At 35.1% G+C, this 72,089-nt stretch overlaps 1 protein-coding gene and 2 pseudogenes across 1 annotated transcript; 2 read left to right on the top strand and 1 right to left on the bottom strand.

Annotated features, from left to right (window-relative positions):
- Positions 1–20,726: 20,726 nt before the first annotated feature.
- LOC125829089 (uncharacterized) lies at positions 20,727–46,619 on the bottom strand (annotated as a pseudogene).
- A 2,620-nt stretch (positions 46,620–49,239) lies between these two features.
- LOC125829088 (formate dehydrogenase, mitochondrial-like) lies at positions 49,240–50,321 on the top strand. The gene is made up of 3 exons (XM_049508363.1): positions 49,240–49,308; positions 49,722–49,893; positions 50,110–50,321. Exons 1-3 carry the CDS (start codon positions 49,240–49,242, stop codon positions 50,319–50,321), a joined length of 453 nt encoding a protein of 150 aa, XP_049364320.1.
- A 496-nt stretch (positions 50,322–50,817) lies between these two features.
- LOC125829087 (amino acid permease 3-like) lies at positions 50,818–51,808 on the top strand (annotated as a pseudogene).
- The last annotated feature ends 20,281 nt before the right edge of the window (positions 51,809–72,089 follow it).

Raw genomic sequence — 72,089 nt, 5'->3', positions numbered from 1 at the left:
AGTCGGGTTTTTTTCCAATACCAAATCAAGTCAAACCAAACCACTAATCGATTTTTTTTTTGATTTGACTCGTTTTACAATTTGATTTGATTTTTGGTTCGATTTTGTACACCCCTAGTTATCCTCTTTGAATTTTAGAGACTACGAGGATAAAAACATTGAAGTGTCATCTTTACGTAAAATGCTTGCTTGGCTGAGAAAAGAGGAATACTTTATTAGGTAGTGCAAGTTAATTTTATATTTCACTTAATCTGATAAAGCATTTCTAAATCAAAACAAACAATTCTATTTGTGCTCTATTTGGGGTTTTGTAATAACACTAGATATTAGGCCGTCCGTACCAGTGCGGGTCCAATATATGTTACTTTCATTATTTATGTGACACTTTTTGGATTTTGAGATTTAAACAAGTCTATTTTTTACTGTAAGTTTTTCATAGATCTTTTTAACATTTTTAATTATTAATTATTGTGACTTATAGTACTTTTGACGTAGTTTACAAATATATAAATTTCATTTAAAAAAATTGAAGATTTCATACTCAAAGTTTCGGTCAAAGTTAAGTTGTTTAACTCTCGAAAAACATAAAGTATCACATAAATTGGAACAGGGGGAGTATTTATTTTGTTTATATTTATGTGACACACGAATTAAAATTTGATAATATTATTAATGATTGTGATCTATATTTTTACGTAATTTTTAGATAATATTATTCCTTCTGTCCCAATTTATGTAGAATTAATGAAATTTCTACAATCAATCAAATTTTTATGTCTTTAAGTATTTGTCACGACCCAGACCGTCGTGATTGACACCCACACTAACTCTCCGGTGGGAGAACCACTACTACAAACCAAACCAAAACTAAGACATTTAAGTTACGGAAGCAAGTTAAATACTAAGGAAATAAATAGAGTTCCCATAAACTCTAACAAAAGTCTAATAATAATAAACTAACATTGCGGAAGTAATACCTAGAACCTGAAAGTCAATGTACCAAAACATCTAAAGTTCAACAAGTCGAAACAAGAAAGGATGCAACCCCAATCTAATGAACTAATCAACTAACTAGAACATAGTTTACGTCCGGAAATGGTGGACATAGACGAAAGAGAACCCATGGCAGCCTGGAAGAAATGGCTCACCCTTGAATTCGAACGATCACTGATCTCTTAAGCGAGGTCTGTCAGTAGCCGCTTGAAGATGCCCTATACTCAACAAAAATAAGAGCAAGTACAGTATCAGTACACAACCACAGTGTACTGGTAGGATCATACGGCTATCCCACTAAGTGCAACATATATAAGTCAAACAACAATATAATCACATGCATATATCGAACATATACAATATCATCAACATTTACGAATAACGAACACCTTCACATGTCTCAAAATACACAATTATGACAAGTCATTGGTCCTCTCATGGAACCCAAACCCAAACAGTTTGCATACCGGAACGCGGTATCGGATCCAATGATTATACCGGAACGTGGCAACCGATCCCATAATTATGCCGGAACGTGGCAATCGATCCAAGTTATTCATGCCGGAACGTGGCAACCGATCCATTCAACACACCACAATCACAATCACAAGTATATCCTCAAGATCATACATTTAAGTCATGATTTCATGGTAACCATCACTCATCTATCTCATTACAACAAGTGTGATCAATAATGCAACATTCGCATACATGCAAGTATCATAATGAAGCAAGAACAAACATACACCACACAATCATAGAATTACAACCATCACCTACCTCGAAACAAGCTTGAAACCCTAAGAAACTTGATCCTTCCCTTTCTGGATTCGTTCCGCTTGTTCTTTGTCTACAAACAACCATAATAACACGGGAATCAATAAACAATCACTAATTACCCGGATTACTAACAATTCTAACAACCCTAGATCATACCCATAATCCCAAGTATCCTAAATAGGGTTGTTTCCACCATAGAATCTAGATCAAAACCCTCCCCTATCGATAATTACTCATTCTAATACGTTCTACGGATCGAAAAATGGATTCGGGGAGTGAAAAACTTACCTTTAGCCTCAAGAATGGTGTAAAACTGTTAGGAGTCGCCTAGGGTTCGTTCTTTAGCTCTAAAAATCGAAAAGTGATAAATAAGGTCGTTTAGGGGTTTATTTACGACTTTAAGTCGGGTCGAACCCGCCATAACGGCCCTCACCCCGCTTCAGCGGCCCCGCCATAGTGGCTAAAACCCCCGCCAAGGCGGCTTGCACGAACCAGTGAGATATTTAAAGAATTCCAAAATCCCCATTTCACAACACACCTCTTACCAACGATGCTCAGAAAATATCCTTTTCGCTAAGGTCGATTTCGGGAGTTCTACTCCCCCGAATTCAATTCCGTAAAGTCGTACGGATTTCTTAACGAGTTATCTATCCACCCATGTAATCATAATCATAAATAAATCACCGATTGTTACTAGATTTCCCTATAACTTAATGACTCCAATTTCGTCCAAATTTGGACTAGGTTGGGAAAATCCAAATACTACGAAAAAGTTTTCCGGTCTCAAATTTTCCTCCGTTGGCATTTCTATAACGAAGGAAACAGGTTGTTACAATAAATACCAATTTACCCATCACTCGTCCCCGAGTGACAAAGCTTAGGAAAAATAAGCTAAGGAAAGAATGAAATAGTACCTAAATCGACGAACAATTGGGGATACTTGTCTCACATGTCCTTGTCGGTTTCCCAAGTAGCTTCCTCAACTGGATGATGCTTCCATTGAACCTTCACGAACTTAATCTCCTTGGTCCTCAACTTGCGCACATCACGATCAAGAATTGCAATCGGCTCCTCCTCATATTGGAGGTCCTTGTCTACCACAATTGAGTCCTACTTAATGATGTAATCCCCGTCACCATGATATTTCTTTAACAAGGACACATGAAATACCGGATGAACTCCCGATAGGTTAGGAGGTAAAGCCAATCTATACGCTACCGATCCTACACATTCAAGAACCTCAAAGAAACCAATATATCGCGGACTTAACTTGACCTTATTGCCAAATCTCATCACCCCTTTCATGGGTGATACCTTAAGAAGAACATTTTCACCAGTTTGAAATGCCATGTCTCTCACCTTATGATCTGCATACTTTTTCTGTCTACTCTGGGCTGATAGAAGCTTAGCTTGAATATTCTTCACCTTATCTTGAGCATCCTTCACTAAATCAACCCCCAAAGGTTTCACATCCCCAGCCTCGAACCATCATATAGGTGATCTACATCCCCTCCTATAGAGTGCCTCAAATGGTGCCATATCTATGCTGGAGTGATAACTATTATTATAGGAGAATTCACATAAAGGTAGGAACTTATCCCAATGCCCTCCAAAATCAATCACACATGCCCTCAACATGTCTTCTAACACTTGAATAGTCTTCTCTGACTGTCCGTCTGTCTGTGGATGGAAGGTTGTACTAAAGGTGAGTTGTGTGCCCAATTCATCATGCAATTTCCTCCAAAACTTGGACGTGAATTGGGTACCACAGTTTGAGATGATAGAGAGGGGCACCCCATGCAACCTCACTATCTCTTTCACATACACCTTAGCCAATTGTTCAACATTATAATTTATTCTTACTGGAATAAAATGGGCTGACTTAGTCAATCTATCAACCACTACCCAAATAGAATCAAACTTCCCTAAAGTCTTAGGAAGACCAACCACGAAATTCATGGTTATCCTCTCCTACTTCCATTTCGGAATTGACATTCTTTGAAGCAAACCTGCAGGCCTTTGGTATTCATATTTCACTTGTTGACAATTTTGATACTTCGCACAAACTCCGCTATGTCTTTCTTCAAGCTCGACCACAAATAAATTTGCTTCAAATCTCGGTACATCTTGGTCACACCCGGATGGATAGAATATTGCGAACCATGAGACTCTGCCAATAATTTCTCAATCAAGTCATCTACTCTAGGGACACATGTTCTCCCTTTAAAATTGAGCACGCCATCCACATCAAGAGTGGTCTGTTGTGCCTTACCAATCGCAGTCTTTTTTCTAAGCTCCTCCAAATTTTCATCTTCAAATTGTTTGGCCTTGATCTCATCAATGAATGTGGCCCTCACTTCAATGCTAGCTAACACCCACCTCTTTCTGAGATGCCCAACTGCATGAACTTAGACTCTAAGGTCTGAATTTCCTTGGCTAAAGGTCGCTTGGATGCACTCAAGCAAGCTAAACTACCGATACTCACTGCCTTTCGACTCAAAGCGTCTGCAACTACATTAGCCTTACCCGGATGGTATTGAATGGTGACATCATAATCTTTAAGTAACTCTATCCACCTTCGCTATCTCAAATTCAGATCCTTTTAAGTGAACACATGCTGCAAATTGCAATGATCAGTAAACACTTCACACTTAACACCATAGAGGTAATGCCGCCAGATCTTAAGAGCAAACACTACCGCTGCCAACTCCAAATCATGTGTTGGATAATTCCTCTCATGCACCTTTAACTGGCGCGAGGCATAAGCTATAACATTTTTATCCTGCATCAACACATCACCCAAACCAGAATGTGAAGCATCACAATAAACAATGAAATTTTTACCTTCAACCGGTAATGCTAGAATATGCGCGGTGGTCAAGAGAGTCTTGAGCTTTTGAAAGCTCTCCTCACATTTTTCAATCCATTCAAATGGTATCTCCTTTTTGGTCAAATTAGTCATGTGTGTGGCGATAGAAGCAAAGTTCTTCACAAATCGACGATAGTATCTAGCGAGCCCCACAAAACTCCTAACTTCCGTCACAGGGCTAGGCCGAACCCAATTCTTAACCTCCTCAATCTTTTAAGGATCTACCATTATCCGTTCTTTCGAAACTACATGCCCAAAAAATGCAACCGATTTCAACCAAAATTCACACATAGAAAATTTAGCATACAACATTTGTTTCTCAAGAGTGCCCAAAACAATACGAAGATGGTTGGCATGCTCTTCCTCACTTTTCGAATTGACCAAAATACCATTAATAAAGACTATGACGAAAGAATCAAGAAATGGATTGAATACCCCATTCATTAAACTCATGAAAGTTGCAGGCGCATTGGTCAAACCAAAAGACATAACCAAAAAATCATAGTGCCCATAGCGTGTTCTAAACGCCGTCTTGGGTACATCCTCAGGCCTAATTTTCAATTGATGGTAACCAGACCTTAGATAAATCTTAGAGAAAACTGATGCACCTTACAATTGGTCAAAAAGATCGTTTATTCGATGCAAGGGATACTTATTTTGAATAGTGACCTTATTCAATTATCGGTAATCTGTACACATTCTCATACTACCATCATTTTTCTTAACAAACAAAACTAGAGCACCCCATGGGGAAGCACTAGGACGAATAAATCCCTTGTCAAGAAGCTCTTGGATTTGAGCCTTAAGCTCTCTTAATTCTGCCGGAGCCATGCGATATGGAGGGATGGAAATGGGATGAGTACCAGGCTCTAAATCAATGCAAAAATCTATATCTCTATCCGGAGGCATACCAGGCAAGTCATTAGGAAACACTTCTCTAAATTCTGACACCACAAGAATAAACCCAATGGATGGAGCCTCAATCTCAACATCCCTAATATAGGCCAAATAAGCCAAACAATCCTTCCCTATCAATTTCTTAGCCCGAATGGAGGATATGATCTTAGTTTGCTTAGGCTTGTACACCCCTTCCCACTCTAATTTTTCCCTTTCCAAAATTTCTAGAGTTATAAACTTAGTATTACAATTAAGCATAGCTTAATAGGGGGACAACCAACTCATGACTAAGATTATATCAAAGTCAGTCATATAAAAAATTACCAAATCAGCCCAAGTCTAAAAACCCATAAATAAAATAGGACAAACACGATAGACATGAGTAACTATGACTGACTCTCCAACTGGTGTAGAAACATGGATAGGGGTATCAAATATATCACAAATCATATCAAACTTTTAGGCAAATCACACGGATACATAAGAAAAAGTAGAACCTGGATCAAACAACACATTAGCCATCCAGTCATAGACAATAGTACCTGTGATCAATACGTCAGACGCCTCTGCCTCATTCTTGCCCGAAAATGCATAACACTGAGCCCTATCATCTTGACGTGCCACTTCCCTACCTGGTTGCGCATTACCTCTACCTGCATTACCATTTCCTCTACCTCCACGACCTCGCTGATTACCTCCTCGCCCACCTTGTGGACGTCCTCTACTATTATTACCATTCCCCGTGGGTACCACTGCTCTAGACTGCTGCTGCGTGGAATCTAACACATATGGGTGGGGACAATCTCTCCTTATATGCCAAGGTTCACCACAGTTGTAATAGGTACGATCAAAGGATATCTTGCTGCCCGCCGAAGGTGTGACTCCTTGGCTATCCTGAATTGAATTATAAGGTGGAGTTCCCGAGTAATTACCTGTAGAGGCGGGCATATCAGACTGAATTGTCTTGGCTGCAAGCGTTGGCCTTCCGAACCCCTTGGAGTAAGGACCTTGAAAGTTACTCGAGTTCTTGGCCCTTTTTGCCCATGCCTTAGCTTGATCGTCTTGCCTCACCCCCTCCACTTTCTTAACATAGTGTGTTACCTATTTAAAGCTCCTCCCTGTAAAAGTCATATGAACAGATAATACTTGCAACTCAGAATTTAGTCCCCTAATAAATAATTGGATTCTCTCTTCCTCAGTAGTCACCAATTGAGTAGCATATCTAGACAAAGCATGAAACTTGGCCTCATAAGCAGCCACATACATGCCACGTTGCTCCAAAGCCATGAACTCATCCTTCTTGTAATCCCTCAAAGTCCTAGGCATATATTTCTCTAGAAACAGAGCATGAAATTGAGTCCAAGTAAGTGGAGGTAAAGTAGAAGATCGGCATTCCATATAAGCTCTCTACCATTGCTTAGCCTCACCTTGAAATTGAAAGGACATAAACTCAACCTCATGCTGATGGACAATTCCCAACTTATGAAGCCTCTCATAGCAATCTAGGATGAACTCATAAGCATCCTCATTCTCAAAACCAAGAAACACAAGAGGCTTTAGCTTCAAAAACTTAGTCAACATTTCATGCTCATTACCAGTCATAACAGAACCCAACAAAGGACGGAAGAAAGCGTCATTACCTCCAATCCCACCCACCTTGGGCGCAGAGCTAGCAACATGAGGGTTAGTAGGAGCTTGAGTTGCTTGAGCAGAAGGAAACACTCCAGGACCAACCAACCCTTTCAAGAATGATATGATTTGTTGAGCTAACACTGGGTCTATGGGGGAACATTGGTAGTCTCAGCCTGCACCTCTTCCTCTTGTCCCACATCCTCAACATTCTCAATATCAACATTCTCCTCTTCAATCTCTTCATGATGCGCATGAGGGTTCTCATTCACAGGAGCTCCATTTCCAGCAGGCGCTACTCTTTCACGGCCTCTACCCCTAGATCTTCCTCTACCCCTACCTCGACCGCGATCTCTCACTGCAGATTCCTCAGCTGGAGCATTGACGGGAGCTACAGGCCTAATGCTGTTGATTCTAGTGTTAACCATCTGCGGACAGAAGAGTGAAGGATGTTAGATACCAATTTCAATCGACAGATACCAATTGGAATCAAGTTATGGCACGAAAGGAGAACAGAGAAAATAGAGAGATTTCCTAAAGTCCTATAGCCTCTCGAAGAAAAGTAAAGATGTCCCCGTACCGTTCCGCGAGACTCTACTAGACTCATTTTGGTACATCGAGATCAACGAACCTAGGCTCTCATACCAACTTTGTCACTACCCAGACCATCGTGATTGACACCTACAGTAACTCTCCAGTGGGAGAACCACTACTACAACCCAAACCAATCAACTAAACCAAACACCAAAAATTTGAGTTCCTTTTGGATTTCCTTCTTGATCAATAACAACTGCAACATTGTCATGTAAGGCATTTAAGTTACGGAAACAAGTTAAATACTAAGGAAATAAATAGAGTTCCCATAAATTCTAACAAAAGTCTAACAATAATAAACTAACATTGCAGAAGTAATGCCTAGAACCTGAAAGTCAATGTACCAAAACATCTAAAGTTCAACAAGTCTAAACAAGAAGGGATGCAACCCCATTCTAATGAACTAATCAACTAACTAGAACATAGTCTAAGTCCGGAAATGGTAGACATAGACGAAAGAGAACCCATGGCAGCCCGGAAGAATTGGCTCACCCTTGAATTCGAATGATCACTGATCTCTTAAGCAAGGTCTGTCAGTAGCCGCTTAAAGATGCCCTATACTCAACAAAAATAAGAGCAAGTACAGTATCAGTACACAACCATAGTATATTGGTAGGATCACACGGCTATCCCACTAAGTGCAACATACATAAGTCAAACAACAATATAATCACATGCATATATCGAACATATACAATATCATCAACATTTACGAATAACGAACAACTTCACATGTCTCAAAATACACAATTATGACAAGTCATTGGTCCTTTCATGGAATCCAAACCCAAATAGTTAGCATACCGGCATGTGGTACCCGATCCAATGATTATGCTAGAACGTGGAAACCAATTCCATTATTATGCCGGAACGTGGCAACTGCTCCAAGTTAGTTATGCTGGAACGTGGCAACCGATCCATTCAACACACCACAATCACAATCACAATCACAATCACAAGTATATCCTCAAGATCATACATTTAAGTCATGATTTCATGGTAACCATCACTCATCTATCTCATTACAACAAGTGTGATCAATTATGCAACATTTGCATACATGCAAGTATCATAATGAAGTAAGAACAAACATACACCACACAATCATAGAATCACAATCACCTACCTCGAAACAAGTTTGAAACCCTAAGAAACTTGATCCTTCCCTTTTCGGATTCGTTCCGCTTGTTCTTGGTCTACAAACAATCATAATAACACGGGAATCAATAAACAATCACTAATTACCCGGATTACTAACAATTCTAACAACCCTAGATCATACCCATAATCCCAAGTATCCAAAATAGGGTTGTTTCCACCATAGAATCTAGATCAAAACCCTCCCCCATCGATAATTACCCATTCTAATATGTTCTACGGATCGAAAAATGGATTCGGGGAGTGAAAGGCTTACCTTTAGCCTCAAGATGGTGGAAAACTGTTAGGAGTCGCCTAGGGTTCGCTCTTTAGCTCTAAAAATTGAAAAGTGAAAAATAAGGTCGTTTAGGGGTTTATTTACGACTTTAAGTCGTGTCGTACCCGCCACAGCGGCCTCGGCAGAGCGACCCCGGCAGATCGGCCAAAACCCCCGCCAAGGCGGCTTGCATGAACCAGTGAGCTATTTAAAGAATTCGAAAGTCCCCATTTCACAACACACCTCTAACCAACGACGCTCATAAAATACCCTTTACGCTATGGTCGAATTCGGGAGTTCTACTCGCCCGAATTCAATTTCGTAAAGTCATATGGATTCCTTAACGAGTTATCTATCCACCCATGTAATCATAATCATAAATAAATCATCCAATTGTTACCAGATTTCCTTACACCTTAATGACTCTGATTTCGTCCAAATCTCGATTAGGTTGGGAAAATCCAAATACTACGGAATAGTTTTCCGGTCCCAAATTCCCCCTGTTGGCATTTCTATAACGACGAAAACAGGTCGTTACAGTATTTTACGATTGTCAATTATTGTGATTTGTAGTACCTTTTACGTCATTTTCAAATAAGATATGTTACTTCTTTTTGTTGCAATTTATGTGGCACTGCCAACATTTCGAGAATGAACTAAATTTTTTATATGTATTTTAAATTTTTATGTTATTATTTACTATGATTTGTAGTAATTTTTAGTACTTTTAAATAATATATGTTACTTTCTTTGTCGCAATTTATGTGGCGGAAGAGTCCATCAAATTTTTATATATCTTGTAAATATACTAAGTTGTTAATTATTGTAATTTGTACTATTTTTTTATTTTAATTTTTTTGTCTTACTTCACTTTTTCAGTTTGTTAGAAAATTTTAGAATTCCTTTAATTGAATTTTATAATTTCCAGAATCCGATGAAACACCAAAAAATATTTTCACTTTTAAAGTTCAAATAACTAACAGAAAACATAAAAACAACTATGACTCGTAATTATGGCCAAATACAACTTTAATTTTTAAATATCATTTTTACTTTAAAATAAAAATTACATTTTCAAATACTCACTATGTTCACTATTAGAGTTTTTGGCTAAAATCATCTCTGAAGTATGACCTAAACCTAAAGTACATCCTTGTATTATATAAGTGAACAAAAAACATCCTTGAACTATCCAAAAAGTTGCAAGATTCATCCTTGTGTCTATTTTTTTTAAGAAACTCACGCCACCAACAAAAAATACTACTCCAACTTCAAGAATTTCAAATAAAGTAATTATTTTTTTAATTTTAATAACTAAACACCTACGTAATTTCACTAAATTTCCAGCATTTCTGTACATTGTATAAAATGTGAACATTGTATATTTAGTATATACGCCCTAAATATTTGTTAAAGAAAATCTCTAAATAGTTGGACGTAATGTTTTTGAAATGATTTTTTTTTACCATAATCTTTCTAACCATCGGAACATACTGTATAAATATTTCAAAACTTATGTATTGGTGCAAGTCAATTTGCTTGATGATGCAAAAAAAACATACTCTATAAACTAACAACACACAAAATTTAAATTCTGAGAATGAAAGATTCATTTCCTATCCATATCCTTATTCTTTTTAGGTAACTTTGATCTTTTTGTCGTGGCCAAAACATGATCAAATTAAAATATTTTTTTATTGATTCAATCAGTTTCTTAACAAAAATAGGCTGAAGGATGATTCTTGTTATTTTTTGAATAGTATAAGGATATTTTTTGCTCACTTAGATAATAAAAAGATGTATATTGAATTTGACTCATAGTTGAGAAATGATTTTAGCCAAAAACTCTTCACTATTAATATAATTTATTAATGAAATATTAGGAATGCAATTAGTAAAATTTTCAATGAAATCAAGAAAGTGAAGAAAAAGTTTAGAGGTTGAAAAGGTTGGGAGAAATACGGAATAAAAAGAAAGATGTAAAGAAAGTTGACACGTAAAAAGAGGAAGAAGCTGAAGCAAATGTCAAAAAGGAATATACAAGCTGGTTTTTAAGTCAAATTTTGATAAAGTACCATTTTACAGTGAAGTACAATATGTCTAAGCATATAGTAAAAATTAATATACCAAAATTGCCCCTGGCTAGGGAAGCAGCCATGTCGTCCAACAGCTGCTTCCCTAGCCACTTATATATAGTAGTAAAGTAATATATGTTTCTTCATATTTTTCTTGTAAATTTGTTAAATATTTTTACATGCATTTATTAAATTTACAGCAAGAATTCACTTGCATACTATCAGAGGCTATTATAGCGTCCCACTTATTGTGTTTTTAATGAATAAATTCAAAATAACAAAATCTGCAACATCTTAATTTTTCTCCCTCCGTCCAATCATTGTTGTCCACTATACTATTTTTGGAATATCCAACAATACTTGTCCACTTTATGAAATCAATGTATAATTTTACACTTAGTTCCTAATTTACCTTTATCATTAATTATAGTTATTTTCTTATTATATTTTTGAAGACATTGTTTTGTTATATTCAATTGGTGATATAGTAAAATTACCCTTCTATTTATAGTTTTAAGAAGTGTGAATCGTGGACAAGTATTGTTGGACAGAGGGAGTAATATTTTCTTTTTAAAACTTTTTAAATATGCAGAATTTTTTTAATAATTGGAGGCTAACGTGCAATGCACGTTCCCAGAAACTAGTGTAGTTAGATAAGTATGATGTGTAATCTTATAAAAATATTTAGGTTGCGCATTCAACTATGCTAATTCGACAAATGATTTGATTATTACTAAGGAAAAAAAGAAAGGGATTGTTTCTAGGTGGGCCGATTTGGTTGTGTTGGAAAACTATATGCACAGCGGAAGCATACCATAATCATACAACTTACATGAATAATAGACAACACATTGTTTATATTAGAACAAGTACAATCATGTTAGCGCATATAAACTTTCTGAATTTAATTTCAGAATTACCTGTTGAAGCGTGAGCCAATACCTTCAAGTGAATCTACAAGCTAGTCGACACTAGAAACTTCAAGCAAATTCATAAGCTAGTCCACAAACTAGACCACAGTTCTACGGTCTTCTATAGTGATCCCAAGTTCACTTCCGAACCCTCTCAATACTTGGATGGATAAGTATTTTATGGAAAAAATTATATTTTTTTTCAAGAGTTAGAAGAATTTCTATTTATAGAGATTTCTTCTTAGTCCAAGGAAAAGGAATACCATGTCTTTCCTTAGAATAGAAAGACATGTACATCTCCCTTTCCTTAGAAAAGAAAAAGTCATGGCCTTCTTCCTTTCCTTAGAATAGAAAAAGTGATATACTTCTCCCTTGCCTTAGAACATAGAAGATACATACTTCTCCCTTTCCTTAGAATAGAGAAAGACACATACTTCTCCTTTTTCCCTTTACAATAAATTCTGAGTTCTAGATAAATATGGGCACGGTAGGGACCACATAATTAATTACCGAGGCTTCCTATTATGAAAATAATTCCAAATAATTAATTTGAATTATTTTTACCATAATAAATTACAAATCATTCCACTAGAAATTCGTAATTGCACTCCTCTATTTATATTTCGGAATTTCCCATTAGACACATATGTAATTCCCCATGTTAAGATTACAGATACTAATCAATAAATTAAATTACTGATGAACTTAATTCAATGATCAATTTCCTTTAGAGCATTGCTTAACTTATTTCATGTGTCAGATTCTTAAATCCACTTGCAAGGTTTGACACGATGAAAACTTTTAAGCTTCTCAAAAAGGCATATCATCAATCTCTATATCAAGACATGGATTCCATCAACTAACTTATTATTTCACCAATATATATTATCATCATCCAATCTACCAAGAATATTGACCCATCTTAGAATCTCACCTTTTAATAAATCAAAACGATGATTAACATATACAGATCATAATAGTTATATCAGAATTAAGAATATAAGTACATTTAATAGTTTAGATAATTGCTTTTGTCAGTCAGTCTAAAGCAATTATCTCTACTCGGTCCCGTTCAATACATACAAAATGCACTAGCACAAGAAGTTGGAACTATACCATTTCCATAATCAAGATAAACTACATATAATCTTGTGCTACAATCGTACCGATGGCATGTCCAATTTCCATCTTAGATTGTGAACAAAAAAAAAACTTTATACTTATAAGAACTGATGATTTAATCCTCTGTGTATAAAATTAAACTCTATACACTAAATCATCTACTATATAAGTAAACAAGCACCATAAATGAATATATGATCTATTAAAATAAATAAATAATTATTCTATAATAAATACTATATCTAAACACGTGGTTAATAGTATATATCTCAACAATCTCCCACTTAGACTTTTAACCATCACGATTGTTATAATGTACTATATCTAAATGCATGGTTAATAGTATATACCCTAACAATCTCCCACTAAGATATTTAATCTTGAAAATTATTAGAATACTATTTTTAAACACATGATTAATAGTATATGCACTAACAATCTCCCACTTAGACTGTTAACAATGCATTTACAACTTTCACAAATACTCCTTTTATATTTCTTATCAAAAGGATCTTACAAAGTTATTTTCTTATGCAACTTCGTATAGTAATGCTGAGTCGTAACTTATCGTTTTTGTATTAGATATTCAGAGGTTTATCATGAAAGTCCTCTTAAATATACAAAATCAATCAATTTTTGTTATGATTCTCCCACTACGACTAAGTATTACTACAATAGTCACAATAGTCACACTTTCATGTTCTTGAGTTTATCAAGACATTTAGACTTACAAAATATCAAAAAATATATCCATATCATGAGTAACCTTCTTGAAAACTCAGAATACTCAAATTCACCGCTTGCCCAAATGCTCATTTATTACACAAATCAGAATAGATTAATTATAACTTATCACTACCTCTTTTTCCTTTTCTAAGAGGAAAGGTCTCTTAGTCATTTTTCCTTCTAAACAAGACTCATATGTTGGTAGTGACTTCACTTTCAATGAACCGTTATGTTCATCCATTAACCAACCTCGAAATTCTATTCAGAATAAATGACTTAGACACTAATGTACATATAAGTTTCATTCAATTTAAAAGATACTTTTTCTTATGAGACGGATTAATATAATTCAATTCATGAAAAATAATACTAATAAAAGAATCGCACATCAATATACCACAAGAAATAAAATATTCATCAAACTCAATGATAGGAGAGTTACAACCAAAAATATTAAATACTCATCTCTTATCTAGTTAGAAACTGAAAATAATTCCTTCTAACATAAGGTACATGTACAATGCATTCTTTGAATTAATATTTTTATCTCTACCAAAAGAAAAGCTTAAGTAGTACTAAGTGGGTGTGTAAAGTCTATTGAGAATATGAGATATAATACTTTAAATAGATCATAATATTTCGAATAATCCTAAATAACAAAATTTAGGGCTCATTTATACATATATATCCATGCATCTTGAATAGCCAATCGATGGGATTGGGGAACTACTCATGCAATACACATGTACAATGATCGATTATTCATTCCATAAACTTTTACAGACCTAACTCTGATGGAGAGTCTACTGTTAGTTTAAGTCAAGTGAAAATCCTCTAGTTACATTGATCCAATCCAATATTACTCAGTTTAGGAGAGTTAATACAGATTATCAAAACTAGACGATTAAATACATAGTGACTTATGTCAATTTCATCCGATAGAGAGGAAGGTCTAAGCCAACTCATAAAATTAATACTTCACAACTATTTAATCAAATATGACCAAAAACTCATATAACGATCCAAAAAAAATTAGTTTCTTACTAGGTCGTTCTTATGAATCTACCAAATTCCAGATCAATCAGAGTTCTTTTTTTTTTCTAATTCCAAAACTATGATCAATTTGGTTGAAAACGTTGTTTGGCCAAAGTAGAACTTAAGATTTTCCCACTCAGTAATTCCTTATCATATATCATCATTTTGTGAAATAGATAAATGAATTAAGAATAAAGAACGAAATTCTAAATTCCAAAAGAAAAGCATGTTTATGTATACATTGAATATTAAAATTCAAAAACACACCTCATAGATATCAATGCATCTTGAACAATAAATTTTGATGAAAAAATGACTACTCGTGCAACATACATATGTGGTGTCAGATATTCACTTCAACAAATTTAGAACAAAAGCTAACTCAGATGGAGAGTATATGTTATTTTAAGTCAAGTGAATATCATTATCCGTAAATCCATTGATCCAATCAAATATTACTCAGTTTAGGAGAGTCAATACAGATAATCAAAATTAGAGATTAAATTTTAATGACTTGTATTAATTTCATCCGTTATGGAGGAAGGTCTAAGCCAACACATGAACTTAATACTTCACTAAAATTTAGTCATGAAGACCATAGAGAACAAACTCTATCACCTCTGTATCATAGTCGAGTAATTTTCATTTAAATTAATTTTCAAGATACAAAATATATATAAAAAAAATAACTTCATCTAAACGACCTCAAATTGCCAAATCACTTCATAACTATGAATATTTTTAATTTGATTGTTTCTGATGAACCTACTGAATTTCAGATCAATTAGAGTTTAAAAATAATATCAATCTCCAAAGTTATGATCAAATTCATATTGAAACGATTTAAGAAAAATAATCAGATCCATATCCTTATCGTATATCAATTCATGTTAACTCATCATGTGTAATCATGTAACACATTTAACATAAATAAAACTGATATAAAGGATTATATTATCACATTTTAATTCCAAAGAGTGACTTAAAAACCATTTTAAGGGCCTCAAAACTATAACCACATAGCAATGTGTATTTCTTACTAGTCCATCACCAATGAACTTACCAAATTTCAGGTCAATTGGAGTCTATAAAAAATATTTCCAAAGCTATGACCAAATTCAAATTCAAGTGGTTTAAGTATCTTTAGGAATTAAAACAATATGACTTTATCATATTCAGATCAAATTTTAATCTGACAAACTACCTAAAAGTCTAAAACCCATCTAAATAATTTTCGATGGAACCATCAAATTTCAAGTCAATCAGAGATCAGAAAATTCATGACCACCTAAAATATGACCAAATTTGTAAAACAATCATTTTAGACCATAGTTAAAAATTAAAATAACATGATTCAGATTTTCATTCTCTTTTTATAATTATCTCATGAGCATGAAACATATGTTGTATCATTCCTTTGGCTGAGGCACTCAATACCTTCTTATAATAAATTATTCTCTAAATTAATACACTTGAGAATCCAATATATTATTTTTCTCTCTTTTGATTGAAAACCTTGATATCTCTTCTCATGAATTATATAAGCATTACTAGTATTTTAAGGTAAATCAACATTTACGTAAATATATATTTACCACTAATATTCACTTAGAATAATTGATACTTGATGAATTGAGGATGTTCTAATGACTCAAATACATAGATCATTTTAGTGAATCCTATTTATTAATCATAATTCTCAATTCATCTATCACAAAATATATTATCACATGTATAAAGTCTAAAGAATTTTCAACGATTTCAAATAAATAAATCGCTTAAGTGATAACTATTTATTAACCAAAAAATTCTTAATTTATACAAATTGATATATATGTAATGAATAGCATGCTCAAATAATTATTGAACAAAAAAAAATAAAATTCAATTGATCTGAAGAGTGACTACCACCACCACTTAACAAGGTTTGGAGCCAACATTAGTCAAGAACAAAATTTATTAAGTTGAAAAACAAAATTCACAATCAGTTCAATGATAATTTGTTCATCAACAACCTCTATGATTCCCTTTCTTATCAAGCTTTGCAAATTTGATGGATTAATAAGAAACAACCCAAAAAAAATTGCAACTAGCCGCCAAAAAAAAATCAATTACATGTGCAGAAGTTCGTACTTTCATTTATTAAATAAAACAAATCCATTGAACTTTAACTTTTCTTTTAACTGATGAAAAGTTTTCAATTTGGGTTCCATTAATTTAAAAAATAAAGGACTTCAAATAATCATTAGGACAAATGTTTACTATTGCTGTCCATTCCCACGTGAAAGTGAAAATTGTCGCCAACACATTTTGCCCTCTTGATCATCTCAAAATTTAAGAGCGTATGTACTTTAGTCAACGAATCAAAAACATTAAAGTTTCATCTGATTCATCTTTTTTCGCGATAAAAATATATTTACCAACCATGAATCATACAGACAATTGCACATACATATATTTTATGTTATCTATAAAGATGTAAGTCTGGCTTTGATACCAATTGTTGAAAAACTATATGCACAACGGAAGCATACCATAATCATACAACTTACATGAATAATAGACAACACATTGTTTATACTAGAACAAGTACAATCATGTTAGGGCATATAAACTTTCTGAATTTAATTTCAGAATTACCTCTTGAAGCGTGAGCCGATACCTTCAAGTGAATCTACAAGCTAGTCGACACTAGAAACTTCAAGCAAATTCATAAGCTAGTCCACAAACTAGACCACAGTTCTACGGTCTTCTATAGTGATCCCAAGTTCACTTCCGAACCCTCTCAATACTTGGGTGGACAAGTATTTTATGGAAAAAATTATATTTTTTTCAAGGGTTAGAAGAATCCCTATTTATAGAGATTTCTTCTTAGTCCAAGGAAAAGGAATACCATGTCTTTCCTTAGAATAGAAAGACATGTACATCTCCCTTTCCTTAGAAAAGAAAAAGTCATGGCCTTCTTCCTTTCCTTAGAATAGAAAAAGTGATATACTTCTCCCTTGCCTTAGAACATAGAAAGATACATACTTCTCCCTTTCCTTAGAATAGAGAAAGACACATACTTCTCCTTTTTCCCTTTACAATAAATTCTGAGTTTTAGATAACTATGGGCACGGTAGGGACCACATAATTAATTACCGAGGCTTCCTATTATGAAAATAATTCCAAATAATTAATTTGAATTATTTTTACCATAATAAATTACAAATCATTCCACTAGAAATTCGTAATTGTACTCCTCTATTTATATTTCAGAATTTCCCATTAGACACATATGTAATTTCTCATGTTAAGATTACAGATACTAATCAATAAATTAAATTACTGACGAACTTAATTCAATGATCAATTTCCTTTAGAGCATTGCTTAACTTATTTCATGTGTCGGATTCTTAAATCCACTTGCAAGGTTTGACACAATGAAAACTTTTAAGCTTCTCAAAAAGGCATATCATCAATCTCTATATCAAGACATGGATTCCATCAACTAACTTATTATTTCACCAATATATATTATCATCATCCAATCTACCAAGAATATTGACCCATCTTAGAATCTCACCTTTTAATAAATCAAAACGATGATTAACATATATAGATCATAATAGTTATATCAGGATTAACAATATAAGTACATTTAATAGTTTAGATAATTGCATTTGTCAGTCAGTCTAAAACAACTATCTCTACTCGGTCTCATTCGATACATACAAAATGCACTAGCACAAGAAGTTGGAACTATACCATTTCCATAATCAAGATAAACTACATATAATCTTGTGTTACAATCGTACCGATGGCATGTCCAATTTTCATCTTAAATTGTGAACAAAAAAAAACTTTATACTTATAAGAACCGATGATTTAATCCTCTGTGTATAAAATTAAACTCTATACACTAAATCATCTACTATATAAGTAAACAAGCACCATAAACGAATATATGATCTATTAAAATAAATAAATAATTATTCTATAATAAATACTATATCTAAACACGTGGTTAATAGTATATATCTCAACAATCTCCCACTTAGACTTTTAACCATCACGATTGTTATAATGTACTATATCTAAATGCATGATTAATAGTATATACCCTAACAATCTCCCACTAAGATATTTAATCTTGAAAATTATTAGAATACTATTTTTAAACACATGATTAATAGTATATGCCCTAACAGGTTGATGAAGAAGAACAAGTTTCACCTCCTTCTCTGAATAACAAATTAACCCCAGAAACTTCAATATTTGTGCCTAAAAGTGTGATCACAAAGAAAAATGAGTCAGGAGCCTTAGCATCGGGAATTAGCCAATGTATTGATTTGGGAAAGAAATTCTTTGAGGATGAAGAAGATAATACGTTAGATATATGTTTTGATAAAGTGATTAGGGATGATGATCTTTCACCTAGGCAACAAAGAAGTGGAAGCAACAAAAGCAAAAAAATAAAAATAAAAAAGACACATGGAAGGTAACATACTTGGGATAGTAAGGTGACTAAGGAATTTATTCCAAGATACCTACCTAAGCGACTGACAAAGCATAATCATATGATAGTCTCAACAACTTCGACAAGATCCAATAAATCCAAGAAGAAGTGATGAACGATCAAGTGTTTTTAGACATATTTTTGAAGAAGAAGACGAAGAGGAAAATACTTCAGGTTACTCTAGGACAAACTATTTTTTTTAGTTCATACATATATGAAAAGAAGTTTGATATTGATAACTCAATCTTCTTCTTAACGTTTATATTTTTGCATTATTTAAGTATCCTCATTAGTCATATCATCATAGAGTGTATAATAAACTCTGTGATGATCATATAGAATACTTAGTTTTCTCTAGTTCTTTTTTTCTCCATGTTTGTTAATTAGTAGAGGTTTGTTACTTCATTAGGATTGGTAAGGTAAGACCTAACCCCCCTTGCTTATACTTATTCACGTTGAAGATTTTATTTTATTATTTATAAAAGGTCGCTAGACGCTTTGTCTAGTGATATTAATTTGTTTTTTTTATTAAAAAAACTATGGCATTTTTATTAAACTGGCTGTCATAACAAAACTCTCATTAGGAATGCACATAACTGAAAGTAATTATACTTTATCTTTTCTTGGTAAATCTTACGCGAAGAAAAACAAATGGAACAAAGTATCTGATCCTCCCATATGATAATATTAAATGTTATACATTAGTTCTCCTTACTTATTGAAGCATTTTTCTTTCAATTTTTATGACTGTTTTAGGAGTGATTCAACTATTTATTTTCTTCCAAAATCAATCTATCACGTTAAAAAAACATAATATCAATAGCTTTTCGATGGCTATTATTTTCCTCATTCTCACCCTCAAAATTTATATTGTATTTTAAGCAAACACATTCTAATGTAATTTTCATTTAAAGCAGTTTAATTTGCTCATACTATTTATCTTTCACTTGTTAATTATCATATATTCTATAAAAAAATATATTATTACTTTAATTTTATAAAATAAAATACTGATCATAAATTCATGATACCAAATTGTGAGAAATCAAATTGAGACCGCAAAGTATCAATAACTATTTTAGAAAGAAAATGAATAATTTATTAATAATTTCTTAAATAACCTAAGAAAGATAACTTTTATAAATATTCAGTTGAATAACTAATTAATACAATAACATTTTTTTTAAGAAAGATTTTCATTGTGTGCTTCGGGTATGAGCTCAAAATCTCAAAGATGAAAAAAAATTGTATTGGAATACTCAATGTAGCATCTCCTGAGTTGACACGTGTTGCATCATCTCCCAAGTTCACCTGTTGATGCCCATATAAATCTTCGTTTTCTCTTTTTCTCTTTTTTTTTGGCCATAAAAAAATTATAAAAATCAACTAAGACAAAGATAATGAACGTGAAAACAACAACAACAATATGTATATATAGGAACTAGCTTACCAATATTGCTGGAAGGAATGTCACGTTCAGATAAGTAGTTAGCTTCTCTCCAATTTTTAATGTATACCCCATTATAAGATTTAGTACATGTTCCAACTACATAATTTTTGATCAACTTTTTACCGCGCACATGTGATTTACGTCTCGGTGTCACCTGCAAATTAAATCATTTTAATGATAATGTATAAAAGAGTCAATCGCATTATGTATTCTAAGATATTTGTTTTTGAGCTAACCTGCGATGTTTCTTCATTTTCTCTTGATTTCTTTGTTGTTTCAGGAACTTCCCCATATACAACAAATTTTTACACTTCTATCAAAGATCAAAATTTTTTGTTTGTCTCCAAATGATGGTAGACCTGTTTATCAATAATAATTAAATGCTTGTTTTTTTCACAATGAAAATATACATAATCGATTTTGTTGGCAGGAAAACATGCAGATTATTCAAAAGGAAACTTATATAATCTTATTATTAAGCCACTTGGAGGAGAAGTATTATTGATGATCCAATTTTGCCTTCTCTATTCAAATGTATCTGTATGCATGTAATGCATATATTTTGGTATAATCTCATTCTGCCACCAAACCAATATTTACGAAATTTACATTTATCCAATATATATTCTCAAAAGGTAATTATCTAGACAAAGTGGGGAGCATTAACATTTTGTCATCAAGTGGCACACAAGATATTTGAGCATCATATTTTATATTCTAAAAGATCATGACCTGGCCAACACAATACGATGACGTATGTTTCTTCTACTTCTATCTAGAAGTCTAGGTCTAACTGTTTCCGACGTATTTGTACAGTTAATTTTGAATGAAACTCTAGAATTAGCTTATACACACACATACTTCCTTGGACTGTTTTTTTCTTGAGCTAAAGGGTTTATCAGAAACAACAACTCTACCTAAAAGGTAATGATTAGGTCTGTGTACACTTTATTCTCCGCATACCCCATTTTGTAGGATTACACTAGGTTTATTATTGTGTTTTTATATATATTCTTTTAATTATTAATATGACATATTTAAATGTTGTTGTGATACATATCATATCTTTTTACTTTAGAGAAGAACATTTATCTTGTTTTCAAAACACAATTAACATTAAATTTTTTTTTAGGAATTCATCAAAAGATTTTTGTAAATGTATTAAAAGGAACAAAAACAAACAACTTATAATTGGAGTAATTTTTCCAAAGCGAACTTGCAAAACATCAGCGTTTACTTTTTTCAGTGCAATTAAAGATATAGAAACGTCCATTAATGTTGCATCCTCATCACCATCAACTCGGTACTACTTATGCATATTCTAGTCGAAAGTATAAAAAAAATAATTAGATATTTTGTAAAATGAAAAATTGTGTGGAGTAATAGAAAAGGCTTTCAAGAAAAAGATCAAAATTGCTCGCTTGCTAGTAATTTACACATACATATATATATATATATATATATATATATATATATATATATATATATATTATAGTTTAAGAACTTAATCAAAGTGCTAGAATGCCCAAAAAAATATTTGATCATCAATCTTATGCATTTTGTAACAAGATCAATGATGGTTGTGGTTATGAAGATTCACTAAATAATTTGGTGTGAGATGAAAAGTTTCATCCTAAATCAAAATTTTATTCTATCTATATTTTTGGTGAAAACTAATTTTAAAAGCTTCTCTTTCTAAGGAAATTGTTAAATTGAGAGATGTACAATAGTAAGCAGTCTTATATTTTAGTATTCAAATCTTAATACATCATCTTAAAACAAAGATGTTTATTCAAAGATTCATGCACATCTTATCATTCAAATACACATTTAGATTTTGACGTCTTATATATAATCATAAAAATGAAATGAGACGTTAAACTTGTTAGACAACTTCTAATACTACTACTGCTATTACTATTATTTGCAGGGGCGGACCCACATGGGGATGTCCGGGTGCACGAGCACCCATTAAGCTCGTATCGAACTATATATACTTATATCAAAATCAAGGCAGTATCATATAAAATAAAAGGCGAGCACCCAATAAATAAATGGCTTAGTTGGTGCACTGATTGTTAGTAGGTACTGATGGTCATATATTGCTTAAATGCCCAGGTTCAATTCCCTCTAGTGTCATTCTTCTTATTTTAAAATCTGCTCTTTTCTTTCTACCTTTTCACAAATTGTCCTATTTCTAATTTTTCTTAAACAAAATTCCTTTTTTCAAGATAATTTTTATTCTTTTCTTATTGATTTTTTTCGCTATCTTATTTAAATATAATGATCTTTCTTAAGACAAGTGTTAAATTTATACATTTATATTTTATGATTGATAGCTTAAAAAGTAATCACAGTTTTAAAATTTTGAATCGGTCACTGCTCATGTCTATTATGTAACTTATTCTCCAAAAAATATAAACGGTCATGATCTTCCATGTCTATTAACTTTTTCTTTCTCATCAGTCAAATTAGGAAAAATGAAAAGGACGGAAAAAACAATTTGTTCTAGCGCCTTTATTTCAGTTCTCCAATTCAAAAGCGAAAAAGTCCTCCTTCCCGTTGGTTTGCCTTTTTGATAATTACAATGGTATGTGAAGGTACCTCCTTTTTTTAACCAATTCAAATATTCCTATTGTCTATTGCATTGAATTGAAAAAAAGTAACGTCTACGTTGATGAATTTTAGCTCGCAATTACGCTCTTGATATAAGTTTATGTTAAAAATAGTGAGCACCCATAGCCGTAAATTCCTGGATCTGCCACTGATTATCTATATGTATTAAAATTACTATTTTACTTTTATTATTATTTATGTCACTATAGCGTGATCAATTTAGTTTAAATAGAGACATGAGGATTCACATAGCCATTTTTTTTTTTTTGAATTGAGATATAGTTAAATGTTGTTGTTGTTGTTATGCGACTTAGATGTTTAGCTCTAGAATTTTTTTTATCTTTCTTCAATAAGATAACTAATATTTAAAAAGTTATTACCGAATAGATCAAAGAAAACAAAACTAAGTACCTTATAATAAGTATGTTAAACAATAGAGGAATTTTTCAAAGCATACCAATAAGACACCGACTTGTGGTGCAATAGAAGATATGGAAACTACCATTATTGCATCTATACGATCAACTTTGTGGTGGTTATCCATTTTTTTAGTAGAAAATATGAAATAAAAAAGTTATTACCGAATAGATCAAAAGATTTGTGTACATGTCTTAATAGAAAAAAAAACTAAACACTTTATAATAAGTATGTTAAACAATAGAGGATTTTTTCAAAGCTTACCAATGAGACACCAACTTGTGGTGCAATAGAAGATATGAGAACTGTCATTATTGCATCTCTATGATCAACTTGGTGGTGCTTATCCATTTTCTAGTATAAAATATGAAACATTTAGTTATATATTATGTAACATTAAAAATTGTGTGAAGTGATATTGAAGGAAATAATAAAAAATATATCATTTAAAGAAATAAAGATGAAATTGTTAGTTTGCTAGTAATTTGTACATGTTATTAATCTTTTAAAACTTAATAAAAGTTATAGAATATCACAAAAGATAAAGAAATAGATGTTTTTCCATAAGTCTTATGATTTCAATAACCAGGGACGGCTCAACATAATTCGAGTCCTAAAGCGAAATTTTAATTAAAGGCCTAAAATCTAAATAAACTTTATTTGTATTTATTTATTTTTCTATATTTTTAGATGTAAATTACTACTTAATATCTTTTATATAAATGATTTTTTCAAATACTTTTTTTAATTATTATTGTTAGGTAAGATTTTATCAATTCAACATTGAAAAACATCCTTTTATTGAGACAATTATTATATGAATTGTTAACATAATTCTATAAGTAATAATTTGATAAACTTTAAAGAAAAGAGTTAGAATCATAGAATCTTATTCAAAAAGTTGATAACTTGGTATACCTAATTTAATATGAAAATTTTATGAAGAAATAAAAAAAAAAAATTGTAATTCACTTTGTTCAACACTTTTTGACTATTGATTCATATTTTTGAGAGAGTATTACTCTAACTATCAAAGATTTAAAGAAATAGAGTGCAAAATGAGTTAAAAATGATAAATAATGTGAGTGTTAGCGAAGAGAATGTAAGAATCCAAAACAGTATTTTCTTGAATTCTTCTATTTTAATGGGGTTAAGATACATAATTTTTTATTTGTAGAAATTTGAGGCCCCCAATAAGGCCAATGCCTTAAATTTAATAGGCAAGAGCCGGCCCTGTCAATAACAAGTGCAATGATTTTCTTGAGAAACTCAAACTTCTTAGTAACTTGCCTAGCATCTTCACATAAAAATAAATTTTTACTTTCTATTCTTGTAAAGAAATTATAGTTTCAATGGTCACACAAATTAATTTATAATTTAATATATTTATCTATAACATAGTTTGAGAGGAGTAATGATAGTAAGTCAAGTGCTCTATGTTAATTCAAAGTTTGTTCAATTTTCATCAAAATTACCATGTTTAGTTAGTGGGCGTTTGGACATGTAGTTTTCTCTTGTAATTTTAAATCATTAGATGAAAATTAGCATTTGGATAAGTGATTTCATCTCGTGATTTTAAATTATGAGATGAAATCTCAAATTCTCCTAAAATCTTGACTTGAGAATTTCATATCATGATTTCACATTTTTCAAATACAAATATTGACACACCAGTTTATATTATATATAGAAAAAACAATGATATAATTACGTAATTTTTTGCAAGAATACCAAAAGGCTAACGAAATATTTACAAAATGTGAACATGATGATAAGTTACTAATTCTATTGACCATGTTCAATTTTATTTAAGAGTATTACACTACAACTCATGATTAATGTTACCTTTTCATTGAAAAAAAATTAAAGTGTTATCTATAAATATTATATTTTTTTTAGAATAACTTTTTTATGGTGTATTTTCTTTTGTCATGAACTTTTGCATATTTGGTATGACTATAAAAAGAAAGAATTGGGGTACTTTTGGTAGTTTTCATAACTTATGGGGGGTTTTATGTTTATGAGACAAAAATACAATTTAAAAATTCAAATTGCATGAACAAACAAAGCTTGAACTTAATTTCATATTATGATTTCATCTCACATGGTTGTTTATTAATCTAATATTTTTGATATGGGTATAAAGGGTTCAAAAGACTTCCGTATGTGGTGAGTTTAATCAAGGGTAGATGTTTGATTTCTTTCATAACCTTACAGTTAGTGTACCTAGGTGATACCATTGTAATTTTCTAAGTCATGTATGGTTTGGATTTCAAAAAACAAATATTTATATATTTTTAATACTTGAATTTTTTTTCTCAAAAATAAAAAATTTCTTCATGCGTCATAACCATTAATTCTATAATAATTGTTTATTATGTTTTGAATTTTTCCCTTGTATATTTTAGGAAACTCATAATCACTATTGGTTTAGAAGTCCTTTTGTCCTAATAGATTTGGAAAAGAAATACATTGTCCTTCTAGGATTGGGAGAACTTTTTCCTTATAGGTTTGGGACTACTGAAATTTATATATAGGGATATAGATGGGGATTATAAAGCATGGTACACGACACAATCTAGTCCTAAAGGTTTGAGAGGATTGTAAAGAAAACACTTTTTCTTTTCTTTAATAGTGGAAAACTCTCTCTGCTTTTTTGCTTAGAGGATTAGGCCTAGCCGAACCTCGTTAAATGCTTGTATTATTTTTTCTTCTCTATTTTCTTTGTTTGTAATTGTGTGCTAGTTAATTCACGATATTTTCACAACAATAAATAGTGTTATATGGACGAAAGTTATCTTGAAAGACCTATTATTTTTTACATGAATATAGGACTTAACTAAAAAAAAGCACAATTGGAGAATATAATTTAGACTTATTGGATAACCTATAAAAGTATTATTAAAAATATTATTAATCATATACTCCATGTGTTACAATTTATATGGCACACTTTTTTTTAATCAGTTTCAAAAAGATGACATATGTCCTTATTTTGCAAATGTTTAATGAGACTATTTACCTTTTTACCATGTTGGGTTTCACTTATTTGAAAAAATATTCATAAAGGTGTACTCTTATATTTAAAACTTCATATTTTTAAGGATGATTTTGGAGCATACATATCAAAGCCTTTCCATATTTGTGTCTAGTGAAACTACATCACATGAATTGGAATGGAAAGAGTATATATTAACTTATTGTTAGATGTATGACATATTCAAAGGTTATTGTTGTGTACAAGCCATATGTTTTAGCTAAAGAGAATAATATTGTTCTTTATTTCATCACACAATTAACATTAAAAAATTGTTCATGAATCCATCAAAATATTTTTGTACATGACTTGAAAGAAAATAAACTAAAAACTTTATAATTGGAGAAACTTTTAAAAAGCTTACCTCTAAAAAAACGGTTGTTGATTCATCATGTATGATAAAAAGATATTGGAACTTCTATTAATATTGCATCCTTATCATTATCAACTTTACGTTGCTTATCCATATTCTAGAAGAAAATATGAAAAAATTAGTTAGATATTTAGTAAAACAAAAATTTGTGTGAAATAATGGAGAATATTTTCTAAAAGAGATGAAAATTGCTCGCTTGCTACTAATTTGTATGTATGTATTAAGTAATATTTTAAGAACATAATCTAAGTGATAGAATACCCAAAATATAAAACAAAAGGGTGAATGTTCATCAATCTTATGCACTATGTAAGAAGATCAATGACGGTTGTGGTCATGCATCTCTTAAGATGACTCAATTCTTTATGTGATAAATAGTTTCATCCTAAATAATTTATTTTTCTAAAGAATTTATTAATGCAAATACAACCTCTAGGGCTATCACAAATATAACAATTATTTCATTTTAAATTTGGCCAAATCTAAGATGATTGATCTTCTCTTTTATGACCACGATTTACTAGAGTTTGCATCCTTGAAATAGAAAAATAAAATAAATAGTTAGGTAAAGAGAGGAAAAAAATCATGAAAAGCTTAGATCTATCTGACTAGTACTTGTAAAGAAATTCAAACTCCAAAACTACCAGTGTAACACCCCATATGCTAGAACTACCAAATATACAGATTTCAGAAGTTGCAGGTGCCATCGACGGGCACCACTCATGGACTGTAGGGTGATCAATGGTCCGTCCTGGTGGTCCGTGGTTCACCACCTGCAGCCCTCACAGAAAAGGTCCAGAAAATCTCGCTAAGGGTCAGCTCACGCAAGGAACTATGGACCGCAGGTCAGGCCACATTCCGTGGTCTCGGGCCGTGTTCAGACCCTCAGAATCTGGCTCCAAGACATCATTCGACGGCCGACCAGAACGGACTGTCGGTCCACCCATGGTCCGTCGGTGACCCCCGACAACTTTTAAGTCAGGGTCTTTTGGTCTTTTCCCTATGCGTTAGACCCTTAAACTACGTCGTTTTGGTAAGTTTTAGCCTAGAAACTTAATTAGAACTTACCCAAGTCAACTTATTCTCCAAAATTCATCCAAGTTGAACGAAAAAAAAGAGAAAGAGTTGAGCAGCCCTAGTCCAAGAATGTAACAAGTTTTCATTAGTTTCAGCCCCAAAATCGAAAGATTTCTCCGTAGAATTCGTCACCAGGTATGTGGAATTTCACTAGTGGGTTCCTTTAACCCATTAGGTCCCTAGATTTCTGTCAGAATCTTGATTCCCTTGATATTATCTAGACCTAGTTTCTTGAATGTTAGAAATTTTTGTGATTTAGCTGTTAGAATACTCCAAATCAGATTATCATAGTTTCGTAACAATTCAACTTAGTTTCTTGCATGAAATTCAAAACCCTAGTTGTGTAGATTCGTTTTGTTCATGAATTACACTTGCTAGGCCAGTTTAAACAGATATACATGCCTCAAATATTGAATGTCTCATTATTAGTATTACAATGTTGCATTTTAGTTAGCATGTCAGAATCTTGAGCTATCCAGTTTATTTTAGTTATATTGTATTTTATACATTCTATTAGGAGTAGGCTTAATATAGAGTTGGACTAGGGTCAGTCACCCTCATAGTCCCAGAACTAGATGCCCCCATAGGTAAGTTCCCTATGTGGGCATTATACTTAGTGATCAAGCTAGTGATGCCTCTATACCCTTGGCAAGATATATTGGGTCCTCTCGATGGGGCGTATACATCGGACTCCACATTTAGCTCATGTGGTTTTATGTCGGTTATAAGTAGCTCCCACAAACAGACTCTAGTGTATTGACCAGGTTATCAGTTACAGTTCAGTCTTCAGTTTCAGTATATTATAAACTTGGTGACTACATTCAGTTAGTTCATATTTAGCATGTTTAGCATATTTATCATGTTCAAATTATAGCATCGCTTTATCACTCTGTACAGTTATATGTTTTATTCAACTTTATTCTATCCTGCATGCTCAGTACCTTTCAAGTACTGACGCATACTCTACGCTACATCTTCTCGTGATGTAGGTTCAGGTCCTCAGCATTTAGATCACGCGTAGATTGGTTCCCAATCTCCAGTTCATTAGCATCAGTGGTGAGTCCTCATTCTTCGAGGATGAGTGACATGTTATCTTTCAATTTTCAGCCTTTTAGCTTCAGTTTTGCTAGAGTTAGCTGGGGACATGTAATAGAATCTCTAGTCAGTAGAGGCTTTTATTCAGACATAGTTTAGATTCAGTTTTAGTTTGAGTTTGATCTTTTAGTTGTCATTAAATTTAGTTATATATATTCAGACTTAGAATGAGTATTCCTTATCATTTCAGTTTATCTCATGTCTTATGCTTCCACATAGTATTTATTTTAAGTATGCTTATGATATGCCAGCTCAGGGTTAACTTGGGGTCACTCGTGATCCTAGGTCCCATGTTTACGCCTTAGGGGTATCTTTGGGGAGTGACAAACTTGGTATCAGAGCATTAGGTTTAAGAGTCCTAGGAAATCTGAAAAGCCGCACTAAGTAGAGTCTCTTTCATGGGTATAAAGTGCACCACATCTAATGAGAGGGAGACTACGAAATGTTTTAGGATAACATCACTTTCTTTGCTACTCTTATTGTGCGTAAGGTATGATCCAACTTCTCGTTTCTAATTCGACGTTATGTGTTTTAGATCATGCCTCCTCGTAGAGCTTAACCAAGGAATGCTAATGCACGCAATGCTAATGCAGTCCCTCTAGTCCCAGACCATGAGGTTTCGAATGCAGAGTTTCGAAAGGCGATTCAACTTTTGGCTCAGAGTATGACTAACCAAAACAATCAGCAGGTTCCAAATCCTACTACAAGAAATGGTGGATCAATGGCAGCTAGAGTTTGAGATTTTGTTAGGATGAATCCGCTTGAGTTTTTAGGGTCTCAAGTTGGTGAGGACCCACATAACTTCATTGATGAGGTTAAGAAAATCTTTGGAGTGATGCAAGTGACTGGTAATGATAGGTTAGAGTTGGCATCCTACCAGCTTAAGGATGTGGCTCACATATGGTACACTCAGTGGAAAGAAAACAGGAGTGTGGATGCAACTCTTATGACTTGGGAGTGTTTTACCGAATCTTTTCTGGATATGTTCTTCCTAAGAGAGTTGAGAGAGGCTAAAGCTCAGGTGTTTATGAATTTGAGACAAGGTACAATGTCAGTCCAAGAGTATGGACTTAAGTTCACCTAACTCTCTAGGTATGCTCACATATGGTTGCCGATCCAAAGACACAAATGAGTAAGTTTCTGTTTGGAGTATCCGACTTAGTGAAGACAGAGTGCATAAATGCTAGTTGTTAGAGGATATGAGTATCTCTAGGCTCATGACTCATGCTCATCAGGTTGAAGGAGATAAGCTTAAAGAAATAGCTAAGGACAACAAGAAAGCTAGAATAGAGAACTATGAGTACTCTCAGTAGAAATTGGGTGGTGGAAATCACTCACAGTTTCGACAGGATCAGAATAGTAGGGCACCAAGCTCTAAGTCTCAGGGGAGTTTTTCAGGAAATAGGACCTACCCAACTTTTCCAAAGTATGGTAAGAATCATTCGGGAGTGTCTTGCAGGCAAGGAAAGATTGTTTGGGTGTGGTCAGTATGGCCATAGGTTGAAAGATTTTCCTTCTTCCAGACAGGGGCAAAGAGATAATAATAATAGGACTCAGTCTACCGCTCCAGCAACACCAACAGGTCACCCAACTCAGTAGGGTGTGTCATGTGGTACAGGTGGCGGTCAACGCCAAGAGAGGCTCTATGCTCTCCAAGCTCGCCAGGACCAAGAAGATTCTCTTGATGTCACTGGTATCCTTTGAGTCATTCTTTAGATGTTTTTGTAGTGTTAGATCCAGGGGCTACTCTTTCTTTTGTAACTCCCTTTATAGTAGTAACATTTGGTGTCAATCCAGAAACTCTTTTAGAACCCTTGTCAGTCTCTACCTCAGTTGGTAACCCAGTTATAGCTAGACGGGTAAACAATAATTTCCCTGTCACAGTCTCTTAGAAAGTCACCTCAGGAGATCTTGTCGAGTTAGAAATGGTAGACTTTGATATCATTATAGGCATGGATTGCTTACATTCGTGTTATGCCTCAATCGATTGTAGAACTAGGTTCGTTCGTTTCCAGTTTCCAGATGAGTCAATCTTAGAATGGACGGGTAGTAGCTTAGTGCCTATGGGTCAATTCATTTCTTACCTTAAGGCCAGAAAGATGATTTCGATGGGGTATATCTATCATCTAGTTCGGATTAAGGATTCAAGCTCCGAAACCCCAACTCTTGAGTCAGTTTCTTTAGTAAATGAGTTCCCAGAAGTGTTTCCAGAAGATCTTCTCGGAGTTCCTCTCGAAAGGGAAATCGACTTTGGAATTGATCTCCTTCCAGCTACCTAGCCTATTTCTATTCCTATTTACAGAATGGCTCCAGTTGAGCTTACGGAATTGAAAGAGCAGTTGAAAGACCTTCTAGATAAGGGTTTCATCAGACCTAGTATTTCCCCATGGGGTGCACCAGTGTTGTTTGTGAAAAAGAAAGATGGTTCTCTCAGGATGTGCATTGACTATCTACAGTTGAACAAAGTCACAATCAAGAATAAGTATCCCATCCCCAGGATTGATGACTTGTTTGACCAATTTCACGGTGCTAGTCATTTTTCAAAGATAGACCTCAGATTCGATTATCATCAACTCAGAGTCAGAGATAGTGACATCTCGAAAACAACCTTCAGAACTCGATATGGCCATTATGAATTTGTAGTTATATCATTTGGACTAACCAATGCTCATGCAACTTTCATGGATTTGATGAACAGGGTGTTCAAGTAGTATTTGGACTTGTTCGTTATCGTCTTTATTGATGATATCCTCATTTACTCTAGGAATGAGGAAGAACGTGCGACTCATTTGAGGATTATCCTGCAAACTCTCAAAGATTGCCAGTTATTCGCTAAGTTTAGCAAATGTGAGTTTTGGTTACAATCAGTTGCTTTCCTTGGGCATATAGTATCTAGCGAAGGGATTCGAGTGGATTCCTAGAAAATAGATGCAGTGAAATAATGGCCCAGACCTACCAGATATTAGAAGTTTCTTGGGTTTGACTGGTTATTACAGAAGGTTCATGGAAGGATTTTTATCCATAGCTTATCCATTGACTAAGTTGACACAGAAAAAGGGCAAGTTTCACGTGTCAGATGAGTGTGAGAAGAACTTTGCAGAACTAAAAATTAGGTTGACTACAACTCTTGTCTTGACTCTACCAGAGGGTTTAGATGGCTATGTGATCTATTGTGATACATCCAAAGTCGGCCTGGGTTGTGTGTTGATGCAACGAAGTAAGGTTATAGCTTATGCTTCTAGACAACTTAAGGTGCATGAGAATAACTATCCGACTCATGACCTCGAGCTTGCAGCAGTGGTATTTGTCCTTAAGATTTGGAGACATTACTTGTATGGTGTTCACGCAGATGTGTTCACAATTAGTATCTGTTCACCCAGAAAGAGTTGAATCTTCGCCAGATGAGATGGCTTGAATTCCTCAAGGACTATGATATGAATATGCTTTACCATCCTGATAAGGCCAATGTAGTAGCTGATGCTTTTAGCAGACTATCTATGGGTAGTGTAGCGCATGTTGAGGAATAAAAAAATGAATTAGCGAAAGATGTTCACCGGCTTGCTCGCTTAGGAGTTCACCTTAGCGAATGACATGATTCTCGAGGAGTTACATGGTGGCCATGTGATGATGCATCAAATAGATGTTGCCTTTTAGTCAGCTTTCTCGTTCTTAAGGACTTTCATGAGCATATCAGATGGTGGTATAACAGTTTAGAATGGCTTAGAATCTTCATTAGTAGCGGAGGTTAAGGAAAAACAAGGCAGTGATCCTATATTGCTTCAACTGAAGGGTGCAGTTCATCAGCAGAGGGTTGAGGTTTTCTCCTGAGGGAGATGGTGTGCTTCGTTATCAGGGCCATTTATGTGTTCCTAAGGTGGGTGAGTTGAGACAACAGATTCTTGCAGAAGCCCATAACTCCAAGTATTCTATTCATCTAGGTGCCACTAAGATGTACCGTGATCTGCAAGAAGTCTTTTGGTGGAATGGTATGAAAAGGGATATAGAAGATTTTGTGGCTAAGTGCCCGAACTGTCAACAAGTGAAGGTAGAACATCAGAAACTAGGATGTATTTCTCAAGTGATTAACAGTCCTACATGGAAGTGGGAGGTGGTCAACATGGACTTCATTACAGGTTTACCTCGTACTCGCAGACAACATGACTTCATTTTGGTGATAGTTGACAGAGTTACTAAGTCTTCACAATTTTTGGCTGTCAAGACTACAGATTCGGCAGAGGATTACGCCAAGCTTTACATTAATGAGATAGTCAGGTTGCACGAGGTTCCTTTGTCTATCATGTCAGATAGAGGTCCTCAGTTTACCTTTCATTTCTGGAAGTCATTTTAGAAAGGTCTTGGTACTCACGTTAATCTCAGCATAACATTTCATCCACAAACGGATGGTCAGGCAGAGCGTAACATTCAGACCTTAGAGGACATGTTGAGAGCTTACGTGATCGACTTTAGGGGTAGTTGGGATGATCACCTTCCTCTTATAGAGTTTGCCTACAATAATAGTTACCATTTTAGTATTCAGATGGCCTCTTATGAGGCATTATGTGGGCGTAGATGCAGATCTCCAGTTGGTTGGTTTGAAGTAGGTGAAGCAACCTTGATAGGGCCATATTTAGTTCATGATGCAATGGAAAGAGTTCAGCTCATCAAAGATAGACTTAAGATAGCCCAGAGTCGTCAGAAGTCCTATGCATATGTAAGGAGAAGGGACTTGGAGTTCCAAATTGATGATTGGGTTTTCCTGAAAGTGTCACCTATGAAAGGGGTGATGAGATTTGGCAAGAAAGGGAAGCTCAGTCCCAGATATGTAGGTCCTTACAAGATCTTGAAAAGAATTTGTAAAGTGTCTTATGAGTTAGAGTTGCCAGCAGAACTAGCAGTAGTCTATCCGGTCTTTCAGATTTCGTTGTTGAAGAAGTGTGTGGGTGATCCAACATCTATTGTGCCATTAGAAAGTGTGGCTGTGAAGGATAGTCTCATATATGAAGATGTGCCAGTTGAAGTTCTTGATCGTCAGGTTCGAAGGTTGAGAAACAAAAAAGTCGTTTCAGTTAAGGTTTTGTGGAGGAGTCCGTCCGTAGAGGGAGATACTTGGGAGGCAGAAGCAGCCATGAAAGCCATGTATCCTCATCTCTTTCCTTCGGATTTCATTCCAACTTGAGGTAATAGTTCCTCTCCAGTCTTTCAATTACTCATGCGTAAATTCAGTCCTAGTATCATGTTCCTTCAGCTATACTTGCATTTTCAGCGTATTTGCATGTTCTTGGAACTTAGTTTAGTTAGATTTTAGTTTCAAGTACTTAGTGGTAGGGTTGCATCTCTTTCCCTCTATTTCAACTAGTTTAGCCTTCATTAGAGGACAAATGTTCCCAAGGGGGAGATAATGTAACACCCCATATGCTAGAACTACCAAAAATACAGATTTCAGAAGTTGTAGGTGCCACCGACGGGCACCACCGACGGACTGTAGTGTGACCCACGGTCCGTCATGGTGGTCCATTGTTCACCACCAGCAACCCTCCCAAAAAAGGTCCAGAAAATCCCGCTAAGGGTCAGCCCACGCCAGGACCTACAGACCGTAGGTCAGGCCACAGTCCGTGGTCTCAGACCATGGGTCAGACCCTCCGAATCCAGCTCCCAGACGTCATTCGACGATCGATCAGAACGGACACGGTCCGTCAATCTGTTCTGTTGGTGACCCCCCAACAACTTTTAAGTCAAAGGTCTTTTCTGTATGTGTTGGACCTCTAAACTACGTCGTTTAACCCTTAAACTACATCGTTTTAGTCAGTTTTAGCCTAGAAACATAATTAGAACTTACCCAAGTCAAATCATTCTCCAAAATGCATCCAAGTTGAACGAAAAGAAGGAGAAAGAGTCGAGCAACCCTAGTCCAAGAACGCAACAAGTTTTCAATAGTTTCATCCCCAAAATCAAAAGATTTCTTCGTTTAATTCGTCATCAGGTATGTGGGATTTCACTAGTGGGTTACTTTCACCCATTAGGTCCCTAGATTTTAGTCAGAATCTAGACCTAGGGTTTCTTGAATGTTAGAAATTATTGTAATTTAGCTATTAGAATACTCCAAATCAGATTATCATAGTTTCGTAATAGTTTAACTTAGTTTCTTGCATGAAATTTAGAACCCTAATTATGTAGATTCATTTTGTTCATGAATTACACTTTCTAGGCCAGTAAAAATAGATATTCATGCCTCAGATATTGAATGTCTCAATTATTAGTTTTATAATGTTGCATTTCAGTTAGCATGTCAGAATCTTGAGCTATCCAGTTTATTTCAGTTATATTGTATTTTATACATTCTATTGGGAGTAGGCTTAATACCGAGTTTGACTAGGGTCAGTCACCCTCATAGTCCCAGAACTATGTGCCCCCGTAGGTAAGTCCCCTCTATGCGCATTATACTTAGTGATCACGCCAGTCATGACTCTATACCCCTGACAAGGTATATTGGATCCTCTCGATGGGGCGTATACATCAGACTCCTCATTTAACTCATGTGGTTTTATATCGGTTATTAGTAGCTCCCACAGACAGACTCTAGTATATTGACCAGGTTATTAGTTACAGTTTAATCTCCAGTTTCAGTGTATTATAAACTTGGTCACTAAATTCAGTTAGCTCATATTTAGCATATTTATCATGTTCAGATTATAGCATCACTTTATCGCTTTGTTCAGTTATATGTTTTATTCAACTTTATTCTATCCTGCATGCTCAGTACCTTTCAAGTATTGACGCATACTCTGCGCTACATCTTCTCGTGATGTAGGTTCAGGTGCTCAACATTCAGATCACGCATAGATCGGTTCCCGATTTCCAGTTCAACAACATCAGTGGTGAGTCCTCATTCTTCGAGGACGAGTGACATGTTATCTTTCCATTTTTAGTCTTTTAGTTTCAATTTTTCTAGAGTTAGCTGGGGACATGTATCAGAATCTCTAGTCTGTAGAGGCTTTTATTCAGACATAGTTTAGATTCAATTTTAGTTTGAGTTTGATCTTTCAGTTGTCATTAAACTCAGTTATATATATTCAGACTTAGAATAGGTATTCCCTATAATTTCAGTATATCTCATATCTTATGCTTCCGCACAGTATTCCTTTTATGTATGTTTTTGATATGCCAGCTTAGAGTTAACTTGGGGTCACTCATGTTCCTTGGTCCTGTGTTTATGCCTTGGGGGTAGCTTCAGGGAGTGACAACCAGGTTATTGTTACACTGCTATGTGAAATGAATCTATCTGATTATCACTAATGTAATTTTCCTCCTAAACAAAAATATTGTATACATCTTTTTAAAAATGATAAAATGAGATAAGATCGTTCAGATAGTTTGTTCATGTCATAAGTTCTTTTATAGATATATCGGTTCACTAGAGTAAAATGTTATTACTGAAGGTGTTAATAATTATATCAAAGAAAGTTGACTCAAAGGACTTACCATTTCTTAGCATAAAAGCAAACTTAACTAAAGATATCACACAATAGAAAAAAAGATACATATAGGTGATATCTACTAGTGAAAATTAGAATTTAGGTCTCACTTATTTTTACTTCATTAAGATAAAATATTAATCAATCAAATGTCAATCATTTAGTGTGTATCATTTTATGTTGGAATATAATTAGTCTCACCTTAACCATCAAGTAGATTTTTAACGATACACTCAATTGATGGGTATGAATAAGTATGAATAATTAAGATCTATAACAAAATCTAATATCATTAACATATCTATTCAAAGATTTCTTAAAAGATAACAGTTCACCAATTCAATTTAGTCATTGTCATCTTTTTCCATAGTTATCAACTACCACAATAAATTACCAACAACTACCATTCTTAGTGACCACCATACCAAATCATTACAATCAGCTAACACCACTAACAACTACTATTTACAGTTATTATTAACACAAACCATCAGTAGAACAAAAATCATTGAACCTTATCGACAATCACCATCTTATGTCACAACTATATATTGTCAACCATCATCTATCACCACAATCATTAGTTATCACTATTATTATCTGCCATAATAAAATATCCACAACTATCATTCTTAATGACCACCATACCAAATCATTACAATCAACTAACACCACCAACAACTACTATTTACAATTATTATTTACAATAACCATCATTAGAATAAAATTCATCGAACCTTATTGACAATCATCATCATAAGTCACAATTATATATTGTCAACCACCATCATCTATCACCATAATCATTAGTTATAACTATTGTCCAACTATCAATCACCAACAAACTACTACATTTAACTTCTACCATGATCACTATCAATAGCTACAATCCACAACACCATCATTAGTCAATACCATCATTAGTCAATACCACCATCATCTATCACCATAATCATTTAGTTATCACTATTGTCCAACTATCAATCACCAACAAACTACTACATTTAACTTCTACCATGATCACTATCAATAGCTACAATCCACAACACCATCATTAGTCAATACACCATCCTCAATTGACATACACCACTAATGTAGCTAGCCATCACAACCATCAACCATCATGTAACTTTTTAAAAATATTTTATTGATGTAGTATTAGATTAGTTTTAGTTTTCTTACATTTAAGGTAAAATGGATGAAAATACACATTCACTATGACTCAATTTGCTCTAACACACTCATACTTTATGGCGGTCCTATCACCCCCAAAATATTTTTTTAAAGTACTTATTTGACATTTATCGGGCGGGATAAATAAAACATAAAAAAATTATTTCTTTTGTACACATACGTTGATCAGAAGTTAAAAAAAAGAGTTTTGGTCGTTATCACTCACTTACACTTATAAAATAAAAATAAAAATGGAGATCCCTTCATTTAGACTTCAATTTTTCCTAGAAGAAACTGTCACTCCCCGAGCCTACACCCTGGGCGGGAGTGACATCAAGAACCATTGCTGGCCTCAAGCAACCCTTGGCCTGACTTAACTCTTAGTGGAAGACTTACTCATGATAAAAGAAAGTATTGAAATACAATCAAACTAAACTGTTTCAACAAATAACTTAGAATGTTTTAAAGATCAACATTCAACTGGTCAAAATGGCAGCTCAAGTCTCAACATAACTGAAATGGAAAAGACTAAGGACTAACATCAACTAACTGTCTATGAAGCCTCTAACAACTGAGATGGACGTCGGGACAAGACACACGACATCCTAATAAACTAACCGATAAAGCAATAAAAAGGATCCTCCAGAAAGCATGGAGGCTCACCACAAGACTCTGAATGCTCAACTGGATCAACGAAACGCTGGGTGCTGATCTTGGTTAGCTGTATATGCATCATAAGAATGATGCAGACCAAATGACATCAGTACATTGAATGTACAAGTATGTGAGGGAAATTCTAAAACAAAACATAAGCTTGAAGGTAACTGAAAGAACATACCTGGGCTCAATTCAACCCAACTTAACTCATTTCAATATTAAGCAATGATATGAATACAATATAAAGAAAAGCTTTTAAAACATGGATAACAAATCTGTGTATTTAGAAATACAATAGTAACTCAGTTTGTGTGCAAGGATACAATATAAACTCTGTGGGTATATAAAAATACAATTAACTCTGTGTATATAAGAATACAAAAATACTTTTGTGGGAGTTTCTCTAACCAAAAACCATCACTTAAGAGCTATGTGATGATACATCATTTTGCCTCACGCTGCCAGGGCCGTCCTATACCTTGCCGAGGGTATAGAACCTAACTACTAAATGGATCCACTAGTCTATGTCAAAAAGCACTAAGGAATCATCTAAAAAGTATGACCCTTTTCTACCCATGATGGCTACATGGTTTATAGGGGCTGTGAGTTGTCTGAACTCATCCTTATATCGGTGCTCAATAATGTTTAAAACATAACTCTTTCTGTGGTTTGATATAATTACTCAAAAACTAGCACAAAGGCTCTTTAGGAAATCAGTGTTCCCTCTCTTGCTTAATTGTGAAAACATTTACTCTTTACTAAAAAACTAGCTCAAAGGTACTGTTGGAAGTGTTTCCTTTCTTGTTTAAATGTGAAAACATTTTCTCCTTGGGTATACATAGTCCCCATATACTATTTTGAAGACATGAAATTCACTCTTTACTCAACTCAAAATTCAAGTCTTAAAACAAGTTTAAAGCATTCGTAAAATACTTTTGAAAATACTTTAGGAACTATCTAGACTTGACTCTTAACTTTCCTTGAATTTGAATTTATGAATTCAAGGTTATGATTCATTTTTATGGATGATATCATGATATATGGACGTACCTTAGAGTGTAGAAATCAACTAGAAAACATAGGTACGTTTCAAGGGTACTCAAACGGAAAGAAGTGGGAAAGGGTAGAAGACCTGACATCCTTGGCGCTCTGAGTGGCACGGGGCACCAGAGCCAAAACTTCAGGAGCCGAGTTGGGACGCTCTAAGTGGCATGGCACCCCAGAGCCCAAACTTCAGGCACTGATGTGGGGCGTTCTGAGTGGCGCGGCGCCCTACCCCTTGTCCCAGATTTTTTGACGAATTTTCTTAGTCATTTTTCAACTCTAAACCATCTAGATTCAAATGGTTCCTTTCCCAGACACTTAGATTCAAATACATAACCAAAATATGAAAGAATCTACTCAAAACAACATCAACTTTCATGAATCTAACTCAAGAACTTCTCAAGAACTTCAACAACCAAGAACCCAATAGAAACTTCAACACAATCCATCAAGAACTCATTTTCTATACTTTCAAGAACATAATTTCGCTGAATTAAATCATGATTGGCGCGTGGGTGAATTAACCCAATGCTATGTTATCTCACATACCTCGTAGGGATCAACCCTTGGCGAAATCCACAAGCTTAACTTCAAGAACGCAATGAATCCTTTCTTCTTCTCCACTTTTCTCCTCTTCTTTTCTCTTCTCTCAAAACCCTAACTTAATTTTATGAAGCATAATTAGACCCCAACTTAATTATGAAAAACAAATTTAATTAATTGGGTAGTGAAAAGACCATAATACCCTTCTAAAATCCAGTTTTGACTTTCCTTATCTGGACAACCCAACTTCAAATGGGCATATCTCCCTCATACGAACTCGAAATTGCACAAACTCGGTGGCGTTGGAAAGATAATTCAAGGACCGTTCTTACGGTATCTTGTAGCCCACCTAAATCATCCTGTGCTAGGAGTTATGGTCATTTGAAGTTGACCCAAAACTCATACTTTGCTTAACTTTCCAAATTTGATTATTTCTAAAAACGGTTTCTTTCTAATTTTAGTTCTTTCAAAAATTGGGGCGTTACAGAAACTAACTGACTTTTGAAATGCAATCTCATGAATAATTATATTCTTCCACAATCGAGTTTTGACATATATGTCAAAATGATTCTTTAAAAAAATATTCAAGTGGATACTAGGTACTCCATAAAGTATGAGTATGTTACTACAAATTCGATCATACATTAGTGTCATTTTAGCCATTTTTCCTAAACTTTGTATTTATTAAATTTTAAATAAAGAAATATTTTATATATTATATGTTAAATAATAAGTAGCCCTATTATTTAGTATTCATATTTTAATACATCATCTTAATATTGAGTAGTTTAGTAAGAGATTGTTAATGTACATCTTTTTAGTCAAATATACATTAAAATTTAGATATCTTATATATAATCTTAAAACAAATAAGAGGTCTTAGACTTATTAGAGAAATTCTCATACTACTACTATAATTATTACTATTATTTATATGCATTTAACATTTTTTTATTCTTATTTTCATTTAATGACTATGATATGATTAATTAAGCTTAAATGGAGAAATGAGAATTCATTTAATCAATTTCAACTTGTTTGGGATTAATGAAGAGTTAAATGTTGTTGTTGTTAGGCGATTCAAATGTTTTATCTTTAAAAGAAAACCGTTTTCTTTCTTCTATTATACAACTAACACTAAAAAAGAAAATTCCGAATGAATAAATTTATTTATTTATGTTGATGCTTGAAAATATTTTCTCAAAAAAAAAATTCTCCTTATAAAGTATAGAAATTAATTATAGAGAAAATTTAAGAAATAACAAAGATAATAGACATAATACGGTTCTATAGCCATAGTTTCAGTAATTGTGCTACATATCTATAGTTTTGTTTGTTATGGAGGCTGCAGTTTCTATATTTCGCTTGACCGTTTGTATATTTTGCTTGTGAATATACAAAAAGGATATATATATATATATATATATCTATATATATATAAATTTAAAGTTTATACGTTTTGAAATTTTCAGAACTTCATTTGTATATTACGCTTGCCAATATACAAATATGATAATGTATTATGAATTTTTCATAAACTGTATACAAATAGCTAGGGTAAGCATATACAAAGTTTCGATTTGTACAATCAAGAACTAAATTATACAAATTCAGAATTTAGACAATCAGAGACCGGAATATACAAATTCTGAATTTATACAATTGGGAAACTGAATAGCAAAAATTCTCAAAACTGCAACCATGGATTAAAAATAATAAAAGCTATAACTATATTACAGAATATACTTTAGATGTTTGCCATTGTGCATAATTTTCCCTTAATTTTATAATGGTAAATAATATTATATGGGCGAAAGTTATCTTGAAAGACCTATCATTTTTTGGCATTAATGTAGGAGTTCACTAAAAAACCGCAAAATTGGGGATTCGAATTTTTACTTATATTTATTTATATAAAATATTTAAATATTGATGTTGTGATACAGTCCATATATTTTAGCTTTAGAGAATAATATTTTTCTTTCTTTCATAACACAACAACATTAAAAAATTGTTTAAGAATCCATCAAAAGATTTTTGTGCATATCTCAAAAGGTCGAAAACTAACAATTTGTAATTGGATTTCAAAAGCTTACCTCAACAACACCAGGTTTTGATTCTTGAAGTTCAAGTAAAGATATGGGAACTTCCATCAATGTTGCATCTTCATCACCAACTTTGTACTGCTTATCCTGTCACGCCCCGAGCCTACACCCTGGGCGGGACCGGCACCTGGAGACCATTGCTGGCCCCAGGCGAACCCTTGTCCTGGCTTTCTTAACTCAGCGGAAACCTACTCAACAGAATAACTCAACGTCATGCAAAGACATAAACAACTTAACTAATAAAAATATGGCCCAAAGGGCAACTCGAGTCTCAAAATAGAATATTTACACATATATACATATACATAGATGAGAGACTCAAAACTAACTGACTGACTGACTGTCTGACTGTCTATTGAAGCCTCTAATATACTGAGATGGATGTGGGGACAGACCCCGCACATCCTAATAGAACAAAACTAAGTACACAAAATAATTGAGTCCTCCGGAATGCAAGGAGGCTCACCACTGACTCTGGAGTGCTCAGCTGGATCAACGACGTGCAGGATGCTGATCCGGGGTACCTGTATCTGCATCATAAGACGATGCAGGCCAACTGGCATCAGTACATGGAATGTACGAATATGTGAGCTGGAAAAGCTGAACCACAACTTAAGCTTGAAAGGAGAACAAGAGATCACTTACCTTGACTCTGAACGACTCATAAACATAACTGGACTCAAAGTAGAGCAATAAGACACGAGCCATACATATAAAGCTTGTAAAAGAATGTAAACAACTTAGATCATTAAGGATAAAATGATAACAAACTCAACTTTACTTTTATAAACATAATACAACTTTTGTGGGAGGTTCTTTAACCGACAACCACCACTACGAGCCTTAGTGATGATACAACGTTTTACCTCACGTTGCCAAAGGACCATCATATACCTTGCCATCGATATAGGACCTCACTTTTGCTTAGTGGATCCACTAGCCTAATTTTACGTGATCATCTAAAAAGAATGATACGTCACGTCCCATGTTGGCGCATGGTTCTTATGGAGAGTTGAGTTAATATGAACTCGTGTCCCCAATTCGGTGCTCAATACTACTCCCAAAAATACTTTGGCTCATGCTTTTAAAATAACTTCTTTCTTTGATTGAGACGATTACTCAAAACTTAGCCCAAAGGCTCTTTTGGAAAACATGGCTCCTTTCTCACTTAAATGTAAAAACATTTAGAACTTCTTTGGGAAGTACATAGTTCCCTAATAACTTTGGAGAAATGGACTCGACTCTTTACTCCTTACTTTACTTAAACTCTTTACTTTTGACTTGAAACTCTTAACTCAACTTGAAACTTGAAACGACGTTAAGACGTTCAATAACGACTCTTGAAAAGCTTTAAAGACTTGCTTTGACTTGCTTAACTTCTAAGCTTGGTCCTAACTCCACTTGACTTCTAACTTCACTTGACTTGATCCTAACTTTCTTGAATTTAATTATGGATTCAAAGACTTGATTGGCATTTGGAAGGACCCCATGGTGTTTAGGAATGGTTTGGGAATGATTTGGGACTGCCAAACTAAAGAAAATCTTCGAACATAAATTCTGAAAACAGTGGAGTCCGCGTCCTGTCCGCGACGCGGAGAAGATTTTTGTTCACAGGGGGAACAAGTCCGCGACGCGGACGTGCTCCTCGCAAGCTGCCCGACTTTCTCCTTCACGTCTCCAACTCTAAATCCTCTAACCTCAAGGGTTCCAGCCCCAATCACTTAGAAACATGAAATCCCTCAACATTCAATAGATTTCAACTCAAAACCCCAACCGGAAACAAGTCCCAAATCATCAAGAATCTCAACATCACAACCAACAACAATACCAACAATAATTTCAACAACTAACAACTTTAACAACTCTAACAACTTCAACCACAACAACTCACAACTTCAACAAACACAATCCATCTTTTCTCGAAAATAAAACGAGTTTGGCATGTGGGGGAAAGGATCACCCAACACTAAAAGCTCACATACCTTGTTAGGGATCACCCCCGACGAAAATCCACGATGATCTCCTCTTCTTCTCTTCTTCTCTTCTTCTTCTCTTCTTCTTCTCTTCTTCTTCTCTCAAAACCCTTATTCTCACTTCTTTTAAAATGGTAAAAACTGATCAAAATGATCAGCCTAACACATTTATAAAACCAAAATAAAAGGCTAGGGAAAAGACCAAAATGCCCTTAATGATTCCCGGACGGATTTCCTTGTCAACTGCCCAACTTTCAAAGGTCATAACTCGCTCATACGGACTCGGAATCGAGCAAACTCGGCGGCGTTGGAAAGATCGTTCCGAGGGCTATGCAACCATAACTGGAATTCCACCTAACTCATCATGAGCTAGAATTTATGTCTGTTCAAAGTTGGCCAAAAATTCACATTTTCCATACTTAGCCAAAATTTCCAAAACTTTAAATTCTTTCCAAAAAATGAAAATTTCCAATTCTAAGCCTCTTCAATTATTTCATATTGCCGGATGTTACATATCCATACCAAGTAGAAAATATTAAAAAATTAGTTAAAACTTTTGTAAACTAAGAACTTGTATGAAGTGATGGAGAAGGTTTTTTAAAAAAGGATGTAAATTACTTACTTACTATGTTTCATGTTATATTTTAAGAACTTAATCAAGTGATACAATACCCAAAAAAAAACATAGAAATAAAAAGGTGTATTCATCAATAGTATACATTATGTAACAAGATCAATAATGGTTGTGGTGTTGCATCTCTTAAGTTTCACTTAACTCATTGAATGTGTGAAAAAAATCATCCTACATCCAATTTTCTTTTTAAAAAGTTACATTTTTGGGTCAAATTAATTTTAAAGCTTCTATTTTTAATGAAATTGTTAAAAGTTACTGCAAACTCTATCACATATTAAATTAATCCTCACCGCAGTAACAATTGTTTCTCTTGTAGTTTGGCCAAATATAAGAGAATCGATCTCCTTTATTTTGACCTAGATTTATTAGAACTTACATACTTAAAATGGAAAAATGAAAAAAATGACTAGATAAAGAAGGAAAATCATGAAAAGCTTAGATCCATCTGACTAATGCTAATGATAAATTTTCAAACTGGAAAACTACTATTTTATTTATTGTAGTGATTTGTGAAATGACTCTATATAGTTATTATTGATATAATTATCCTTCCTATCCAAAAACATGTTTGCATTTCTCTAGAAAAGTTAAAATATGAAAAGATTATTTGAGATAGCTTGGTTCATGTCATAGGTTGTACTATAGATGAAACAATCTATTAGTGTGAAACTATGGTAAGTAGAGGTAATAAATCACTACACCATTTTAGGTCTACGGCCACACTAAATCTGGACAACGCTTATAAAGTGTTGCCTAAAATACTTTTGGGAACGCTTTAAAAGCGTAGCCCAAGTTTTTAACTTTTGGCTTCAATAATATTGACAACACTTGTAAAGTGTTGCCTAAAATGGTATAGGCTACATTTTATAAGTGTTGTTGCAGTATGATATAATTGGCAACACTTATTTACATATATGACCACACTTTTAAAATGTCCTATTTTTATAATTGTAAAAACAACACATTACAAGTGTTGCTTAAAATTTTCACTAAAATTTTAACTCTCCCTCCAACATTTTTAACTCTCCCTCCCATTTTTATTGGCCAAAAAAAATAATTCATAAAACATTAATAATTAATAAAACATTAATCAGAAAAACGACATACTACTTTTCTATGGAGAACTGAAGAGGGAGCTAAAAAACATTGAGCTGAAGAGCTGAAACCCCAAATCAGAATCGAAGAATTGATGAAGAGCTGAAGATTGCTTTTCTCACGGAACCGCTGAAGATCGAAAACAGAGCTGAAAAGTACTTATACGATTCCATTTTCTCGCTCCACTTTTAGTCTTTTTGATTCAATTACTTTTTTGTTTGTTTGTTGATTCATTGTATTCACTTTAGTGTTAATCTCTTGAAACTTCATTGTTGAAATCCCTTTTTGGGATGTGGGTTTTTGTGCTTTTGCCATTCTTGTTTTTTTGATAGCTTAAATTACATGGGTGTAGAGTTTGAGCTGGAGTAGGTTCATGTATTTTGCATTCGCTTCAGTGATAATCTATTGAAACTTCATTGTGAATAATCTGTTTTTGGGATGTGGGTTTGTTTGCTTTTACCATTGTTATTGTTCTGATAGCTTAAATGACATGAATATATAATTTAAGCTGGAGTAGATTCATGTATGTTGTATTTACTTCAGTGTTCATCTCTTCGAAGCTCATTGTGAAATCCTTTTTTTTTTGTGAGAATGGTAACTCGATTGTGACAATTCCTTTTTGGGATGTGGTTTTTTTTTCTTTTAAAATTCCTTGTTGTTCTGTTTGTTTAGGGTGCATAGGTATAGGATTTGAGCTGGAATGAGTTCATGTATCTAGTATTCACTTCAGTGCTAATCTCTTCAAAGTTCATAGTGACAATTTCTTTTCCGGATGTGGTTTTTTCTTTTCTTTTTCCTTTCTTGTCGTTCTGTTAGTTTAAATTACATGGGTTTAGAATTTTGGTTGGAATAGGGACAATATGTTGATGCATTCTGCCAACCACAAATTTGATAGGCCTGGCGAAGCTGAAGCCTCCATTCAAAAGAGACGGAGCAACAACTACAGGTACTAGTTTCCCACTATGTTAAAATATTTATTCTACTTCAAATTTGGAACTATTGCTAATTACATGATCTTTCTAGGGAATTCTAGCCAGGTTAGTGATGGTGCGGCTGCAGTTCTTCTCATGAAGAGAAGTATAGCTATGCAGAAGGGACTTCCAATTCTTGGTGTTTTCAGGTAAGCTATATTCTTTGCATATGAATAGAGATTGTTCTTTTGTGGTTAGTACTGATCACCATGATGCTCAATATACACTATTAGTTGGATAATTCACAACTATATTCAGGCAGTAGCTATTATGTGCTAACAAAGTCAAATATGCTTTTAAAAGGTAACAATAATATGCCCTTTAAGATAGAAGGGGAAATCAACAACATAATCGGTTGGTATTTTATCTCAATCTTGAATCCACGTTCTTCTTTCATGGTTCTCTTTTTCCATTTTTGTAGATACAACAATAGCAATGTTTTTAGATACAAATAAACTAACTTGACACAAGTTTTGATGCTACTTTTTTCATTAACAAGATTTGTGACTACATCAACTGCCCACTGAATGATACCATTGGCTTCTCGATAGTTCTAAGCATCTTTGTGCCTGTTCAGCTTATTAGCAAGATGAGGCAAAGCTCTAGCATCACAATTAGTTGTTGGTGCTCCGACTATACATAAAATTGAAAATCTAAAGAAGTCGTGTGATAGGTGCAATAGTTAAGAACTACACAATATGTTATTTATATTTCACATTTCCACTTCCTCTGTTATTTATATTTCATATTCACACTAGTATTATTTAGATAAAATTATTCGTGGAACCTTCTTTACACTTGCTTATGCTTTGTGGTTTATTATCTTTAGGGAGTACTCATGACCATCCCTTAGCTACTATATCAACAACTTTAAGCCCATGAAAGTAGTCCAAGCCTCAGCACACTTGCCACAAATATTGTGTTGTTATAGTGGTCTCGATAATTTCTTTCTTTCTTTTGGAGACAGATACAACTCTCCAGAAGATAACGTTAAGCAGTTGTAAGCATACAATGTAGTCATTCTGAACTCGCTCACTCTAGTTTGGATGACTAATATGACTGATTTGTTGAGTATTGTTCTTTTTTAGATACACATTTACTTCGTCAACTGCACATTCACTATCTTCTACCATCTTTGTAAGTGTAACTCTTTAGGATATTTTGATTATTGTCGTGTGGCTTCTTTGATTTGTATGTCTTTTTATTAGGTAGTTTTTTTGTTTTTGCTTCTAAAAACGACATGTTGAGCATTCATTTAGGTAGCTTTTAGCTGTGATATGTGTTGCAAAGTTAAAAGTTGTAGTCTTTGCTTACTATCTCCGGCTAAGAACTGTACGAAAACAGGAGTTTGATAGCATGACAGGCTCCCAGTTTTTTTCTGGTGGCTTTACAGGTAATCTGCAATTAGCTATGTGATGCCTTGTTTTGCTTACCCTTTTTCTCTAGTTTTCACCATTTTTAAATTCTAATGTTTGTAAGCTGATGAATGATTGTTAAGTAGGAACATCAAGTATGGTGACAACTCTCTAGAAAGAAACAGAATGATTTACTGTTATTGCTGCCTGCTTGAGTCCTTTAATTTCCTCTCCACCTTGATCTCACACAACTTGTATTATCTGTGCTATAACTTTGGATTGGATTTAAAGGGTTGTTATTCTGTAAATAGTACTGACACCATGATGCTCAATATACCATTAGTCAGGTAATCTGCACGTAGTTATGTAACGTCCAGTTCTGCTCTTGTTTTCCTGATGCTAAAAAAGGAATGGTGATAGCTGAGGCTGAAGGCCATCATAATGTATCTATCCTATGTTCAAAATTCTGCAAAACTTGATGAATGGTACACTGGAAAATTGCAGTCAGACTGTCGAGACATGAAATTGATCTCCAACAGTCCAAGCCATTACATTTGCGGAAATAAATAGATTTTTGAGATGAAAACTATTTCCTCTATCCTACTAGGCATGAAGTTAGAGCAGAAACTAACATCAGCTGTTGATCATCTTGTTCAGGAATTCAGCTTGCTCGGGAAAGTATTCCAATAGGGACCCGAAAATCTAAGCCGGCAGGACCACAATAGTTCTTTTCCGATCATTACTAATGATACTTGCTTACTTGAATTTTCACGTGTAATTTCTGGTATTTTTATATAAAGTAAGTGAAGAGTGAAATGTTTCACGGGTCTCAAGGACAATGGTAGATGTGTGTGAAGATCATGAAATTTATGTGAAGATAATGAAATTTCGTACTATCAATTATTAGTTTGGACGTAAATGATCAACACAAGTATATTGAATATTGCTTATTTTTTGCCAGCTGGTGCATCTATAGACTACAAGATTATATGATTTGGATAATAATATTAGCACATCCAGCTTACTATATGACCTTAAAATATTCATGTATATTCTGTCCACTCACCTTTTATTTCTTCTATATTTTACAGGCTTTCCTTGGCCCCAAAAAGATTGTGGGTGTTTTCTACAAAGCAAATGAATATGCTGAAATGAACCACAACTTTTTGGGCTGTGCAGAAAATGCCTTGGGGATACGTGAATGGTTAGAATCTAAAGGTCATCAGTACATAGTCACTCCTGAAAAAGAAGGACCAGATTGTGGTTAGTTACTTCTAATCTATAATCTCTCATGTTCTATCCATTACTCCACTGAAGCCTATGCATTTCTAAAGATAGTCCCTTTACTGATTTACTCTTCATGCTTGTACAACTAAACACATCTGGAAAGGAGTAGTTTTTTTTCGTTTAAAACATGCATGTATGTGTTTAGGTTTTAAAAAATAAATGGCTCACGCGAGGAGAATTTAACTGTCATAGCAGGAACATTTATTCCTGATCTCCATGTGTTGATTTCGGCCCCTTTTCATCCTGCCTATGTCATGACTGAAAGGATGAAGAAGGCAAAAAATCTACAACTTCTGCTGACAGGTGGAATTGGATCAGATCATGTCGATCTGAAAGCGGCTACTTCTACTGGATTGACGGTAGCAGAGGTCACTGGAAGCAATACTGTCTCAGTTGCGGATTAAGCTGGATTCTGAGCTAGAGAATCAAATTGGAGCAAAATTTGAGGAAGATCTCGATAAGATGATGTCGAAATGTGACATAGTGGTCATCAATACGCCTTTGGCATGATGCAAAAAACATTTGATATTCTCTGTGTGAACCACTGCTACGAGTAATATGTTGTTAGAGATCATGTTTTCTTTACCTTCTTCCTTTAATTTTCTATTTCAAACTTTGTCATCAGTTAGAGGTCATCAATAGGATGATATATGTTCCCAACAACTTGTGTTGCTAGAATAATATGATTGCCAATGAAGTATTTTTAAGATTCCTGGAGATGTAAGAGTAGTTCCATATCTTGTTGAATTGCCGAACCCTTTGAAGAAAGAAATACTTCTAAAACTATATTGAGTGCTTTCTTTTAGTTATTTTCCCTAAAATTTAGGATACAATGGAGATGTTTGGTACCCACAACCAGCTCCCAAGGACCATCTGTGGCGCTACATGCCAAACCAAGCTATGACTCCTCACATTCTGGGACTACCATTGATGCACAGGTTTGTAAATACTCTGTTTTCTCCAATTTCTTTAGGCTTTTCTTATTCTTTACTTTCACGACATTATAATTGTGAGCAAACTGAGAGAAGCTTGTTACTAGCAATTTTGCAGTTGAGGTATGCAGCTAGAACAAATGATATGTTGGACAAGTACTTCAAGGGTGAGGATTTCCCTGCGTTTGGGCTCCAAGTGCTCATATCATAATTGTTGTTATTGGTTCAAGCGTTTTATCTTTGGCTTGCTATTGCTCAACTTGGTTGGATTGATGGTACTATTGTTATGCTTTTATTCTCTTTTGTTACTTATTACATCATATTTGGAGTAATAGAAATCCATCTTCTCACAAATTCCAGATTTTGATCAAATTTGACGACTTTCAATTGTTGTTGTTGTACTTTCTTTCACTTGCTCGACGATCGGTTTAGGTTTAGGCATTGCTCAAGTAGTAGGTTTGTCACCTTCTAGCCTACTATTGCTACATTTTTGGAGGGTCTGGGAACATTGCAAGTTCTAAGTTTTATGTACCTTTTTTATTTAAAGAAACTAAAAAATTGGAGGAAGTTTAACTAGAGTTAGCATTGGAACTGTGACTGAAATGCAAAAAGTTTGGAGAACTTTACAAGCACTGTGAGCTATTGCTTTTGCCAATTCTTACTTCCTCATCCTTATGGAGATTCAGGTAACGATATGGAGCATTTTTCATTCATTCCTCATAGTTTAACTTGATGCCGTAGTAATTTCCTATATAATACAGGATACAATCAAATCCCCACCCTCAGAAGCCAAAACAATGAAAAATGCAACTCTAATTAGTGTATCAGTAACAACAGTTTTCTACATGCTCTATGGTTGTTTTTGCTATGCAGCATTTGGAGACCATACTCCTGAAAATTTACTAACTGATTTTGGATTATACGACCCTTATTGGTTACTCGATATAGCTGTCATTTGACCTTTTAGTTAATTAGAGTGGCTCAAGAGTACCATCTTCATTTGAATCTCCATTTTTACATAGTTTTAACTAATACAATGCATACTTGCAGCACCTTCTGTAGGATTTTGGAACTCCGACTTCTCCAACTAACGAGATAGAGAACAGACTTCTTCTGGCATGACGCCGAGCAGAATACTCTGCTCGAACGCATGCTCTTACCCAAAATCTTGTTGCTGTCCATTTTACACAGACTGAATCTGACCGTACACGTATAACTCCACCGCAACCTACTGTGTTCCTTCAAAACAAAGCAAGTTAGCATAAGCAGGAAGAAGTACGAGCATCAACAAGCAAGCAAATGTTGTTCTTCTGCCACATCTTTGCCCCAAGGAGCTGCAAGTTTGTTAGTTCTGGCTACTCCAAGAAACACTGACTCAGATGAACTATGGTGTACACATATGTAGAATATTGCTTTATAAGTATGTGTACAAGTATGTGTATGTACACAAGACATACTATCTTTTGAAATTTATTGCAAATTTATATATTTGAATTACTTATTAGCCAATTTAATGCTTGAGATTATTTATTGCATAACAATATTGGTGTTTTTTAATTAGAAATTGTGGCATATAAATATTTTATTGCCAAAATAGTATTACCACACTTAAAAGTGTAGTCATAGGGCTGTAAATTATTGTATGCACATGGGCAAGGACTACACTTCAAAGTGTTGTCATACATTAGATAGAAAAGGCAACACTTTAAAATCGTTGCCATACATTAGATAGAAAAGGCAACACTTTAAAATTGTGGGCAATAAGGAAGCTAAGGCCACACTTAAAAGTGTAGTTGTATGAGATAAAAAAGTTGCTATATGAGGTACATAAAAACGTGGCCATTTTGCCATTTAGGCTACGCTTTTAAGCGTCGCTGATGAAAAGTGTTGCCTAAACTTTAAGGTTACGCTTCTTTTGGGCACCCCAGGAAAAGTGTTGCTTAAAGTTTAAAAGTGTAGCCTTTTATCAAAGGCCACACTTTTCGGTAGTTTAGGCTACACTTTACTGGTGTGGCCGTAGGCCTAAAATGGTGTAGTGAATGTTATAATGAAGAAGGTTTTCTATGAAAACTTATCATTTTTTGACATAATTCATACTTAACTAAAGATATCGCACAACAGAGAAAAATATGTGTATGGGTGATATCGAGTGCCGGCTACATCCAGGGACATGTGTTGGGACAAAACCCACGACTACTCAAAATGTTACTAATACAACAACTCATAAAACTGGGGTCCTCCGAAAGCAAGGAGGTCTTACTCAAAGAGATGGCGAGCAGACGAATTGATCTCAACGGACTCTTGTTGAGGATCCTAAGAACCTGTAATTGCATCATTAAAAGATGCAGGTCAAATGACATTAGTACATTGAATTTACAAGTATGTAATATAGCTGAATAACAAATAACTAAATGAAAAGACTATAATATATATATATATATATATATATATATATATATATATATATATATATATATATATACACTCAACTGAATCAATACATGAACATGAAGTGAAAATCATTTAAGATTTAAAATAAAATATATAATGAAAGCAACATGAAAATAATATACTTTACTTGTGGGGAGTTTCTCTAATCGATAACCATTACTATGAGCCTGGCAATGATACAACGTTTTTCCTCATGTTGCCAGGGCCATTCTATACTTTTTCGGGGTATATGATGATATCGTGACTAAGGATCCATCCAATTGGCCTTCTCATAGGTAGTGAGGAGACGAATGAAGAGTCGATGCTATCCTATCCTACGCTGGCAACGTAGTTCTTTGGGACTTACGAATCATCAAAGACTCTAACCCAATTTGATGCTCGATACTACTTCCTAAATAAGTGATATAAATTTATGCTCAATGTTTAAAAACATACTCTTCCTCTGGTTTGAGATAATTGCTCAAACTATTCTCTTAAAAAAGGTAACTTCTCTTGAAATATCTTTGAACTAATAACTCATTCAGAAATCAAAGTTTTTTCTTTTATCAATGTAAAAACTAATACCTTTGGGAATACTTAGTTCCCTTATACTCTTACTCAATTCATACTTGAAAACTCTTTCTAAAAAATATATCAAAATCATATTGTGATATGATCATTGATGACTCGGAAAGTCATACTGCATAAACATTGATGGTATATCGAGATACCATAATGCTTAAACATTGATGGCATACTCGTCTTTCATACTAATCATATTTTAAAACTGTTTCTCAAAATTCATCTTTACTTTCTCAAAAACTCTGTTTAAAACTCAAATATTGGCTTCAAAAAGCTTCTCAAAATTTATCTCAATTCATAAGGTTCATGTGCAATGAACGACTCAACTCAGGTGTCTTAGTATCAAAATGAAAACTCAGTACTCAGAACTCAAGAACTCAAGGACTCAAGAACTCAGAACTCAAAACTCGACGATACTACTCATCTCAAGAATACTGAATTCATATGGTTCATGTTGAAATATAGACATGACCGAATCAACTCAAGAATCTTAAATGCATAACATATAGCAATTCAATAATTAGGAATAAAATTTCAAAAGAATTAGGAACTCAAGAACTAAAAATCAACTCATCTCAAGAATACTAAAATCTAGGGATAGAAACCTAGATTACTCTTTTACTAATTTGAAGTACATGTAGGGTGTGAGGATGAACTAGTAAAATACTATGATAGCCTTATATAGCTAGGAAAACAAGTTTCTTGAAGAATTTTGAAGAAGAACTTGATTAGAAGCCTTGAAACCCTAGCTTAGAGGAGAACAATCAGAAAAACCTTTCTTGAGATTCTTGAATTAGTTTCTTGAAATCTCTATGGATAAGAATTATGATTTTCGTTAGTGATTCATAATTGTATGGAGGAATTTGTAACATCCCACATTAGAAAGATCTAAAATTAGAAAGAACTAATTTTTAAAGAGCTAATTTGAGGTTTGTTCAAGTTAAACTTAAGTTGTGAGTTTTGGGTCAACTTCAAACGACCATAACTTTCAGTAAAGGATGAGTTAGGTGACCCATAAGATATAAAATGAAATTTCTTTGAATCCTCTTTCCAATGCCATCAAGTTTGCTAAGTTTCAAGTTTGAATGAGTGGGATATGCCCGTTTGAAATCAGCTTGTCCAGTTAAGGAGATTTATCCAAATTAATGAGGGGTATTTTGGTCTTTCCCTTACCCCATTAGATTTAAACATTTTTAGTAAGGTTTTAGGGGGTCTAAACTTATTTGGGTCAATTTTCAAAATCCTAAATACGCTTAGGGTTTTAAAAGAGAGTTCACGAAGAGAAAAGAGGAGAAAAGGAAGAATAGTTAAGGTTTCTTGCGAATCAAGGATTTATTTCGCTAAATAGAGGTATGTAAGCTTTCATAATGTTGTGATCATTAACCCACATGCCAATCATGTGATTTTTATTCATAATTTCGTTCTTGATGTTGAATGCTTTGAGTTCTTGAGGTTTTGTGCTTCGTTCTTTGATAATGAAGTTCTTGAGGTGAGAGTTGTGAATGAGCGTAGTTCTTGTGAGGGATTTCGATGACAATGTTCTTGGCTATGAGAATTTGTGTATTTTTACCTTAGATTTATAGTGGGTATGAATTAAATCGAGATTGGGGAGGAGAAGAAAAGATCAGGCAAATAATTGCACCCTGGTCTGCGTCGCGGAGGCGCTTAGAATTTCAGTAACTACCTCCCTCTCTACGTCACAGAGAGGATACAGAGTCCTTTGCCTCAAAAATAATTTTGCGGCCAAAAATATAATTCCATCTCCGCGTCGCGCCAGTGTTCTTTAATTTGGGTCTTCACTTATTCTTATGTTCAATTATCTTAACCTTCCTAAATCATTCTGAGGTCCTACATTACAAAGCATAATTCTTGGATTCACATTTGAAATTCAAGATAGAGTTAAAAGTAAAGTTCAAGGGAGTTCGTTCGAGTCATTTTGAGAAGTCTTTTACAAACTTTTATTAAACTTGTTTTAAGACTTGAGTACTTGAGTGTGAGGATGAGGAGTGTTGAGTTTCATTTTTTCAAAATGAATATATGAGAACTAAGTATTCCCAAGAGTAAATGTTTTTACATTTAAAATGAGGGAAAAAACCGATTTCCAAAGGAGTTCATGAGGAGTTTTGAGTACTATCTCTTTTAAGAGAAAAACCTTTTGAGTAATAATCTCAAAGTATGAGGATGAGGAAATGTGTTTAATTATATGAGATAAAGTCATATTTTGGGAGTAGTATTGAGCATCGATATGGGGACGAGTTCAGATAACTGAAAGTCCTCATAAACCATGTAGCCACAGTGGGTAGAAAAGGTCATACATTTTAGATGATTCCTTATTGCTTTTTAAGCATAGCTTAGAGGATCCAATTAGTTGAGGATTTCTATACCCCGACAAGGTATGTGATAGTTCTGGCAGCGTGGGTGAGACGTTGTATCATCACATAACTCATAGTGATGGCTGTCGGTTAGAGAATCTCCCAAATAGAGTTATTTTGTATTTCTACATACAAACTGAGTTATTATTATTGTATTTTTAAATACACTGAGTTGTTATCTACTATTTTGAAATCTTTCTTTTATAATGCATCTCTATTGGTGCTTTTATATTGAACGGAGTTGAGTACCTTTGTGTTGAGATGACGTGAGTATGTTTTTTTAGTTCCAGTTCAAACTTATGTCATGTTCAGTATTCCCCTTACATGCTCATACATTAAATGTACTGACACCATTTGGCTTACATCTTTCATGATGCAGATACAGAAGATCATGGTCATCAACAGGCGATTCGTTGATACCAATTGCAGTTCCAGAGTTGTTTGGTGAGCCTCCTTGCTTTCGGAGGATCCTTTATTTATTTTCATCTATTTCAATTTTGTTAGTATGATCAGGGGTCTTGTACCGACATCCCTCATAGTATTAGAGGCTTCATCGATAGATAGACAGTAGTAGTCCATGAGTCTTTTCATTTCTAGGTTTAATGTTTAAAGACTTGAGTTGCCTTTTTCGGCCAGTGAATGTTTTACATAAAATATTTTGAGTATCTAGTGTGAGACATTTGATTTAAAACTTTACTTTTAAAGTTCTTTTATTTCTGAGTAAGTCTTTTGCTGAGTATTAAGCAGAACCAAGGGTTCGCTTGGGACCAACAATGGTTCTCGATTGCTAGCCACGTCCATGGAGTAGGCTCAGGGGATGAAAAACTTGGTATTAAAGCACATAGTTCAAGAGTCCTAGGTGTCTATGAAGCCGTGTCTATAGAGTCCTAGTTATCCGTGTAAAGCGTGCCACATCTATAATTAGGAGGTTGCGACATTTTGGAACTATCTCAGTTTTTCCATACTCTTTTCATGCGATAGAGTTCAACTCTATAAAGTTTCTTTCTAATTCATGCTTGTGCGTATCTATCTTATCATGCCTCCACGAAGAGCTGTCCGAGGTCATTCTTCTAGGAGGAATGTTGATCCTCAGGATCAAGGGGTCCCCTATGCACCAGAAGTGCAACCCCAAGGAGATGTCACTAATGCTGAGTTTTGGGATGCTATCCGGATGTTGAGTCAAGTGGTGACCAACCACGCTGGGCAACAAAGAGAGTATCGACAGAATGTGGCTGATACATCCAAGACTGTGAGTTCTTAAGGATGAATCCTTCAGACTTCACCGGTTCAAGTGTCATTAAGGATCCAAAAAACTTTATGGAAGAGTTGTAGAAAGTGTTTGAGTGATGCATGTTGCGGATGCTAAACGTGTGGAACTAGCTGCATGCCAACTCAAGGGTGTTGCAAGGATCTGGTATGACCAATAGAAAAAGAGTAGAGCTGAAGCAGCACCAATTGTGAGTTGGGCTATGTTTGAAGGTGACTTCATAGGGTGTTTCTTTCCCCGTGAAATAAGAGAGGCCAAGGTAAGAGAATTGCTCACTCTTAGGTAGGAATCCATGAGTGTGCATGAGTAAAACATCAAATTCACTCAACTGTCCCGCTATGCTCCGGAGATGGTTATTGACATGAGGAACATGATGCGTCTATTTGTATCTGGGTTGTCTCGCTTGTTAAGAAAGGAGGGAAAGACAGCTATGCTGAATGGAGACATGGACGTAGCAAGGTTGATGATCCATGTTCAACTGGTTGAGGAAGATAAGCTCAGAGATAGAGAAGAGTTCTAAAGTAAGAAGGCTAAGACAATAGGTAATGAGTTTGGGCAGCAGAAGAGTAATGTGAACCAGTCATGGTTTCAACAAAAGCCAAATGGACCAGCTCCATCGTCTGCTAGTGCACCTGCACCAAGGAGCAAAGGTGAGTTCAAGAATCAGAATTCTCAGTACTTCAGAGCTAGACCTGCAGAATCTCAAGGTAGTGTGGCACAAGGAGGTAATGGGATTCCTGCATGTGCTAAGTATGGTAGGAACCACACATGTGCATGTGATGGCTCCATGGGTTGCTTCAAGTGTGGTCAAAATGGCCACTTCATGAAAGAGTGCCTTAAGAATAGGCAAGGTAATGGTAATGGGGGCAATAAATCCCAATTTTCTTCAGTGGATCCGCCAGACAGAGCTGCACCTAGAGGAGCTACTTTTGGGACAGGCGGAGGGGTAAACCGTTTGTATGCTATCACCAGTCACCAAGAGCAAGAGAGTTCACCTGATGTTGTCACTGGTATGATCAAAGTCTTTACTTTTGATGTATATGCATTGCTAGATCCAGGAGCAAGTCTATCTTTTGTGACTCCATATATTGCTATGAATTTTGATATTCTTCTTGAATAACCTATTGAGCCCTTCAGTGTTTCTACACCTATTGGTGAGTCTATTCTAATCGAGAGAGTTTATCATGATTGTACCATTTTCGTCAATCACAAGGACATCATGGCTGACTTAGTCGAGTTAGACATGGTAGATTTTGATGTTATTCTAGGTATGGACTGACTTCATGCTAGTTATGCCTCAGTCGATTGTAGAACTCGAGTAGTTAAGTTCCAGTTTCCTAATGATCCAATTATTAAATAGAGGAGTAGTTTAGTAGTGCCTAAGGGTCATTTTATTTCGTACCTTAAGGACAAAAAGTTAGATTCCAAGGGGTGAATCTATCACTTAGTCCGAGTTAATGACTCTATTATTGAGACACCACCTATTCAATCAGTTCCTATTGTGAGTGAGTTTCCAAAGTTCTTTCCAGATGATCTTCCCAGAGTCCCTCCTGAGAGAGAAATAGACTTCGGTATACATATTCTTCCTGATACTCATCCTATCTCTATTCCGCTATATAGGATTGCTCCAACTGAGTTGAAAGAGTTAAAAGAGCAGTTGAAAGATCTCATTGAAAAAGGATTCATTCGACCAAATGTCTCACCTTGGGGAGCTCCAGTCTTATTTGTGAGGAATAAAGATGGTTCTCTTTAGATGTGTATTGATTACCTCTAATTGAACAAGGTTACCATAAAGAATAAGTATACCCTTTCGAGAATTGATGATATATTTAATCAACTTCAGGGTGCCACTTGCTTTTCTAGGATAAACCTCAGATCAAGCTATCATCAGTTGAGAGTAAGAGAGAGTGATATTCCAAAGACTGCATTCAGGACCCGATATGGTCATTATGAGTTTCTAGTTATGTCTTTTTGTTTGACTAATGCTCCTGTAGCGTTCATGGACCTCATGAACAGAGTGTTTAAGCCTTATCTTGATATGTTTGTTATCATATTCATTGATGACATTCTAATTTATTTGAGAATTGAGGAGGATCATGTTAGTCATCACAGAGTAGTTATTCAAACTCTCAAAGATAGAGAGCTGTATGCCAAATTTTCCAAGTGTGAGTTTTGGCTTGAGTGGCGTTCTTAGGCCATATTGTTTCTGGTGATAGGATTCGAGTTGACACTCAAAAGATTAAGGTAGTGCAGAACTGGCCTAGACCCATGTCTCCAACAGATATTAGGAGTTTATTGGGATTGACTGGTTATTATAAGAGATTTGTCGAGGGGTTCTCATCTATTTCATCCCCGTTGACTAAGTTGACTCAAAAGACAACAAAGTTTTAATGGTCTGAAGCTTGTGAGAAAAGCTTTCAGGAATTGGCAACTAGGTTGACTACTGCCCCAGTATTGACCTTACTAGAAGGTACGTAAGGTCTTGTGGTATATTGTGATGCGTCCAGAGTGGGATTGGGTTGTGTATTGATGCAGAATGTCAAGGTTATAACTTATGCCTCAAGATAGCTTAAGGTTCACGAGAGGAATTACCCAACCCATGATCTAGAGTTGGCTGCTGTAGTATTCACTTTGAAAATATGGCATCATTATCTTTATGGTGTTCATGTAGATGTGTTCACCGTTCAAAAGAGTCTTCAGTATGTGTTCAGTAAGAAAAAACTTAATCTCAGACATCGAATGTGGTTGGAGTTACTCAATGATTATGACATGAGTATTCTCTATCACCCAGGTAAGGCTAATGTTGTTGATGATGCTTTGAGCACGTTGTCTATGGGTAGTACTTCCATGTTGAGTAAGGATAGAAAGAATTAGCCAAGGAAGTGCACAAACTTGCACGATTGGGAGTCCGATTAATGGATTCCAATGAAGGAGGAGTAGTGGTGATGAATGGGGTTGAATCATCACTAGTGTCCGAAGTGAAAGATAAACAATACCAAGATCCTGTTTTGCTTGAATTGAAGGCAAATGTTCATAAGCAAAAAATGATGGCTTATGAACAAAGAAGAGATGGTGTATTGAGGTATCAAGGTAGATTGTGTGTGCCAAGGGTGGATAAACTCCAAGAGAGGATCATGGAGGAAGCTAATAGCTCCAGATATTCTATCCATCCTGGTTCCACAAAGATGTACTGCGACTTGAGATAAGTATATTGGTGGAGTAGCATGAAGATGTGTATTGCAGAGTTTGTTGCTAAGTGCCTGAATTTCCAACAAGTCAAGGTAGAGCACCAGAGCCCCGGTGGTAAGGCTTAGAACACAGAATTTTCGGAATGGAAATGGGAGATGATCAATATAGATTTCATTACTGGTTTGCCACGGTCTCGCAGGCAACATGATTCTATTTGGGTGATTGTAGATCGGATGACTAAATCAGCCTATTTGTTACCGGTAAAGACTACCTATACAACATAGGATTATGCCAAATTATATATTCAAGAGATAGTCTGACTTCATGGAGTTCTGGTGTCCATCATTTCAGATAGAGGTGCGTAATTCACCTCATAATTTTGGAAGTCTTTCTAGAATGGTTTGGGTTCCAATGTAAGTTTGAATACTGCTTTTCATCCTCAGACTGATGGTCAAGTAGAGTTTAGAGGATATGTTGAAGGTGTGTGTGATCGATTTCAAGGGTAGTTTGGATGATCACTTACCTCTCATTGAGTTTTCTTACAACAATAATTATCACTCTAGCATCCAAATGGCTCCGTATAAGGCTCTTTATGGGAGAATATGTAGATATCCTATTGGATGGTTTGAGGTTGGTGAGGCTGTGTTGATAGGACCAGATTTGGTTCATCAAGCTATGGAGAAAGTGAAGACTATTCAAGAAAGGTTGAAAATAATGCAGAGTCGTCATAAATCCTATACATATGTTAGGAGAAGAGACTTGGAGTTTGAGGTGGACGATTGGGTTTATTTGAAGGTTTCACCCATGAAGGGTGTTATGAGGTTTGGAAAGAAGGGAAAGCTTAGTCCCCGGTATATTGGTCCTTACATGATATCCAAGAGGATTGTCAATATAGCTTATGAGTTGGAGCTACCGCCAGAATTAACAACAGTCTATCTAGTATTCTACATTTCAATGTTGAAAAAGTGTATATGAGATCCTTCCCTTATTATACCTATTGAAAATATTGGTATTAATGACAACCTATCTTATGAGGAGGTGCCCGTTCATATTCTAGATCGTTAGGTTCGCAAGTTGAGGACCAAGGAGGTAGCATCAGTCAAGGTCTTATGGAGGAATCAATTTGTTCAGGAAGCTACTTGGGAGGGTGAAGAGGATATGAAGAAGAGATACCCACATCTCTTTGAGTCCGTAGAATTACAAATCAAGGTACTAATTCTTTTCTTGGTACTCTTTAAATTGTTATGCTGAGTGTGTTAAATTGCATTTTGAGTGTTTGCGCTGGGTGTTAGATGTTTCCTTCCTTAGTCTATTTAGAGTGATCTCATTCGAGGATGAATGTTCCCAAGGGGGAGATACTGTAGCATCACACCTTAGAAAGAGCTAAAATCAGAAAGAACTAATTTGGGAAGAGCTAATTTGAGGTTTGTTCAAGTTAAGCTTAAATTGTGAGTTTTGGGTCAACTTCAAACGACCATAACTTTTAGTACATGATGAGTTAGTTTGCCCATAATATATTTAATGAAATTTCTTTGAATCCTCTTTCCAACTCCACCAAGTTTGCTAAGTTTGGAGTTCAGTTGTGGGATATATACCCGTTTGAAGTCAGTCTGTCCACTTAAAGAAAGTTACCCGAATTAATGAGGGGTCTTTTGGTCTTTTCCTTACCGCATTAGCTTTAAACGTTTTTAGTAAGATTTTAGGGGTCTAAACTTATTTGGATCAGTTTTCATAATCCTAAATACGCTAAGGGTTTTAGAAGAGAGTTCAAGAAGAGAAAATAGGAGAAAAGGAAGAATGATTAAGGTTTCTTGCTAATCGAGGATTTGTTTCGCCAAATCGGGGTATGTAAGATTTCATAGTGTTGGGTTCGTTCACCTACATGAAAATGATGTGATTTTTATCCATAAATTTTGTTCTTGAGGTTGAATTCTTTGAGTTCTTGAGGTTTTGTGCTTCGTTCTTTGATAATGAAGTTCTTATTGAGTTCTTGAGGTGAGAGTTGCGAATGAGCGTAGTTCTTGTGTGGGTTTTCGATGAAAATGTTCTAAGTTGTGAGAATTAGTGTATTTTGACCTTAGATTTGCAGTGGGTATGAGTTGAATCGAGATTAGGGAGGAGAAGTAAAGATCGGGCAAATAATTGCACCCAGGTCCATGTCGCGGAGATGCTTAGAATTTCAGTCCTGAGATAACTACCCCCCCTCCGCGTCGTGGAGAGGATACGGAGTTCTCTACCTCAAAATTATTTCTCAACCAAAAATTTAATTTCATCTCCATGTCGCGCCAGTGTTCTTTAATTTGGATCTTCGATCGTTCGTTTGTTCAATTATCTTAACCTTCCTAAATCATTCAGAGGTCCTATATTCCAAAGAATAATTCATGGATTCATATTACAAATTCAAGATAGAGTTAAGAGTAAAGTTCAAGGGAGTTTTTTGAGTCCTTTTGAGAAGTCTTTTACAAACTTTTTTAAAACTTGATTTAAGACTTGAGTACTTGAGTATGAGGATGAGGAGAGTTGAGCTTCATTTTTTTTTTCAAAATGAATATGGGAACTAAGTATTCCCAAGATTAAATGTTTTTACATTTAAAATGAGGGGAAACACCGATTTCCAAAGGAGTTCATGAGGTGTTTTGATTACTATCTCTTTTAAGAGAAAAAACCTTTTGAGTAATAATCTCAAAGTTTGAGGATGAGGAAGTGTTTAAAATAAACATATTAGCTAAAGTTATATTTTGGGAGTAGCATTGAGCATCAATATGGGGACGAGTTCAGATTACTCAAAGTCCTCATAAACCATGTAGCCAATGTGGGTAGATTATTGCTTTTTAAGCATAGCTTAGTGGATCCACTTAGTTGAGGATTTCTTCACACCGGCAAGGTATAAGACAATTTTGGCAGCGTGGGCGAGACACTGTATCATCACATAGCTCATAGTGATGGTTGTCGATTAGATAATTTCCCAAACAGAGTTATTTTGTATTTTCATATATAAACGAAGTTATTATTATTATTATATTTTTAAATACATTGAGTTGTTATCTACACTTTTTAAAAGCTTACTTTATAATACATCTCTATTGTTGCTTTTTATATTGAACTGAGTTGAGATGAGGTGAGTATGTTTCTTCAGTTTCAGTTCAAGATTATGCCATGTTCAGTATTTCCCTTACATGCTTGTACATTCAATGTATTGACGACATTTGGCCTGCATCTTTCACAATGCAGATACAAGATATCAGGGTCATCAACAGGTGATTTGTTGATACCAATTGCAGTTCTAGAGTTGTTTGGTGAGCTTCCTTGCTTTTAGTGGATCCCTTATTTCTTTTCATCTATTTTAGTTTTGTTAGGATGATCGGGGGTCTTGTACCTACAACCCTCATAGTATTAGAGACTTCATAGATAGATAGACAGTAGTAGTCCACGAGTCTTTTCATTTCCAATGTTTAATGTTTAAGTCTTGAGTTGCCTTTTTCGGCCAATGAATGTTTTACATAAAATATTCTGAGTATCTATTATGAGACATTTGAGTTAAAACTTTACTTTTATTTTTTTTTATTTCTGAGTAAGTCTTCTGCTGAGTATTGTGCCTGACCAAGGTTTCACTTGGGACCAACAATGGTTCTCGAGTGCCGGCCACGTCCAAGTGTAAGTTCGGGGCGTGACAGTATTTGAGTTGGAAAGAACAGAATTCTTGGAGAAAGACTTACCTTGAAGAAGAATCTTGAAAAAGATTGAAAGAATCCTGAATGGAGTCTTCTACTTTGATATTTCCTTAGGGTTTGAGAGAAGAGAATAGTGGATTAAGAGATGAAAATCTTATTGTTTTGGGTCTCTAATTAGTCAAGAAATTCGTTCAGGGTTTTCTTTGAGGTAAAAAGATGAAAAACGACCCTTTATAATATTTTTCCATCGGCTAATTCATCACTGCACTATATCAGGTTACTAAAATGTACATAACTTGTTACTCAAAACTCAAATTGTTGTGAAATTGGTGGCGTTAGAAAGAAGATTCAAATATTTTTAATTTGATAGGTTATGGGCCACATAACTCTCAAAATTCTAAAAGATATGATCGTTTGAAGTTTACCCAATTAGAATCTTACATCAAAACTTAATTGGTATGAAAGCTTTCAACTCAACTTTGAGCTGGGGTCCTAGTGACGTTAATTCATATCCAAATTTATTCCATCACTAAAGAATTGAGTTTTTCACATAATAGCAATTTAAGAATCACTTGGTACAATCTTATTATCAAATGAAGAATGGTTCGAGTCTTAAGTTAGAAAATTTTGGGGTGTTACAATATCTCTCCCTTGGGATCATTCGTCCTCGAATGACAGCTGGATGATACGCTCAAATTACACCTCCCTAAAGAAGTATACGCGATCGTTATCAAGTAAAGAACCCAACTTTAGGTTGGGGTTGATGCCACAAGGAATATGGTATAAACTCAACTTTAACTTACAATTATATTCGTTTAGTCAACGTATTTTTGAGACAAGTAAGTAAAGGGGGGGGGGGGGGCGTTATGTAACAAATAACTAATTGTTGTTTAGAGAGCAAGTGAGCAAGATTCGAATTTTAGTTGTTATCAATGAGAGAACGTAATTAGGGTGTATGTGTTCCACATAAGCTCATAACGCGGAAATCGTAGTAATAGAAATCCTTTGCTAGTGTATTACATGCGAAGTGATAAGTTATGTATCCCTAAATCCTTGGTCCGGCAAATAGAGAATTTCACCCCACACCTTGGTCCGGCTATGTGTGTATAATTTGCTAACCCTAACCTTTACCTCGTATTAGACATCACATCAATGTATGACTTAGTTTTCACCCTCGCACCAATTGACATTAGACTAGTAGATAGTATCACACTAAATCTATGTTGATAATTCTTTTCTTATTAACTACCTCCTTGGTCCGACAAGTAGCAACAATGTGAGTTCTAACATTTGCAACCGTTAAAAAGACTTCTAACCGCAAGAATTATCAATGCATACAACAATACTATTCAAGAATTACTTAGTTACTATTCATACTTTGTTAATCGCTCATGGTTCCCACAACCCAAGTTGTGGATTTAGTTACCCATACTACCAAGAATACAATTCATATTGTTAGCAGAAGAATTCATGAACTTACGTAATGAATAGAAGAAACCCGTAATCTCCAATTGAAATTCAAAGTAAGAATTTTTATAAACCGAAATTAGAAAATCAAATTGCTAATGTTTCCAAGTTAGTTCCCAAGAACTAGAGTTAAACAATAGTGGCTAACCTACAAAAATGAGGTTTACATCCCTTATTTATAGAAAACATAGTCCTAAACAAAAAGGAAACGAAATAAGAAAATAAAGTTTCTGGACGCGGTTTTGATCTACGACACTGACCTACGGACCGTGGACTGACTTACGGTCTGTAGATCCTTTCCATTGTTTGGGACTTAGGCATTCTTCCAAAGCTCAAAATCTTCAACTCTCAGTAACGATTGACGGATCAACATGATGGACCGTGACTCGATCCACGGTCCATGGATAATCCTCCGTAACTCCATACTTAAACTTTCGAAGTCAGGTACTAGAACCCCTTTCTCTGAATCTTTTGACGGACCGGCAGGATGGCCTGTAGGTCAACCTACGGTCTGTCATTAGTAACCGTGGTTCCATACTTGGTCAAGAATTCCCTGATTTTTCTTCAAGCCATGACTGTCCATCTACGTCTACCACCCACGGACCGTGACTGGACCTACGGTCCATAGGTTATGTCCGTAGATGCCCTTTTTGCAATATTCTTTAGCTATGTTTCTCAACTTCCACGTTCGAACTTATTTCCTGCAAACAAGATAGAAACAAATTAGTACCAATACAAAATGGTTCTAGACACACACAAATCTTAAGTGAATTGTATTAAAAATACCGTAAAATCACGGTATATCAACACCCTTAACTTAAATTCGTTGTTTGTCCTCAAGAGACGCACTAAGACTCTAAACAACACTTGTGTAGAAGCATCCATTCAAACTCAAGCAATCACACGGCTTTCTATCCCAACTCTCTTTTCTAGTGCAAATCGTTTCTCTTAGACTCAACAAGCCAACTCATGCGGATCAAAATATGACCAAGATCGACCAATAGACACACAACATACACTTTTTTTCACAATCACAAAGGTACCAACTCTCCGACAATGTAATTAGTGCCCTAACTTCAAATGAAACCCCTTTTACACACAATGAATATGATTTTGAGAGCAAGGATTCATTCAACACTCACTCTCAGAAGTAACTACAAGTACAATTAGTGCTCAATACCATAGGCTTGCCCTTATTTTCACTACTTAGAATGTCCAAACTAGTTGCTAGGATCTCTATAGGACTTTCTTAGTTTGTAACGTAGGCTCAGGGTCAGGTGTGGTACATTTGGGTACTTTTTAGTGACTTTCTTCCCTCCTTGACATTACATTGGCTATTCACCTCTTTATTGGCCTATTTTTGGCATCTTTTCAGTTCACTTTCTTTCCCTTACTCTTTGCAACATGGATGTGGCTTTTGATTTTATGACTCTTATTTCACACTTTCTTCTCTTTCTTTCACTTCATTTTTCTTTTGTTTCTTTCAACACTTTTTCTTTTTGATTCTTTTTGCACAAAGTCACATCCTCTTTCTTTTTCTCTTTTCATCACACAACTCTTTTCATACCTATTTTTCATTTGGTTTCCTCTTTCATAGCCACCCTCAACTTATGCATTTCGCATTAGTTGAGGTGCACAATGTCCGATGTCGGGCTAGGGCCAAGATCAAGGTCACTTTTGACTTATCCACCCTCAACTTAGGCTTTTGGCCTAAGTCAAGGTTCACTTGTCCAAGGAGGGACCGGAGCCAAGACAATAATTTAAGGGAAGGTGTGTTAGGTGAATCAAACGAAATGGTCAATTTCAGGCGCAAATATTTGGATCGAAAGGGAATAATGATACCATTTGGTTAGATCATTTTAGGCTTAAGTGGACTAGTTTTAACAATGTCCTATGATCACTTCCCAAGTTCTAGCCTATATTATCCTAGCAGGATCAGCGGGGAAAGTTCTAGATTGGCACAAAACTGTCGGAACATTCAACTATCCTCACACACTCTTGGCACCTTGTTTCATTATCAAATTATCAGATTATCAGATTACCCAATTCAAGTTTTAGGTTACGTCATGAGGTTAAATTGGTTCTGTATCATGTCATACTCAGAGACAACATATTCAACTCATTCTAGCCTATAAATTTTGGCACATATCACAAATTTTGGATGGGTATGATTTTTCATTCTTGGTTATGCCATCTTGCTTCATTCTTTCTCTTGCTTCTACACCTACAATTCTAATACATGCCGGTTCAACATAAATTAAAACAATCGCTTGGGGGAAAAGAACACAGGCAAGAAAACCCCAAGAGAGGATTATGAGTTGGGTTACTCAAACTTCACCCTATCACTCACAATCAATTTACCCCACTCCCAAAAAATATAGTGTGATTGTCCCCAATGAACAAAAAGTAAAGAATAAAGGATCAGGTGTAGAAAACCTGTGGCGCATAGCACCGAAGACCTGTCAACAAACGGGTGGGTTCGGTTTCCTGGAGTCTGCTGGATCAACACTTGGGTCACCCTCAGTAGTGCCCACATCAATAATGAATACCGAAATTCAGAGTTAAGTTGAAATCGTTTACTTACAAGTAATGGAAGTGGGTGATTTTGTGATGCTAAAACTCTTTAGACCTTTGTGACACCGAACCCGGACCTTGGATTCTTCTTGGGAATGAAAAATGGGAGTGATAAGATTTTGGAAGAGAGAGGAATGGAAGTATGGTAGGATTGATGATATGTATGGGGGATGGGAGTGATTTGGGGATATAATGAGGGACTTATGGGATTTTGAGGGGTTAGAAGGTTAAGAGGGAATATGGGAAGAATTCAAAAATGAAGAGTTTTATTAGAAAGGGGTCCAGGTCGGGTCGACCAAATCCTAACTTTGGACCCAGGAAACCCCGTCTACGGGCCGTGGGTCGGGTCCATAGGTCACTCAGTACTTGGAAAATTTTGAGAACTTACCTGTGGGTCTACGGACACCATTCACGGTCCATGGATGGACCCACAGACCGTCGATGGATTTCGTAGACCTCTGCAAGACCGTTTTCTACAGATTTTACTTTGCATCCCTGCACATGTAGCAACCGTTAGACCTTTCTTTTTACATTTTCTGGACACTTTTTAGACATGGACCCTTTTCTATATCTATCCAAGACTAAAACAAAAATAAAATTGCAATCTAAAGAATTACAGAAAATCAAATAAACAAAGAAAACTCCTAAATTGAAAAGAAAAACCTATAGTTGGCTAGATTGTACATCTTGGGTTGCCTCCCAAGCATCGCTGTAATTAACTTCGTGCCATTACGCAGGCCTCTTGATTACTCAGACTTCATCAAGATAGTAGGCCTCAACCACTTCTTGCACATTCTCCTCTTTGCCCATGTAGACCTTGATCCTTTGCCCGTTCAACTTGAACCTTGTTCCCTCATTGTTCTCGAGCTCAGCCACTCCATGTGGGAACACTTGAGTGACTATGAATGGCCCGGTCCATTGGGAATTGAGCTTGCCAGGAAAGAAGTGCAACCTAGAGTTGAATAGAAGCACCAGATCACCTACAACAAATTCACGCTTTTCGATATTTTAATCATGATACTTTTTCATCTTCTCTTTGTAAAAGGCTGAACTATGATAAGCTCTTAAGAGAAACTCATCAAGCGCGTTCATGTCACTTACTCTCTGATTCGATGCGGCTCCCAAATCCAAATTCACCTTCTTTAGCACCCACATAGCCTTATGCTCTATCTCTACTGACAAATAGCAAGACTTCTCATAAACAAGTAGGTAGGGGGACATACCTATGAGAGTATTTAATGCGGGGCGATAAGCCCATAGATCATCATCAAGCTTCCTTGACCAATCAGTTTTATTCCCATTTACAGTCTTAGCTAGAATCTGTTTGATCTCTCTGTTGAACACTTCAACTTGCATACTAGAATGCGGATGATAAGGAGTGGCTACATTGTGGCGGATGCCATATTTCTCAAGTAGCGCTTTGAACAACTTATTACAGAAGTGGGAACCTCCATCGCTGATAATCGCCCTGGGTGTACCAAATCTGGAGAAGATATTCTTTTTCAGGAATGCGGTGACACTTTTACCTACATTGTTGGAAAGCACAATTGCCTCCATCCACTTCGACACATAATCAACCCCAACAAGAATATACTTCATCCCATGTGAACTCACAGATGGACCCATAAAATCAATGCCCCATACATCAAACAACTCTATCACCAATATCAAATTCATAGGAAGCTCTTGCCTCTTTGAAATTCCTCCTTCTCTTTGGTAACGGTCACAAGACTTGGCAAAATCATGAGCATCTTGGTGGATGGTAGGCCAGTAATACCCACACTGCAAAATCTTATGTGCGGTCCGAATACCACTATGATGCCCACCAACATGCGATGAGTGACACTCCTCTAGTACACTCAACATCTCAACCTCGGGCACACAACAACGAATAATACCATCAGCACAACTACGGTACAAATAAGGCTCATTCGAAAAGATCTTCTTCACATCATGCATAAACTTTTTCCTTTGGCGAAATGACAAATTCGATTGCACCAAATCACTTGCCAAGTAGTTAGAGAAGTCTGCGAACCAAGGAATCAAATCATGAGAAGCAGCCAATACATGTTCATCTGGAAAAACATCATTAATTTCAGCCCTATCTCCTAGCTTGAGCATAGCTTCTTCTTCTAGTCTGGACAAGTGATCGACAACCTAATTTTCTGTCCCCTTTCTATCTTTTACCTCAAAGTCAAACTCTTGTAGTAACAACACCCATCTAATCAACCTTGGTTTTGAATCATTCTTAGCCATCAAATACCTCAATGCAGAATGGTCAGTATGCACTATGACCTTAGTACTAAGCACAAGTAGGATCGAAATTTCTCGAATGCGAAAACCACAGTAAGAAGTTCCTGTTCAGTCACTGTATAGTTCTTTTGAGCCACAATTAGAGATTTGCTGGCATAGTAAATAGGATGAAGAATCTTCTCTCACCTCTGTCCCAATACCACACCAAGTGCCATTCCACTGGCATCACACATTACTTCAAACGGTTGCCCCCAATTCGATGAAATAACGATAGGTGCAGACACTAGCCTTTCCTTCAACTATCCAAATGCTCTCAGACAAGCATCATCATAATCAAACTTATACTTCTTTTCGAGCAATTTGCACAATGGGTGTGCAATCTTGGAGAAATCCTTGATAAACCTCCTATAGAAACCTGCATGCCCAAGAAAACGTCTAACACCTTTAAGATAGATAGATGGTGGAATCTTTTCTATTACCTCTACTTTCTCTCTATCAACCTCAATACCCTTTCCAGAAATCCAATGACCCAGAACTATCCCCTCTTTCACCATGAAGTAGCACTTTTCCCAATTGAGCACAAGATTGCACTCTTCACACTGTTTAAGTACTTCGGCCAGATGGTCTAAACAACGATCAAAAGAGTTACCTACCACAAAGAAGTCATCCATAACTACCTCAATAGTGTCCTCCACCATATCAGAAAATATTGATGTCAATCAACTCTGGAAGGTCGCTAGAGCATTACACAACCCAAATGGCATCCGTTTGAAAGGCAAAAGTCCCATAAGGGCAACTGAAGGTGGTCTTCTCTTGGTCTTCCGGATATATGGAAATCTGATTGTAGCCTGAATAACCATTAACAAAACAATACCAACCCTTACCAGAAAGTCGGTCCAACATCTGATCCATGAACGGCATAGGGAAGTGGTCCTTTTCTGTCCAAGCATTTAATTTCTGGTAGTCCATGCAGACCCTCCATCCAATCACGGGACGCATTGGAACAAGCTCATTTTTCACATTGGGAACCATAGTCATCCCACCTTTCTTAGGCATACACTGAACACGATAAACCCAACTACTATCTGCAATGAGGTAAACAACTCCAGCATCCAGCCACTTGATGATTTCCTTTTTCACTACCTCTTGCATAAGTGGATTTAGTCTTCTCTGGTGCTCGATACTAGGCATGTGATCTGGGATGATTTGGATTTTATGAGAACAAATGCCAGGAGGGATTCCAATAATGTCAGCAATAGTCCACTCAATAGCCCGCTTAAACCTCTTCAACACGGAAACCAATGCCTCAACTTGTGTCACATTCATATCTGACGCAAAAATGATCGGTAAAGTACCATATCTCCCCAAGAATACATACCTCAAATGTGATGGTAGAGCCTTAAGCTCTAATTTCGGAGCCTCTTCAACAGACAGT

The sequence above is a fragment of the Solanum verrucosum genome, unplaced genomic scaffold, assembly GCF_900185275.1.
Source record: "Solanum verrucosum unplaced genomic scaffold, falcon-dt-bn FXZP01000007.1, whole genome shotgun sequence".
Classification (NCBI taxonomy): domain Eukaryota; kingdom Viridiplantae; phylum Streptophyta; class Magnoliopsida; order Solanales; family Solanaceae; genus Solanum; species Solanum verrucosum.
Note: the sequence above shows the minus strand (reverse complement) of the source record. Positions and strands in the feature narration are given on the sequence as shown.

Excerpts from the sequence above, each read along its gene's own strand:
- LOC125829088 (XM_049508363.1), top strand. The coding sequence starts at position 49,240 with ATGAAGTTAGAGCAGAAACTAACATCAGCTGTTGATCATCTTGTTCAG. Across the intron at positions 49,309-49,721 it reads AATTCAGCTTGCTCGGGAAA|GCTTTCCTTGGCCCCAAAAA; the intron begins GTATTCCAATAG and ends TATATTTTACAG. Across the intron at positions 49,894-50,109 it reads AAAAGAAGGACCAGATTGTG|CAGGAACATTTATTCCTGAT; the intron begins GTTAGTTACTTC and ends TAACTGTCATAG.